Source organism: Schistocerca gregaria, chromosome 2 (assembly GCF_023897955.1).
Source record: "Schistocerca gregaria isolate iqSchGreg1 chromosome 2, iqSchGreg1.2, whole genome shotgun sequence".
NCBI lineage: Eukaryota > Metazoa > Arthropoda > Insecta > Orthoptera > Acrididae > Schistocerca > Schistocerca gregaria.
Genome location: NC_064921.1, coordinates 908,585,480 through 908,657,568, shown reverse-complemented (window position 1 = coordinate 908,657,568; position 72,089 = coordinate 908,585,480).

Below are 72,089 nucleotides of genomic sequence, written 5' to 3'. Positions count from 1 at the left end.
GCAATACTCAAGTATAGGTCGAACGAGTGTTTTGTAAGAAACCTCCTTAATTGATGGACTACATCTTCTAGGGCCCCCCCATGAACCATGGACCTTGCCGTTGGTGGGGAGGCTTGCGTGCCTCAGCAATACAGATGGCCGTACCGTAGGTGCAACCACAACGGAGGGGTATCTGTTGAGAGGCCAGACAAACGTGTGGTTCCTGAAGAGGGGAAGCAGCCTTTTCAGTAGTTTCAGGGGCAACAGTCTGGATGATTGACTGATCTGGCCTTGCAACATTAACCAAAAGGGCCTTGCTGTGCTGGTACTGCGAACGGCTGAAAGCAAGGGGAAACTACAGCCGTAATTTTTCCCGAGGACATGCAGCTTTACTGTATGATTAAATGATGATGGCATCCTCTTGGGTAAAATATTCCGGAGGTAAAATAGTCCCCCATTTGGATCTCCGGGCGGGGAATACTCAGGAGGATGTCGTTATCAGGAGAAAGAAAACTGGCGTTCTACTGATCGGATCGTGGAATGTCAGATCCCTTAATCGGGCAGGTAGGTTAGAAAATTTAAAAAGGGAAATGGATAGGTTAAAGTTAGATATAGTGGGAATTAGTGAAGTTCGGTGGCAGGAGGAACAAGACTTCTGGTCAGGTGACTACAGGGTTATAAACACAAAATCAAATAGGGGTAATGCAGGAGTATGTTTAATAATGAATAGGAAAATAGGAATGCAGGTAAGCTACTACAAACAGCATAGTGAACGCATTATTGTGGCCAAGATAGATACGAAGCCCACACCTACTACAGTAGTACAAGTTTATATGCCAACTAGCTCTGCAGATGACGAAGAAATTGAAGAAATGTACGATGAAATAAAAGAAATTATTCAGATAGTGAAGGGAGACGAAAATTTAATAGTAATGGGTGACTGGAATTCGAGTGTAGGAAAAGGGAGAGAAGGAAACATAGTAGGGGAATATGGATTGGGGCTAAGATATGGAAGAGGAAGCCGCCTAGTAGAATTTTGTACAGACCACAACTTAATCATAGGTAACACTTGGTTTAAGAATCATGAAAGCGGGTTGTATACATGGAAGAACCCTGGAGATACTAAAAGGTATCAGATAGATTATATAATGGTAAGACAGAGATTTAGGAACCAGGTTTTAAATTGTAAGACATTTCCAGGGGCAGATGTGGACTCTGACCACAATCTATTGGTTATGACCTGTAGATTAAAACTGAAGAAACTGCAAAAATGTGGGACCTGGAAAAACTGAAAGAACCAGAGGTTGTACAGAGTTTCAGGGAGAGCATAAGGGAACAGTTGACAGGAATAGGGGAAAGAGATACAGTCGAAGAAGAATGGGTAGCTCTGAGGGATGAAGTAGTGAGGGCAGCAGAGGATAAAGTAGGTAAAAAGACGAGGGCTGCTAGAAATCCTTGGGTAACAGAAGAAATATTGAATTTAATTGATGAAAGGAGAAAATATAAAAATGTAGTAAATGAAGCAGGCAAAAAGGAATACAAACGTCTCAAAAATGAGATCGACAGGATGTGCAAAATGGCTAAACAGGGATGGCTAGAGGACAAATGTAAGAATGTAGAAGCTTATCTCACTAGGGGTAAGATAGATACTGCCTACAGGAAAATTGAAGAGACCTTTGGAGAGAAGAGAACCACGTGTGTGAATATCAAGAGCTCAGATGGCAACCCAGTTCTAAGCAAAGAAGGGAAGGCAGAAAGGTGGAAGGAGTATGTAGAAGGTTTATACAAGGGTGATGTACTTGAGGACAATATTATGGAAATGGAAGAGGATGTAGATGAAGACGGAATGGGAGATACGATACTGCGTGAAGAGTTTGACAGAGCACTGAAAGACCTGAGTCGAAACAAGGCCCCCAGAGTAGACAACATTCCATTGGAACTACTGACGGTCTTGGGAGAGTCAGTCCTGACAAAACTCTACCAGCTGGTGAGCAACATGTATGAGACAGGCGAAATACCCTCAGACTTCAAGAAGAATATAATAATTCCAATCCCAAAGAAAGCAGGTGCTGACAGATGTGAAAATTACCGAACTATCAGTTTAATAAGTCACAGCTGCAAAATACTAACGCGAATTCTTTACAGACGAATGGAAAAACTGGTAGATGCGGACCTCGGGGAGGATCAGTTTGGATTCCGTCGAAACGTTGGAACAAGTGAGGCAATACTGACCTTACGTCTTATCTTAGGAGAAAGATTAAGAAAAGGCAAACCTACGTTTCTAGCATTTGTAGACTTAGAGAAAGCTTTTGACAAAGTTCACTGGAATACTCTTTTTCAAATTCTAAAGGTGGCAGGGGTAAAATACAGGGAGCGAAAGGCTATTTAAATTTGTACAGAAACCAGATGGCAGTTATAAGAGTCGAGGAGCATGAAAGGGAAGCAGTGGTTGGGAAAGGAGTGAGACAGGGTTGTAGCCTCTCCCCGATGTTATTCAATCTGTATATTGAGCAAGCAGTAAAGGAAACAAAAGAAAAATTTGGAGTAGGTATTAAAATTCATGGAGACGAAGTAAAAACTTTGAGGTTCGTCGATGACATTGTAATTCTGTCAGAGACGGCAAAGGACTTGGAAGAGCAGTTGAACAGAATGTACAGTGTCTTGAAAGGAGGATATAAGATGAACATCAACAAAAGCAAAACGAGGATAATGGAATGTAGTCAAATTAAATCGGGTGATGCTTAGGGAATTAGATTAGGAAATGAGATACTTAAAGTAGTAAAGGAGTTTTGCTGTTTAGGAAGTAAAATAACTGATGATGGTCGAAGTAGAGAGGATATAAAATGTAGACTGGCAATGGCAAGGAAAGCGTTTCTGAAGAAGAGAAATTTGTTAACATCGAATATAGATTTAAGTGTCAGGAAGTCATTTCTGAAAATATTTGTTTGGAGTGTAGCCATGTATGGAAGTGAAACATGGACGATAACTAGTTTGGACAAGAAGAGAATATAAGCTTTCGAAATGTGGTGCTACAGAAGAATACTAAAGATAAGGTGGATAGATCACGTAACTAATGAGGAGGTATTGAATAGGATTGGGGAGAAGAGAAGTTTGTGGCACAACTTGACTAGAAGAAGGGATCGGTTGGTAGGACATGTTTTGAGGCATCAAGGGATCACAAATTTAGCATTGGAGGGCAGTGTGGAGGGTAAAAATCGTAGAGGGAGACCGAGAGATGAGTACACTAAGCAGATTAAGAAGGATGTAGGTTGTAGTAGGTACTGGGAGATGAAGCAGCTTGCACAGGATAGAGTAGCATGGAGAGCTGCATCAAACCAGTCTCAGGACTGAAGACAACAACAACACATCTTCTAGGGACTCTCCCAATGACTCTCAACCCGGTACCCGCCTTACCAACAATTAATTTTATATGATCATTCCACTTCAAACCGTTCCGCACGCATACTCCCAGATATTTTACAGACGTAACTGCTACCAGTGTTTGTTCCGCTATAATATAATCATACAACAAAGAATCCTTCTTTCTATGTATTCACAATACATTACATTTGTCTATGTTAAGGGTCAGTTGCCACACCCTGCAGCAAGTGCATATCCGCTGTAGATCTTCCTGCATTTCGCTACAGTTTTCTAATGCTGCAAGTTCTCTGTATACTACAGCATCATCCGCGAAAAGCCGCATAGAACTTCCGACACTATCTACTACGTCATTTATATATATTGTGAAAAGCAATGGTCCCATAACACTCCCATATGACACGCCAGAGGTTACTTTAACGTCTGTAGACGTCTCCCCATTGAGAACAACATACTGTGTTCGGTTTGCTAAGAACTCTTCAATCCAGCCACACAGCTGGCCTGATATTCAGTAGGCTCTTTCTTTGTTTATCAGGCGACAGTTTGGAAGTGTATCGAACGCATTCCGAAAGTCAAGAAAAATATCATCTACCTGGGAGTCTGTCTCTAACATTTTCTGGGTCTCATAAACAAATAAAGCGAGTTGGGTCTCACACGATCGCTGTTTCCGGAATCCATGATGATTCCTACAGAGCAAAAAACATGTTCTAAAATTCTACAACAGATCGTCGTCAGAGATATAGGTCTATAGTTTTGTGCATCTGCTCGACGACCCTTCTTGAAGACTGGGACTTCCTGTGCTCTTTTCCAATCGTTTGGAACCTTCCTTCCTCTAGAGACTTGCGGTACACGGCTGTTAGAAGGGGGGCAAGCTCTTTCGCGTACTCTTTGCAGAATCGAATTGGTATCCCGTCAGGTCCAGTGGACTTTCCTCTGTTGAGTGATTCGAATTGCTTTTCTATTCCTTGGACACTTATTTCGAAGTGCGAGGATTTAGAGAAGGAACTACAGTGCGTTCTTCCTCTGTGAAACAGCTTTGCAAAAAGGTGTTTAGTATTTTAGCTTTACGCATGTCATCCTCTGTTTCAATGCCATCATCATCCAGGATTGTCTGCATATGCTGTTTCGAGCCACTTACTGATTTAACTTAAGACCAGAACTTCCTAGGATTTTCTGTCAAGTCGGTACATCGAACTTCACTTTCGAATTCTCTGAACACTTCACGCATAGCCCTTCTTAGCTAACTTTCACATTGTTTAGCCTCTGTTTGTCTGAGAGGTTTTGGCTGCTTTTAAATTTGCAGTAAAGCTCTCTTTGCTTTGCAGTAGTTTCCTAACTTTGTTGTTGAACCACGGTGGGTTTTTCCCGTCCCTCACAGTTTTACTCAGCACGTACCTGTCTAAAACGCATTTTCCGATTGCCTTGAACTTTTTCCATAAACACTAAACATAGTCAGTGTCGGAACAGAAATTTTCGTTTTGATCTGTTAGGTAGTCTGAAATCTGCCTTCTATTACTCTTGCTAAACAGTTAAAACTTCCTCTCTTTTCAAATACTCCTATTTACTTCCATATTCAGGGATGCTGCAACGGCCTTATTATCACTGATTCCCTGTTCTGCGCTTACAGAGTCTAAAAGTTCGGGCCCGTTTGTTATCAGTAGGTCCAAGATGTTATCTCCGCGAGTCGGTTCTCTGTTTAATTGCTCGAGGTAATTTTCGGATAGTGCACTCAGTATAATGTCACTCGATGCTCTCTCCCTACCACCCATCCAAAACATCTGAGAGTCCCAGTCTATATGTGGTGAACAGAAATCTCCATCTAAGACGTGCTGAGAACATTTATGTGAAATGTATTCCAGATTTTCTCTCAGTTGTTCTGCCACGAACGCTGCTGAGTCAGGAGGTCGGTAAAAAGAGCCAATAATTAACCTAGCTCGGTTGTTGAGTCTAACCTCCACCCATATTAATTCACAGGAAGTATCCACTTCTACTTCTCTTCAGGGTAAACTACAAACACGCCACCACCGGTTGCATGCAATCTATCCTTACTAAACACCGTCCGTGCCTTTGTAAAAATTTCGGCAGAATTTATCTCTGGCTTCATCCAGCTTTCCGTGACTATAACGATTTCAGCCTCGGTTCTTTCTATCACCCCTTGAAGTTCCGGTACTTTGTTAGTAGGCTGTTCAGGTTTTTATATTGGTAACGCCACGTAGTACTCTGTATGAAAATCACTGACTGTGCTCTGTACAGTCTGAGGCTGGTCGGCAGTGTTGCAATATTTGCCATTGTAGTGTTGGGCAGTTGGCTGTTAACAGCGCGTAGCGTTGCGCAGTTGGAGGCGAGCCGCCAGTAGTGGTGGATGTGGGGAGAGAGATGGCGGAGTTTTGAGAGCGGATGATCTGGACGTGTGTTCATCAGAGAGAGTATATTTGTAATACTGGATATCATGAACTGATATAAAATATATATTATGACTTTTGAAGACTATTAGGGTCAATACATTGTTTGTTCTCTATCAAAATCTTTCATTTGCTAACTATGTCTATCAGTAGTTAGTGCCTTCAGTAGTTAGAATCTTTTATTTAGCTGGCAGTAGTGGCGCTCGCTGCATTGCAGTGGTCCGAGTAACGAAGATTTTTGTGAAGTAAGCGATTCATGAAAGGTATAGGTTATTGTTAGTGAGGGCCATTCTTTTGTAGGGATTTTTGAAAGTCAGACTGCGTTTCGCTAAGAATATTGTGTGTCAGTTTAAGCACAGCCATTCATAATTTTTCTAAGGGGACGTTTCAACTGTTCCAATGCAGCTTCGACAGTTTACAATTACAATACCGGTTGCTGCTTGGTCCCCGCGTTTCCTGACTTTGCCCCGCACCCTTTGAGGCTGTTGCCCTTTCTGTACTTGCCCGAGGCCACCTAACCTAGAAAAACCGCCCAGTCCACGCCACTCAGCCCTGCTACCCGTGTAGCCGCCTGCTGCGTGTAGTGAACTCCTGACCCATCCAGCGGAACCCGAAACCCTACCACCCTATGGCGCAAGTCAAGTAATCTGCAGCCCACAGGGTCGCAGAACCGTCTCAGCCTCTGATTCTGACCCTCCACTCGGCTCTGTACCAAAGATCCGCTGTCAGTCCTGTCGACGATGTTGCAGATGGGAAGCTCTGCTTTCATCCCGCTAGCGAGACTGGCAGTCTTCACCAAATCAGACAGCCGCCGGAAGCCAGAAAGAATTTCCTCTGATCCATAGCGACGCAAATCATTGGTGGCGACATGAGTGACCAGCTGAAGATGGGTGCACCCTGTACCCTTCATGGCTTATGGAAGGACCCTTTTCACATCTGGAATGACTCCCCCCGATATGCACACGGAGTGCACTTTGGTTTTCTTCCCCTCTCTTGCTCTTCCACTTATCTGTAAATGTTATCATTACAACGTGACAATATGGGGCACTGAAAATCCTCCTAAAATTCTGGCACGTAAACCAGATTCACCGAAGGTTAATGTTTTCTGGGCTATGTCACAGTCGATTTTCTTCTGTTACTAGACTGTGAGTACCTTGATATGTTGCAGTTATGTTTTTTTCCACAACTGACTGTTTGTCCTGAGTTGGGACTTATTTTCCAATTGGAGCACATTAAATACGCACACATCCCCTACCCACTACCACCACCACCCAAAAGTATTGCAGCAGCTCAAAAAAATACCAATACTGCTGTGATGACTACTGACATAATTCGTAAAGTAAGATTTCACATCAGTTTGTGAGGTTACAGCGTTCTCATACTGCAATGTATTTGCCGTATATTAATAATTTAAATATACAAGGTAACAATTATTGAACTACATGAAATAAAATCGTCGTAACTTCTGAACAGTTTCCGTTAGTACGTTCAAACCGCATGGTTGGGCGCGAGGCACGGTGGGAATTAGTATGGTTTGTTTTAGTGACGAAGCTCACTTTCATTAGGACTGGTTCGTCAATAAGCACAATTGGAGCATTTCAAGACTGAGATTCACCATTTCGCAATCGATAAATCTCTTCAGGTTCAAAGGGTGCAATGTCCAGTCACGGAACAGTCGGTGCAATAATCCTTGATAGCATCCAAAGTGACCCCGATTTCCACAAGATGTGGTTCATGGAAAACGAAGCTCGACCTCATCGAAGAAAGATAGTGTTCGATGTCCTGAAGGAGCAAGGGGCCTCGATAGGCCGCCATATTCTCCGGATCAAAGACTTGGTGTACAGCAATTAGCCCAAAGCCATTGGTGAGCTGACAACAGCCACTCAGTAGGTCATCGACAACATAGATGTGCCGACACTTCAGCGGGTCACGCAGAATTTCGCTATTCGCCAGCACCACGTCATTGCCAATGACGGCAGACCTAACGAGCAAGTCATAACCTAATTCCGAATATCTGTAGTGAAGCTTACACGTAGAATAAAGTACGTCCACGCCGTAATTTGCAACTAATTTACATGTTTAATTTAGTTCAATAATTGTCATAAGGTTCTCCACTGGGGGTGTTGTACCCGTGGCTACAAGTTAATCTTTGGTTGTTGACAGTTCGCTGGAGACCAGTTACTGTTATGGAGCGAGTTAGTTTTAGATGGTTTCTCGACCACGACGAAGTGAGCCGAGTTTTGACAGCGCATACCAGCGCATTCGTCGACACTGGTCGGTAGGCGACTTAATACTTCTATAACGTAGCCGTGTGGCGATCGGTCGTTGCTCAAGTTTCAGTGTGGAAGTGGTCTTTGGCAAATTGTGGCATTTAGACTGAAATGCTGAATGTTATCAAATGTGTTAATCATTGATGGGAGTTTGAATAAATTATAATTCATGGTCGATTAACGGTCTATGTTCAAATGGTCGTCATAGTATCCCTGGAGGAACGAATTAAGGATATTAGTTGTACAGAAACTTTGCTGAAAAAGTAAGGAGAGACTGCGACCTTATATAGCGCACCTGAAGCAATAGAAACAGGGCCGTAACTAGTTGCAGTAAAAAAAGAAAATGTTTAACTGCTTAACCTGTTTGTGACCATCAGGGCTCCATCCTGACGTGCCTGATACTGTTTCAAAACTCTCATACATGCTTGGAGGTCTGACCAGTCAACACGGAAAGTCAAGGTCCCACCATGACGTCACTGAGTCCGATAAGGAATGGTAGAGCTCCACTGAAACAGATAGACAGTTAAATAATTTTTATGGAGGTGCTATTGCACATCATTAATGAATTTTAAGAACTGAACTTACTCTCTGACGGGTACGCAATATGGATTGAGAGTAAAACATAGAAACAAGCAAGTGACGAGAAGTAGCAGAAATGAGAACAGCTAGAAACTTAACATCATGATTGGTGATCAGGAAGTAGATTAAGTTACGCTGTTATGCTACCAACGCAGCAAAGTAACCTATGACGGACGGAAGAAGTACTACATAAAAAGCAGGCTAGCTCTGACACAAAAAGACGTTTCCTGGCCAAAAGGAGACTGCTTGTATCGAATATATTAATTTGAGCCAGGAATTTCTGAGAATGGACGTTTGGAACACAGTATTATATCGAAATGAGGCATGGAGTGAGGGAAAACTGCAACATTAGACAATAGAAGCAGGTGAGATCTGATGCTACATAAGAATGTTGAATACTAGATATACTGATAACGTAAGGAACGAGGTGGTTCTCCGCAGAATGGGTGACGAGAAGAACATATGGAAAACAGTAACACGAGGAAAGGACAGGAAGACAGGACACCTGTTGAGACATCAGGAAGTAACTTCGTTGTTCAAGGGAGCTGTGGAGGGAGAAAGCTGTAGAGCAAGACAGAAATTATGATACATCCCGCAAATAACTTAGGGCGTAGGTTATAAGTACTACTCTGTGATAAAAATTTTGGCACAGGAGAGGAATTCGTCACGGGCAACATGAAACCGGTTAGAAGATAGGTTACTAGAAAAAGAAAGTGCCTTGTACAACACATAAGTGCATTCGTAAATTTTATTAGAAACGATAGATTTCAATGATGAACAGACCATCACCGACTCCAATTACGCAGACGCTTATCTCTACTGATTTCGATCGTCTCTAATAAAATATACTGATACAGCTATGAACTGAATAATGCAGTTCTTAATGAACACATTTTCACTGCAAGTAAAGCGATTTATAATAGACCTGTATTGTTATTCTGTAGTGGTGCTATCTGAAACTACTCACTCTCTTCTCCCTGTTTCTTCTATAATCTCATTCTCTTCCACCTTTCCCCAAAGAATGATTTTACTGACAAGTGGAGAATTACCTGTAGACGTGTCATTTCCCTCGTAGACTCGTCCTTTTTGTACCATTCTCTTCGTTTTCTCATTGACAATTACATACTCTGTTAGCGATCTCAGTCCTCTAGAACTCCAAATTTATTTGTGTATATCTTTTTATGGAAAACATGGATTTGTAGTGTTTAATTTGTGACAGCTACAATTTACTACGTCGCTGTTAACGGTTTTGTCAAAGTTGGGAGGGTGGGCGTGGGGGAGTGGAGAGTGCTGTTGGTTTTGCTGGAGAGATATAATTTCACAATATATTAGTAAAAACACTCTCTGATTATTACATTTCTTAATAAGAGCAATTCCACCATAATTGGTCATAACACAAATTAAACTTCAAAAATATTTGATCACATTTCGCAATAAGACAACTAATCTTTAATTTTAGAACTGTTAGTAAAAAATATTGCGCTGCAATCTCTAAAGCGCAATATAAAAAATACAACACTCTATCATACATATAATATTAAGGCACATTTGTGTACCAAAGTTTATAACAAAACTGAATACTGATGTAAAACCGCCAAACAAAGAGTGTTATAACAAGTATATGCGTTTCAATAACAGCTACTTCATAACCAGTGCTACTTTATGCTCAAGAATGATGAAAAGCATTTGCAAGTAATTACGAGTTTCTTTAAAAATAAATCTCGGAGACAAAACTGTCTTAGAATATGCGTGACAAATATAAATTAATTAGTTTGGCTCACACTGAACTCTTGACGTAATCATGGCGCAAATGGCACACTAAACCTTATACGCTAAACGATGGACACCCTAGATAGACAGCTTTCAGATATACAGAACAATCTGTTACACAGTCTCTGCGATACAAGCGCAGGGAATAGTTAAAGATATTCAAATGGTGACAATATTCATAAATTAACGTCTCAATAAAAAGTAAAGTCTTATGCATCACTTAAAAGACGAACGGTTACAGTGATATGTAAGCAAGAGACAAGTGAAACTTAACACTAATTTTACTATAGAATGACTCAGGAATAATCTTGGCATTCAAAACGAGCCCGTCTCTTATACTAGAAAGCAATGTACTGACGTACAGTTTAACAAGGACAACATTAACTGAACCCAATGAATGACACAAACATAACGAGTTTTTATTTCAAGTTATCCCTCCTTAGACAATTTGCCTTCATGGTGTCCACTTGTTCAATGAGCCTGCCAGCTTACTTTGGTAAGGAGGTTTTTGTGTCCCAGTGAGCCACTGAGCTGTCTGGTAGAAGTTAGACTCCCACGCCAGACTGGTCACTTTTTAAGGGTCAAGTAGCCCCCCTCCCCTTAAGGAATTTCCTTCTTGGGAAATGTGGGTGGCAACCACGTGGGTCCGCAGCTTAGTCTGCTGTTATTTCAACTTATTTATGTCATGTTTTCACTTTTTCCTGTCCTGTGACCTTTCTTGCACAACTCTTTATATTTTCTTTTGCCAAAGGTGAAGCCTAACTGTGACTTTCACTTCCACTGTCTTATTTCTCTTTGATGGAGATGAGCAGATGATAACCACGATGCCACAGTAGTATGGATAGTAAATCGTCACCATGAAGAAACCAATGATTTACAGTTTGTTGTTTCAGCACATATACCCTATTTGACATAAATGATGAAGTTCCAAGTGATCCAGTCATCGGTTTCAGGCATTAAAAAAGAATCACCCGAAACTGATCAACAAACGCAATTTATTCCCGCAGAAGATAACATAGTTGTATATCGTACATTGTACTTGTAGGGGATGTGAGTGAAAGTGTTTTGTATTGAAAGTGACACTGATGTGTGTAATGATAATGCAGAACTAATTGGAGAATATCAAATGGTTGCAAGATATACTTGCAAAAGAAACTATTGAGCTATCACATAATTGTGATTCAAATTCCCTTCTGCTAATGCAACTCTCATTGATATATTTGGATGCTTATTTTGTAATGATTTACTAGAACATCAAGTATTTCACATCAGTTTGTATGCGGCTTAAAAGCCTGAAGCTTCCACAGATTTACAACCAACTGGTATTGACAAAATGAAGAAATTTATTGGTATCAATTTAGTAATGGATATTAAGTGATAACCGACCTGAGCGAACACTATCACTGAAATGTGCAACTGAATAAGACAGAGTAAATGTTTATAAACATGTGTGCCAAGTAGCTGATTCGATGAATGTTAGCATTTCTGTTGTAGCCCCCAATATATCCCCACTAAAATGCCCAGGCAAGATAAGAAACACCAGAAGAAAGTGGTACATACAAATATAAGTTGAAGATTTCGAAACAAGTTTTACACAAGCAACATCTGCAAACCCTTATGGAATGTATAACGTAGATGCACTTGGTGCTGAACCTGAAGATAGTGACGTGTGTACTCGATGTGATCTGTGTTTTCTAAACCTAAAACTGCTATCTCTGCAGCCGCCTGTACTGAGCAGATTCAATTACTGATAATGAAACCAGATAGCTGCTTCAAGCAGCAGATACAAAAACACATACCCACTTCTTCACATATTTTAATTTTGAAAGCTCATAAAAAATTTAGAATAAGGTATTTATGCATGACCATATTCCTACTGTGAAGATCCGTTGCAAAATGGTACGATCAATGTTGCTCTGGAATATTACCTAGTGATGGAAATGATTGCAACAGGCGAGGCTCTAATCAGGATGATGTTATCTCTGTTAATGGCAATGGTGAATGAATTGAAAAGGTAAAATAATAAATGACAAAATCATTAAGAGAAGCGTATCTCCGAATGAAAAAGGAGAAGCAGATTTAAAAATTGGGCACACGAAATTCTACTCTTTACGACCAAATGGATAAAATGCCAGCCAGTGAAGGAAGTCTGCACAAGTAGATGATAATCTAGAGCCCATACATTTCCTAAACATGTGTATGTGACTGATGATGGAGCTTTTAGCTTTATGAGCATTGGAAACACTGTACAGGAATTCATAACAAAGGTATTTTCAGAAACAGGTCATACAAAAAAGACATGTGATGGAGTAGGACATCTTGCAAGATATTACCTCAGGTATAAAGCTGCTAATGTTATTGGATTTGTACAGGCATTATCAAAATTACTGCGAAACTACAACCCTTATATTTAAATGAGAGTGCTTTATGTGAAATCCTATTTTTTAAAAAGGCCAAGAGAGGTCTGCTAAGAAGCCATTGTACCAAAGGTCAGTTAGGCCACTGCTGAGTGGCATCCTGAAATGGCATATACATTGCAAGAACAGTTATTCACGAAATCCAGCATGTTTCTACGTGTGAAAATTCAGAGAATTCAATATACTTTAGAGGGCTTTGCCGTGAGCAGCTTCATTTCTTGTGTGTATGACAATCGGTGGTGGGTGGGACAACTCATTAGAGTCTCTCATGAGCTGTGGGATGCAATCGTCTCTTTTATGACAACTCATAGTTGGGCAGATTCTTTCAAATGGCTGTCATCAACAGATCAGTGCGCAGTTTCCTTTTCTCAAGTGCTCCTCTTCTTGGATCATCCTCCTAATCTACATCCACATCTATACTCGGCAAGCCACCTGACAGTGTGTGGTAGAGTGTAACTTGAGTACCTCTATTGGTTCTCCCTTCTTCTCCAGTCTCGTACTGTTCGCGGAAAGAGTTTGTCGGTATGCCTCTGTGGGGGTTCTTATCTCTCTGACTTAAGCCTCATGGTCTCTTCGCGACCTATACATAGGAGGGAGCAATATACTGCTTGACTCCTCGGTGAACTTACGTTCTCGAAACTTCAGCAAAGACCCGTACCAAGCTACTGAGCGTCTCTCTTGCAGACTCTTCCATTGGAGTTTATCATCTCGGTAACGCTTTTGCGATTACTAAGTGATCCTGTAACGAAGCGCGCCGCTCTCCGTTGTATCTTCTCTATCTCTTCTAGCAAACCTAATTGGTACGGATCCCACACTGCTGAGCAGTATTCACACAGTGGGAGAACAAGGGTACTGAAACATACTTCCTTTGTTTTCGGACTGCATTTCCCTAGGATTCTTCCAATGAATCTCAGTCTGCCATCTGCTTTCATTCCATTTTAGATCACTCCTAATACCTACTCCCAGATAATTTATGGAAGTAACTGCCTCCAGTTGCTGACCTGCCATAGTATAGCTAAATGATAAAGGATCTTTCTTTCTATGTATTCTCAGCGCATTACACTTGTCCACATTGAGATTCAATTGCCATTCCCTACACCATGCATCAATTCGTTGCAGATCCTCCTGCATTTCAGTACAATTTTCCATTGTTACAACCTTTCGATATACTACAGCATCATCCCCAAAAAGCCTCAGTGAATTTCCGATGTTATCCACAAGGACATTTATATATATTGTGAATAGCAACGGTCCTACGAAACTCCCCTGCGGCAAACCTGAAATCACTCTTACTTCGGAAGTCTTCTCTCCATTGGGAATGACATGCGGCGTTCTGTTATCTAGGAACTTTTCAATCCAATCACACAATTGGTCTGGTAGTCCATATGCTCTTACGTTGTTCATTAAACGACTGTGGGGAACTGTATCAAACGCCTTGCGGAAGTCAAGAAACACGGCATCTACCTGGGAACCCGTGTCTATGGCCCTCTGAGTCTGGTGTTATGATAGCGCGAGCTGGGTTTCACACGATCGTCTTTTTCGAAACCAATTCTGATAACGTAAGAGCATATGACAGGCTCAAGCTTAAAGTATTTAATACATTGTTGATTAATGTGGTTCCCTGCGCAGACAAGCAGTGTCATATTACTCACGGTAAATTTTGTTATTGTAGCTATAATACTCGATGAGACAGTGATACCTAAGTATGCAACAACACTGATTACAGGAAATTGAAGCTTAAGATTTGCATGGTATTTTCTTCTCAATTACAATATGTCAAAACATGTCAGCTCATAATCTTGATGAATCCGAGTGCTTACAACATCAGCACCTTGTTCGTTTTCACCAAGATGTTTCAACTTTCGTTTCGAAACACTGCCTGACGGAGTTTTAAGCTTAATCTAATTTCTCTGCGGTGTAACAGTTTCTTCATATTTTTATGATATTCAAACAGCACACTTCTGTAGATTATCTTAATATTTACTACTGCTATTAAATGTCTTCGTTTCCTGCATTTTTCGATGTACAATATTTCAAATACGCAGTCACGGGGAGGAAATGTATCAGTTTTCACAACAACGAGTTTACAAGACGAGCGCACACGGCAAAGGTAAGTGAACTGAGGCAATTTTACGTAGATAGAAAGATAGATTGAAATATTTCCCTGCTCATTTTACAGTCGGTATGTTCTTCAAGCGCATTACAAAAACGAGTAGCTATGGAAACGAGGCACCAAAAGTAAATAACAAGAAATTGTAGGCAAAAATTTTTGTTTGACGGTAATGTGACAGCTAGACAGTCACGTACCAAATCTGTTTTAAAAAGGATTTAAAGAAGACAATGATGTCAGAATTACTAAGAATCACAGAACTCTAAGGGACAAAAAATATCTCTTTTTGGTTGATGATGACTTTCAAGTCCGATTAATAATTTGTTATAATTGTAACTGATTTCAAGTTTGACGATCTACATCAGGCAGTTCGATATCTCTGAAATGTAAATAACATTTTCCTTAGAGGGAATCTGGAACGAAAAAGCAATAAGAGATACTAATATGTGTAATAAAGGTTATAATAATACTTAGAAACTTCTTGACAGATTGAAACGGTGTTGCGGCCCGAGATTTGAACACGGCACCGTTGCGTCTGCCGCGCAAGTGCTCTCCCTACCGTCTGCGCTTCCCATGCGCGATTACTGATCGCTCTTCACAACTGGACTTCCTCAGATCTGTTCTCCTGCACAGAAACTCTCCTGCGAAACTTAAAAGACTAGCACCCCTGACAGAAAGGATATCGTGGAGACATGGCTTAACCACAGCCTGAGGGGATATTTTTGTAATGAAATTTTCCCTCTGTGGTGGAGTGTGCGCTGATATGAAACTACCTATCAGATTTCAAGTTTCTCAGATGAGTTTCTGTGAAGTGTGGAAGGCAGAAGAAGAGCTGCTACCGGAATTATAACTGTGAGGACGAGTCTTCAGTCGTGCTCGCATCATTCAGTAGGCAGAGCACAAGGTAACGGTACCGATTTCGAGTCTCAGTCCACTACGCAGTTCTAATCTGCCAGGTAGTTTCATATTGGGGCACACTCCGCTGCAGAATGAAAAGTTCATTCTGGAAACAGAAATTTTATATCCTTGGGTGATGTGCAGGGACGCACACGAGAAGATATACACTCGTCGAATACTAAGTAGCGTAGGAAGTCTGTGCTACCTTTTAACACATAGCATTCCTACCCTATTCAGCATCACTGGCGCCTCTGCAAATTCACTAAGGGTATGAACTTTCTAATTGTTATTATTACTTATATTCTACATATTACTTTGACTTTAATTTTTTTGTTCCTGATTCCATCTAAGAAAAATGTTCTTAGCAATTCAGAGATATGTAATGGTCTCATGATGACGTCTAGGCTGAAATCAGTTACAATTGAAATATAGTATATATAACTCTTTCTTGTAAGTTAAATGCTTAAGTAAAAGTCTTCACCGTCGATGGTTTATTCAGACGGCAGTCCACACAATGCCACGTCGCAGCCACTTTGATAACGTATTGTTTTCCCTTCGCGGTGTTCACGAGGAGAGACCCATTTCGCACGCCAACGATGGTCGGTTTTGCGGCCTCATGCCGACATGATGCAGCGCGCGACGCTGTTCATGCTACGATACTGTATACAAACCAGTATGCATTCAAATTAAGTTATTCTTACCAAGCAATAACCAGACTGCTGTTTTAATGTTCCCGTTCATTCACTTCCTCCAAAAAGTTTGCTAATTGTTCCTATTGTGCCCCATACAACACTTCTAAATTAGCAACTATATTTTCCACTACATGTTTATTCTCCTCATCCAACTGTGCACGGCTGGTCTCTTATTTCTGCTACATAGATTTTCCCAGAAGCTAGTATTGAAATTCCTCCCCGTGTGGGAAATATAAAATATTTACACTTCTGGCAGTTGATCTTAGCAAATCAAGATCCCATACATATTAAATGGATCAATATTCACAAAGAGAACACCAAGAAGAAACTTACTATTGTGGTACTTTAGTATCAAATATTCAGAGTACTGTGCACCATTATTCTACCTCCAGATGGAGAAAGTTCCAAAAATTTTATTCATGAAGCAGCAGATAATTTGTGGCTGACCGTTCTCCTTCATATCCTCTGACAAAAACGACTATTGCAGAACATACGAAAAATAGCTACAATAGAGATGCTGCGAAGATGCAAGGAGCACTAAGAAGAAGAGACTTTGCTGTTAATACCTTATCACAATTAATCAGTTATTACATAATGTAATCAATAATTTTAAATCAGAATGCGTTGGGTCATATATTTGATTTTTTGTGTAAAAATCAACAAATAATACACGCGTATTAGATGTATTTTCTGTAAACATCAAATAAGATTTCTCCCCTAGTAAGACATCATGTGCGTAGACAGAAAGACAAATGTTACGTGCGTTCTCTATCTGCACCTACGTGGGATTAAGCAGTCGACAGTGAGTTAGGACCTCTGTTCCGAGAAAGAGAGCTTCATTAGGAGCAGACTGATGTAGACTTCTTTATGGGCTCCTTTCTGAGGGAGAGGGGCGTAATTAATGCACTTATTCGTGTATGAAAGCTTGTTACATGCTCGTTAGGACGCCATTAAAAAGATTTTCATGACGAATAGCTGAGCGGTTACGAAATCACAATCCTGAAGTGCTGGAGCCAAGCGTTTTCTATGAAATGCTTGACAACCTTACGGTTCCTTTTAAGTCGTGTAACAACCGTATATGCCCCAAAATATGTCTGAATAATTGACAGGACCATGCCACAATAAAACAAGCGAATGGCTGCGCAGAAATTTTTTTTTAAACTGAAAGCAGTTCCGTGAGTAGACTGATTCGTGGAGCACATTCCACAAGGAATGGCGTCATGTGTACTGGAACTGTTTGTGGAGAGGATAGTGTGGTGACGTCAGATGCGAATCATTCTGCAGCCTCACACGCGTTGCGTCTTTGTAAGCGCAGTAGATCGTGTTGTTATAGACACACAACATAGTATTTTTGCAGTCAGCCGCGTTTTTAAGCTTAACTATTCCGCATATACTTCTTTTGGAACTCCTGACAACATTTTCACTCTTTACAAACAATCTCATACATAAATAGCATTGTATTTAAGACACAGGGTGTCTAAAGCGTTTTGCGTCAAATTGAAACAAAATAGTAGATGTACAACCAATTACATTCAGATACTGAATAGATGGTCGGAAATATATATTTATCATTTTATTGCTATACTCCGCCTAATCGGGAAAAATAACGTAGCTCAGTAATTGATGAAAAGGGCGACTGCCACTGTCAGTGCATGTATGGCAAGTTCTGCAGCAGGCTCTCAAAAATCCTTACTGTCTATTATACCAAGAGAAAGGTAACTTGTATCTTAGCAACATTAGGAACGTTTCTATGAGGTTTTCAGACACCAACGTCTCGATATAACAACAGAGAAAAGCGCTATACTAAGCAATAGACTCACATTAAGGAACCAACAAATGTCTCAAACTGATAAAGGAAGATGGGTGAACTTGAGGGGGGCTAACCTACTTGGAAAATTAAAACTTTATTGTTAAATGAAGTCGCATTTATTTTAAGTGAAGAAGCATATTCAGTTCTCTAAAGTAATCCACATTTTCTTTATGAGTATTCGCCTTAGTCGCTTTTTTGCATATTCAAAAAGCAATATTGTAACGGCTTAAAGCCTGTGCTTTATACGTATGTGTTTTCCAGCTTATACCATATTTCTAGATTTTTATCTCCCATGTTTATGCTTCACAATTGGTAATCAGGTGTTATTTTCCTCATTACCGGTCGTGGAGCACATAACTCACCTTCAACGACCACTGCACACACACAGAAATGAAAGTCTATGATAGAAACGACATTATTCAAAAACTGACCGTCAGCTACTCAGCAGCACATCCGGGTATCCTCCGCACATCTGTCCTTTTTTTCTGGTTCTCCGCTGCAAAATATGCTGCAGCTGTGTGGCATACAGGTAAATTTCGCTCTAAACGAAACAGGATGCATTGTGGCAAGCTAACTGCACCCAATCCCGGTTAACAAAATCTACTATATCTTGGGCGTAGCACCTCTAGATATCCGAAAGACAACTGCAACTTAAATGGAAAGAAACAATCAGGAGACACACCCAAGGGATCCCCTTGTTTGGACGTAAACATCAATCACCACGGCTGGAATCGAGAAAAGGGTTCCTGCACGCAGCACAAAAATGGCGACACCACCTGCAATGCGTAGAATACAACTGTGGCGTAATTAGCAATCAGAAGACTTTTGGGATGCCACAAAAGAAGAACTTCCTGCAGTTCGTCACCTTCCGTAGAGACATGGAAGGTCCTCAATTGAGACTAAGAACTAAAGTATCTCAGTGTAAGTTAAACCTGATGAAATGGGGATACGTCTCAGAGGATGCGCTATGCGAGTGTGGTGAACCTCAAGACCACCAGCAACTACTCAGCTGCAGGGAACTGGCAGAACCTGTCTCCAGGGACCATATGCTTGTAACCAATGACAAGTCAGTTCGTGCAGCGGAATTTGGACACCACGTGGAAAATAATGATGTATATATGGAATTCAACAATTCATGAACTATATGCTATGTTATGGAATAGTATCATCAAATAAATAAACTGGTAACCAAACATTTTCAGTGCTTTCGGTGAAATGTAGAGAAAAACAATCGTTCTAGATTTGGATACCTTTAATTGAGCTATGGAGAACGTTGTGCTCTCGAATAATGTCGAGTGTTCGTTAAATTGGGTGCGTGCTAAACTAAGATATTCCGTCTATAGAAATTACTGTTCAAACTGTGTGGTTCTATTGCCGTAATCACGATGTTTGGCATTGTGAGCACCGTGATCTTGAATTGTTCAGCGAAATTTGAGTGTTGTAAATTGAATGTAATATGTAAATTGTGGTAATGATTGACATCAGAAATTCATTTGCGTTGCCATGAAACTAGATTACTTACGTCAAATTCAGTAGAAACACAATGTTGACCATACAAAATAATTATTCCATGCTGGTCCTATCTAGCTACCCTCTGGCTGATTTTGTTTACATGTGTGACGAAGCCATGCGCTATCTGACTTCGTCATATGACAGTACTTGCCTCCTTACCATCCTCCTTTCCCCCTGCTCCTCTCTCCCATACCTTCACCACTCGCCCTCTACACCTTCCCCCATTCCCCCTCTTCTCCCTTCCGCTACCATTCTCAGACTACCATCCCTCCTCGCTACTTTCTCCAGCCAGCAACAGTGAACTGTCAAAACAGGGGATAGACAATCACGTCTTTGTATTAAAACCAAATCACCAGTCACAATGCAGCCATTCTGATCGTTCTCAAAGGTATCCGAACGCTCTGAATTCTGTGCGTCATGTTCAAAAAAATTACATAAGTTTCAACTTAACTGCGTCCGTTGTCTTCATTAAAATGCACATCTCCCCCCACCCCACCCCCGCTTCCTCTCTCCCACGCCCATACATACACAAGGGAACAGAAACAGTTGTATTAATAAAAAAATTGCGTAAAGGATACAACTAGCAGCATTCCGTGAAACATTACATAGATATGTGTTAAACATTGTGTACTGAAAGTTATATTATTCTCTAAGAATCAAGTTTGTAATATTATCAGATGTACATGCTTGTCATAACAACGAAAGTCACGTATTGATATTGCATCAAAAAGTAATAAAAGTGGCGGGGAACATCAGCATGTACAATTAAAGTAACACAATTCAAATACACAGCATTTTGGGCTAATATCCCAGTGTGCATTAAACGCTTTATACCACCACGGTGACTTCTCTCTGTGACATTCAGTGCTGTAACTAGCATGTGGGTCTAATAGTGTTACATATCCAGTGACGACATCATACGTCTCTCTAAACTTGTCACAGTAATAAAAGGAATTACTATCCATCTTGGCAAACTTGCTTCTTCGAGAATAATGTCATTTTACAGGGCGGTCACAAGTGTCCCAAAGAACTGTTTCTTTTGCGTCTTATTGTAATTTATGGTCCCAAAAGCTTAGATAAACACAAACACTTCAAGTATATTTCACCATAGTCAAAAAAAAGATAAAAATATTTCAGATGAGCTGTCAAGTTGCTGTGAAATTTTCAAAAATGTTCGTAAAAGAACTACATAAAGGGCACAAATTGGAGTACTTCTTTCCGTGGTCAAAAACAATGTTAAGGCCACAGTCAAAAACTTACTATAGGAGCCACAGAGGCTACTTATAGGAAAAGAGAGAATTTGGAATATATTCAACAAATAACTGACAATGTTGGGTGTCCTTGATACTCTGAGATGAAGAGGTGGGGCAGAAGAGGAAGCTGTATATGGTGGGCTGCGTAAACCAGTCCTCAGACCGATGACTCAAAAAATTCCATAAAACATTAAGTTGCAACACTCACCAATTACAGCTTGTATGTTACAGCAGAGTAATTCCACGTGGGGTTCTATTATTTTTCTAGTAAAATTAGATAATTACAGATTACGTAATTAGTAGATGTTAGAGGTTCTCTGACATGATGAGACTGGCACAGCAATGCAAACTGTGGGATGCCTTGTCAAACTAGTCGGAAGATTGCTGAATGGAAAGAAATGTATTCAGGGAGAATTAATTTGCCGCCAAAAGTAAATATTTTGTATGTACTTCCGTCTCTGTTTCACTGGTAACGCAGATCCTGTTTCATAGGTCTCATGAACCTAGATAATTATTCATTTCAATATGGGTCAATAATTACCGTATGCTTCAGAAAAAGATATATTTCACTTTTAGTCTACGTCTGTACATACTAACCGTCATGTCTGATGCAGGAAAACTAACATTTCCTGGTAGAGTATGCGACGGAATGAAAATTTTTCTTTCTTTAGCTATCAAAATATTACATAAATTTACTCAGTGAAATGTGAACAATGTAATTCATATATTTATTTTCCGTGTGCATTTTAGATATTATGCTTAACGTCTCAAACATTTATCGGCAATAACGTTTGGCTTAAAGGGGCGAATACCATGAGATACACCCATGAAATATTACGTGAAAGGGCTGTACCAACGGGATTTTTATAATAACCAAGCTCACTCAAACCTGTTCCCCTCAAAACGCAGTTCAAAAGCTAATTTACCTCACACTTTAATCAACAGAGACGACTGAAATATCGTTGACTTTAATACAGGCTAAATATGTGAAATATAATTTGGGATACATGTTATTGCGATCATCTGGTGTAGTTTGATTTGTGTAACTTTTGTTTTGATACTGTGATAGTAAATTTGCTTTTGTAGCAACAGTATAGCTGTGAAAAGGAATCAACCATTTTCCCATCAACGTCGTTTGCAATGAAATAGAAACTGGGACTCTTCTGCTGCCTGCGTGTTATAATACTTACACAGTAAAACACCCTTCACGTTCAATTAACATAATTTGTTTACTGGCCTATGAATAACATCGCTAATGTGATATTTAGTTTACTTAAGAATCGAGCTACGAGCCACAGTATTGTAGGAGGTTGCCATAGCTGAATTTAACGTTGTAGACTGGAACATGATGAATGCGAGTCTTGTTATCCGAATAGCTCTCACAGTGTATTTGTAACAGAATTTTTATGTTGCACAACCGGATTTTATCCATGTCAATTTTTCAGTCACAATCACAAGTAGAGTTCGCTTTTGTTTAGAAGTAATTAAACACATACATAGAATTATGCAAGAACTTAAATTATTTTCTTCGTTGGCCTTGCAAAGTAATAAACCTCGAAACCTTGAGGGCGTAAAAGTGAGTAATGTATCTACGAAAGTTGTTAACATTTAGTAAGTTCTGATAGCGCCATGTGACGGAGAAAAGAGATCTGATGTATTCCCCAAACCTTTATTATTTTTACACAAAACTTCTCTGAAAATTGTTGCTTTCAATATCTACGTATTTGTATTCGTGAGACGATGTATATCATGTTACAGAGATGTTCAATGATAAAAAATACTTAGGCTAGATCACTGTTCCTCGAATCCCTTTGACAATGAGTATCTATGTGAGAGCTATAAAACAGCACACAGTTGCTTCCTTCCCTGCTCATCTGGCAAACATAGTAGTCCTATATAACTTTTTAGGGTTGATATCATCTTTCCTCAACACGTTAACCCATCAAAAAATTAAAAATGTATGGAACTTGATAACTGTTGTAAGTACATAAACTGTAATATGGCCAGCAGAGTGGCACTGCTTCCGATTGCCAACATTTAATTCTCCAATATTTCACGCTACGTTTGACGTCAAGTAAGTATTCATGTGCACCCTGCTGAGTTGGTAGTTGTTAATTTAAGCCAAAAGTATGATTATGTAACAAACAATAGATTATGTGAATGCCCAGTTAAAAATTAAATAAGAATAATGGGTTCACCTGGGTTACCTCATGTGTTAGGAAGAAACATCTGACTTGGAGAAGAAGTGTTTGGAATTCCGCTTTTCATATGTACGCATCAGTGTTTAACTAACGATTGAGTCACGTCGTAGCATTGACATTTCAGTAAAACACATTCGTATATTTGAGTACTGTTTCAGACACGGACCCTTTGCGAAGGATGCTGCAAGTTTTAAAAACCTCTAGACAGATTTAGAGGGCCGTATCATGTTGGCTGCTCGAATCTGTAAGTGTTGGTATGAAATAAATAATCGCATGTGGACTCGTTATCTTGTGAGGTAATAATATGAATTTTGTTGCCTCTATCAACCAACACGTTTATGCAATGTGTCTTCCCTGAATCACTGAACAGTCGTCGGTGTCCTGCGACACAACAGCAGACGAATGCACAGTTCCTTGTTGGGCTCTTTAAGTGACCTTACATGGACTTTGCATGGTTTCAAGCTCTTCCCTGAATGTTCACAAATCACTGAACATAGATATTAGTAACAGGGATATATAAGAATTTTGTAGACAATGCTAATTATACTCGCAAAATAGAGAAATCGGTGACCACAGCTAGCATAAGACATAACATCATTAGGATCCAGATCTGGATTCATACGACATCTAATGAGAACTACCTGGAGATTGAAGAACACATGATGAATAACAGTTCTATCGTCAAACGTGCTTCCTTAAGTTCTTTTATTGTCTTTTCAGCTCCAAAAAATACTAATGTCATATTTTGTCAGCTGCTGACGGATAATTCAATTAATTTTATCTTCTGTCCTAAGAACTTCACTAAAATTTTCAAGAGACATACTTTTTTCATTTTAAATATCAGAACAAAAGTGTTACAGCGATAAGGTACTTAACAGTCTTGATATATTATGTTTTGAATAAAAAATAAATTTCGTTTCCAGCGTAAAGACTCCTTGTTTCTGTCGCTGCTAACTTTTTTAAAATCAAGTGTATACAGTCCTTCACTCAGAAGAGAGGATTTTGTCCTCCGAAATATATAAATCTCAGTTTTATTCCTCTGGAGGGACTATAAGGTTTGTGAAGCCAAATGGCCAATTCCCATGAACTCAAAATAGGCGAGTACAAATTTGGGCTGTACAGATGAATGGAAGAAAAAAGAGAGCTACACATGGAGAGTACTGCTGCTGGAATACCTCATTTCGGATTTTAATCGCGACACAAGTACAAGTCTCGGTTGTGAAGAATGTATTCTCTTTAGGATTACATTCATAGTGTACATTCCCCTTTTATGACTCTTGTATATAGTGCACCACATTTCTTATCAAATTAAGCAAAGTGTTTATAACCGACTAGTTTTGAAATTTGCAACTAGTTACTACATTTTTGGCACTGTTAAGAAATTGTTTTCACACATTGCTTTGGCTTACAGAACACTTGGATTCTGCGATGCATGAAAGATTCTAGTTAATATAAATGTGAATGGGATACTGAAAGTCCGATGAGAGCTACCTAACAGTTAGAAAGTGAACATTATGCTCCAATGTGTGTAGCTTAAATCTTAGCTTTGTTTAATGTGTTTCATTGTAAGTATTTAATTACAAACAGCGTTGTTACCTTCCAGAAGGTCATTGCAAGGACGGTCGAAACGTAGTGGTACAGTTGACCTAGTGTGTTATAATGATGCAGCTCAACACGCGAAAAGACGTCCAGTCGACGTAATTTCTCAAAATAATCGTACTAGAGAAGATGCGTTTACGTTATATAAACAAGGACAGTGGTAAAGCGGATAGGTCCCCTGCATGTTGAGTATCTTCCTATACGCCAAGAATTTTCTCATTCTTCGGGAGAAAGCAGTCTCAACTCTCAAGAGGTGGATTTTCAGTAAGCTCCTTCTGAAGCTGGATATACGTGGCGAAAACAAGGATACACGCACGCAACTCATTTCCTGTTACGTTTAATTCCAGCCTTTATGAATAATGCCCTGCTTTCCTGTAGAGAAGAGGCCTCAAATTTAGGTGGCCTGGCGCAATATTGCGGAAATTATATTTACTGTGGCTTGATTGTTTTCTTAAATCCCTCAAGGAAAATCCTTCCGTATACCTAACGTTGTTATTTCGTAACGTAATACCGTAGCGCACTGGAAAGGAGTGAGTGTAGCAGATCTGCCGCTGCGTAAATCATGTAATGTATGGTATCTGAGGTACACCTTCTTACCATTGTTTTTATCTGTTTTTATCGTCTATATTTTCTCTAACACTTAACTTTTAAATAGCAGTGGTGCTCTTGTAATACAAAGTCCATTAGTTATAACAGCGAGTGGTATTATCTTCTTGAGGAAACACGCTACATGTCATAATGTAATAGTGCACTACATAAAAGAAGCTTATTGTCTTATTTATTCCACTGCATTTAGCAATACGTTAGGTGAGCCACAGCTGCCAACCATAAAAACTCCTTTTTTTTCATTTATCTACATTAGGTTTCCCTAACTTCACTATTCAGACTTTTATGATACTTAACTGATGTAATAACCAAGTTTTGTAGTAAAATAGAAATACGTATCTGTAAACAAAATAATAAACAATTCATTTACCAGCGTAAACTACTGTAATTGAAACCTACCAGACACACATTCGTAAAGGCCAATAATGTATACTCAATTCATACAAAAGTTTTTAGTCACTAAATATGACAAGTTAACACATTTTTACTGGTTAACTGCGAATTTTCTGTAAAACAAACTAATGTAAAAATCAACGTTCATGATCGATAAAGCTTTTGTTTTGAATTAAGAATCTTTAAGGATCTGTGTACGTCTCTATTCTAGAGCTTGATAGAATCCACTTGTTCGACGGTGGGGAAATATATATTCATCTTTTTGTGGAATACAGGCAATTTTTACAAATGTGGTACATCTTTCAAACAGCAGAATTACGTGCAGTTCAAATCTATACCACTGTCATACAAATGTTTGTAGATTATTTTCAAATTATTAAAATTATCCATGATTGAAACACATTTTAATTTAGGTATCGTGATGTACCTTTTCCACCTAACATTATGGAAACATGAGACACGTGTAAAATTACATTGAATGCTACACAGACTTGATGTTTCTCTTTCCGAGTGATTATCAGTCATGCCATTTTTATAGACTCTATTATGTATTACTCATATGAAATTCACGTTGGGGAGCGGACTCAGAGTAATGTTACCGTCGATGGAACATTGTTTGGCAAGATAGTCAACTTCCTCAATACATATATGAAGATGTTATCTGCTTTTTCGGACATGTCCGAAAGAACAGATACCGTCTTCATACATATCAGGCTTACCGGCCAATGGTCTTCTTTAGTGCAGATGCACTCACATATCCCGAACTCTTACGGCGATTCGGTAGATTGACTGACGCGAGTAATGAGTAAAGCGAGCAGGGTCACTACAAATGTAGTGTGTGGACAGTAAGTTGGTAACGTGGATCTCACCAGGAGCATGCCAGAGATAAGTCACTACAGTCACACTATCCTCTGTGTACTAGATGACTCAGACGGATAGAGCGTCCGATATGTAAGCCGGAGACCCCGTGTTCGAGTCCCGGTCGGGGCACACCTTTTCAACTGCCCTCTTCGCCTGTAAGCAGCTAAGGTCGGGATTTCATTGTAATTTGATTCTCAATAAATTTTAATTAATACTTTAATTTTCAGACACAAATACAATGAAGAAAATGCATGTAGAGTCACCCACAAATCATTAGAACGTTCATTAACGAGGAACAACGTGAGATAATAGCAATGTAAAATTAAAGTATTGTTATAATTTCAGCAGTCCTTTGATACACATCGGAACGTCATGAGGAGGTCTATGAAACTGAGCCTATAGATCCCAAACTTCTATAGAATCACTAACAAGAAAGTTGAACATCTACACTCCTGGAAATGGACAAAAGAACACATTGACACCGGTGTGTCAGACCCACCATACTTGCTCCGGACACTGCGAGAGGGCTATACAAGCTATGATCACACGCACGTGTGCACCGCCGCCCTCAGTGTCAGCCAGTTTATCGTGGCATACGGAGCTCCATCGCAGTCTTTAACACTGGTAGCATGCCGCGACAGCGTGGACGTGAACTGTATGTGCAGTTGGCGGACTTTGAGCGAGGGCGTATAGTGGGCATGAGGGAGGCCGGGTGGACGTACCTCCGAATTGCTCAACACGTGGGGCGTGAGGTGTCCACAGTACATCGATGTTGTCGCCAGTGGTCGGCGGAAGGTGCACGTGCCCGTCGACCTGGGACCGGACCGCAGCGACGCACGGATGCACGCCAAGACCGTAGGATCCTACGCAGTGCCGTAGGGGACAGCACAGCCACTTCCCAGCAAATTAGGGACACTGTTGCTCCTGGGGTATCGGCGAAGACCATTCGCAACCGTCTCCATGAAGCTGGGCTACGGTCCCGCACACCGTTAGGCCGTCTTCCGCTCACGCCCCAACATCGTGCAGCCCGCCTCCAGTGGTGTCGCGACAGGCGTGAATGGAGGGACGAATGGAGACGTGTCGTCTTCAGCGATCTCCTACACTGGCCGTACACCTCTGGTGATCGTCGAGGGGACACTGAATAGTGCACGGTACATCCAAACCGTCATCGAACCCATCGTTCTACCATTCCTAGACCGGCAAGGGAACTTGCTGTTCCAACAGGACAATGCACGTCCGCATGTATCCCGTGACACCCAACGTGCTCTAGAAGGTGTAAGTCAACTACCCTGGCCAGCTAGATTTCCAAATCTGTCCCCCATTGAGCAATTTTGGGACTGGATGAAGCGTCGTCTCACGCGGTCTGCATGTCCAGCACGAACGCTGGTCCAACTGAGGCGCCAGGTGGAAATGGCATGGCAAGCCGTTCCACAGGACTACATCCAGCATCTCTACGATCGTCTCCATGGGAGAATAGCAACCTGCATTGCTGCGAAAGGTGGATATACACTGTACTAGTGCCGACATTGTGCATGCTCTGTTACCTGTGTCTATGTGCCTGTGGTTCTGTCAGTGTGATCATGTGATGTATCTGACCCCAGAAAATTGTCAATAAAGTTTCCCCTTCATGGGACAATGAATTAACGGTGTTCTTATTTCAATTTCCAGGAGTGTACATATGCATGAAATATAGTTATGTGCGAGGCCTTTCACACTTTATGAGCTGTTGAGCAGCCTCTTCAGTGCTGTGATTCCGCAGTAGCTAAAGAATTTGAGGAACTGAGAAACATGTATATTTCCAGCTTACAAGTCTACAGGGAGAAGGAAATTAAGCTTAACGAGGCAGGTAGAAATTATTTTAAAAAGTGTAACCCGATTTCGCTAGAGAATCTTTGCTTGTTGTTTTATTTATATGAGGCTTAGCGGTAGTATCTCCAACAAATTAACTTAATGTCTCAACTCCCAGTTCCTTTACATTCACTGCCTGAATTTAAAACAAAAGAGAGAAAAAATCAGCAACGGCACCCAATGACATACAGTATAAGGAGTCATTCACATTCTACCAACAGTCTTGTCATAGTTTTCAGAGAAACGGGTAAAGCTTTACTTCATAGAACACTTGCCCTTCGGTTAGGAAACTGACGTAGAAAGACAGACGAATGAACGGTAATGAAAGGGCATGAAGATGCAAAAGACAAATGAAACCACTGCATTAAAGACGCACAATGTGTATCCGCAAGACATGTTCCTTGTAAGTTAAAGAGTGTCATTATTACATCTCCATGGGAGAAGATTTTGTGTTAGTACCGCGTTCGGTACAACCATATGGGGTTACCAATGGGAGGCGTCGAAGAGATGGAAACTGCAGAAACAACGAAAAATATTCTACGGGACAAAGGGCGGAATGTCAGAAATCTAAATGTGGTAGGGAAGCTTGTAAATGTGAAAAAGTGATATGCGATGCCACAAACTAGATAATGCGGGTTTCGGTGAAGTGAAATGTTGAAATGTGATGAAGATAAGGATTCCTGGTCATAAAATGTCGAGAAAAATTAACAGCAACGGGAAATGGTTTAACAATGTTTGACTTCCAGAAATACACTAATGGCCATTAAAACTGCTACACCACGAATATGACGTGCTACAGACGCGAAATTTAGATGACAGGAAAGAAAATGCTGTGATGTGCAAATGATTAGCGTTCCAGAGCATTCACACAAGTTGGCGCCGGTGGCGACACCTACAACGTGCTGACATGAGGAAAGTTTCCAACCCATTTCTCATACACAAGCAGCAGTTGACCGGAGTTGCCTGGTGGATGTTGTTGTGATGCCTCGTGTAACGAGGAGAAATGGGTACCATCACGTTTCCGATTTTGATAAAAGTCGGATTGCAGCCTACCGTGACTGCAGTTTACCGTTTCGCGACATTGCTGGTCGCGTTGGTCGAGATCCAGTGACCGATAGCAGAATATGGAATCGGTGGGTTCAGGAGGGTAATACGGAGCGTCGTGCTGATCCCAAAGGCCTCATATCACTAGCAGTCGAGATGACAGGCATCTTATTGGCATGGCTGTAACGAATAGTGCAGCCACGTCTCGATCCCTGATTCAACAGATGGGGACGTTTGCAAGACAACAACCATCTGCACGAACATCTCGGAGACCTTGGCTGCGGTTGCCCTTGACGCTGCATCACAGACAGGAGCGCCTGCGATCGTGTACTCAACGACGAACCTGCGTGCACGAATGGCAAAAAGTAATTTTTTCGGAGGAATCCAGGTTCTGTTTACAGCATCATAGTTGTCGCATCCGGGTTTGGTGACATCGCGGTGAACGCACACTGGAAGCGTGTATTCGTCATCGCCATACTGGCATATCACCCGGCTTGATGGTAAGGGGTGTCATTGGTTACACGTCTCGGTCACCTCTTGCTCGTACTACGGCACTTTTAACAGTGGACGTTAGATTTCAGATGTGTTACCACCCGTGGCTCTACCCTTCATTCGATCCCTGCAAATACCTGCATTTCAGCAGGATAATGCACGACCGCATGTTGCAGTTTCTGTACGGGCCTTTGTGGATATAGAAAGTGTTCGACTGCTGCGCTGGCCAGCACATTCCCCAGATCTCTCACCAAGTGAAAACGTCTGGTCAATGGTGGCCGAGCAACTAGCTCGTCAGAATACGCCAGTCGCTACTCCTGATGAACTGTGGTTTCGTGTTGAAGTTGCATGGGCTGCTGTACCTGTAAACGCCATCCAAGCTCTATTTGACTCAATGCCCAGGCGTATCAAGGCCGTTATTACGGCTAGAGGTGGTTGTTCTAGATACAGATTTCTCAGCATCTTCGCACCCAAAAAGCGTGAAAATATAATCACATGTCAGTTCTAGTATAATATGTTTGTCCAATGAATACCCGTTTCTCATCTGCATTTCTTCTTGGTGTTATACTCTCAATGGGCAGCGGTGTATAATGGCATCAGAGAGGCATTTCAGACGTTTACTTCATTACTATAACAAGATTTAAAAAAGCAAGCAAACTCCGCCGTAAAGCCGTAATTGCTCTCACCAGTGAAATTCATGGACAGCTAAGCTAGGAGACTAACCTAATCACATATTTTGTTACTTCGCTCTTGTCTTTTATTGTTTGGATCTCAAGAATTCGTTTGGAATAACAGAACTAATCTGCTGCAGCATTACTGTCACCTTACTAGCACGAATTGTAATTGAGATTCGTAACAGAAAACTCATGATTAAATTGGAAGACTTTAACACACGAATGAAACTATCCTCGGAACAGGGGAACTAAATCGCTCTAGAAGCTCAAGAACTGTAGTGTTTGACGATGACAAATCGTGATTCGCCCAATATCGGCTCAAATGATAGCTAAACACGCCTACAAGTGGTACCCAACTAATATTTTTCTTACAAATTCATTTCGTATCCTTAAATGGCCTTACACTAACTGAGAAACCTTGCGTAAAGTCATTTTGGATCAAGCTGTACGTAAAGTTAAAAGAGAGGCAACACAGATAAACTAATCACAAAGCTCATTTAAAAATGTCTTCTCTTAGAAGCATCCGCAGTTGCACAGACTTAAAGAAAAAAAATAGTATTGTTTGGCATATATTTACTGCAAGCGTTCTATCATCTTAAGGGGAAGTGTACTTGAACTAAAAAAAATTTTTTTTCAGCAAAAGCGACCTTGTAAATGTATACTGTAAAGCAGGTAACAGAACATGTTTAGAATCTTCTTCAGGATATAGGACTATTTTTGCTCAGTTCATAATTCATTTACTGTTCCTTGTTTTTTCTTGCTGTGATCCACACAATCAGAACGCAAAAAAAAAAAAAAAAATACAAATGGCTCTGAGCACTATGGGACTTAACATACACTACTGGAAATTGAAATAAGAACACCGTGAATTCATTGTCCCAAGAAGGGGAAACTTTATTGACACATTACTGGGGTCAGATACATCACATGATCACACTGACAGAACCACAGGCACATAGACACAGGCAACAGAGCATGCACAATGTCGGCACTAGTAAAGTGTATATCCACCTTTCGCAGCAATGCAGGCTGCTATTCTCCAATGGAGACGATCGTAGAGATGCTGGATGTAGTCCTTTGGAACGGCTTGCCATGCCATTTCCACCTGGCGCCTCAGTTGGACCAGCGTTCGTGCTGGACATACAGACCGCGTGAGACGACGCTTCATCCAGTCCCAAACATGCTCAATGGGGGAGAGATCTTGCTGCCCAGGGTAGTTGACTTACACCTTCTAGAGCACGTTGGGTGGCACGGGATAAATGCGGACGTGCATTGTCCTGTTGGAACAGCAAGTTCCCTTGCCGGTCTAGGAATGGTAGAACGATGGGTTCGATGACGGTTTGGATGTACCGTGCACTATTCAGTGTGCCCTCGATGATCACCAGAGGTGTACAGCCAGTGTAGGAGATCGCTCCCCACACCATGATGCCGGGTGTTGGCCCTGTGTGCCTCGGTCGTATGCTGTCCTGATTGTGACGCTCACCTGCACGGCGCCAAACACGAATACGACCATCACTGGCACCAAGGCAGAAGCGACTCTCATCGCTGAAGACGACACGTCTCCATTCGTCCCTCCATTCACGCCTGTCGGGACACAACTGGAAGCGGGCTGCACGATGTTGGGGCGTGAGCGAAAGACAGCCTAACGGTATGCGGGACCGTAGCCCAGGTTCATGGAGACGGTTGCGAATGGTCCTCGCCGATAACCCAGGAGCAACAGTGTCCTTAATTTGCTGGGAAGTGGCGGTGCGGTCCCCTACGGCACTGCATAGGATCCTACTGTCTTGGCGTGCATCCGTGCGTCGCTGCGGTCCGGTCCCAGGTCGACGGGCACGTGCACCTTCCGCCGACCACAGGCGACAACATCGATGTACTGAGGAGACCTCACGCCCCAAGTGTTGAGCAATTCGGCGGTACGTCCACCCGGCCTCCCGCATGCCCACTATACGCCCTCGCTCAAAGTCCGTCAACTGCACATGCTACCAGTGTTAAAGACTGCGATGGAGCTCCGTATGGCACGGCAAACAGGCTGACGGCGGCGATGCACAAATGCTGCGCAGCTAGCGCCATTCGACGGCCAACACCGCGGTTCCTGGTGTGTCCGCTGTGCCGTGCGTGTGATCATTGCTTGTACAGCCCTCTCGCAGTGTCCGGAGCAAGTATGGTGGGTCTGACACGCCGGTGTCAATGTGTTCTTTTTTCCATTTCCAGGAGTGTATGTGGTCATCAGTCCCCTGGAACTTAGAACTACTTATACCTAACTAACCTAAGGACACCACACACACCCATGTCCGAGGCAGGATTCGAACTTGCGACCGTAGCGGTCACGTGGTTCCATACTGAAGCGCCTCGAACTGCAGGCCACATAGACCTGGTTCACAATGGAAGAAAGAAAAATAATTTTAAATTTAAATTTATGTTCTTGTAAATGATTGGTAGTTTGTATGCTCTGGTGCAAAGTTATTCAATAAGTATTCGCCTCCCTAGATGAGTGGGCTATTCATTTAACTTACACGCAAGGGTGCCAGGTTCTATTCCCGGAACTTCCAAAATATATCCCTTGGTGTAACGACTGGTACGGGATGTACTCAGCCTCTTGAGGCCTACTAAGGAGCTACTAGACCCATTAGTAGCTGTTCTAAAGGAAGAATCTTTACAACGAACGGGAGAGCGGTGTGCAACCCACATGCCCCTTTATATTGTATCAAAAGGCGCCATTGGCAGACAACATCGAGATGACAGGTCAAGGCCGATTAGTCCTTCCAGGGCCAGAATGCAGAGTTTTACCTTCCGGAGTATCATAAACCAAGAAGTTTCAAATGCCACATGGTTCTAAATAAAATCGAAAACTTACCTCATCAGCCTTTCATTCCAGAAATTATCTGAACAGTCTATTTAAGGATTGAGAAATTTTCTTAGATGCATGATAACCCCTACAGTAATAAATTATTTTAAAAAATGAAAAAAATATTCTTGCACTTTTTCATGTCTATATGGACCTATTTAATGTACATTTAAATAAAACTGTAATTAAACGTACTTTTTTTAAAAGAAAAAAGAAATTTCCTAGGAATTGTTCATTGGTTTGGGGAGATAGATGAGAAATAAAAAGTCAACAATGAGCAGTTTACATTATTATTTATTGAGAATAATCTATCTGAATGTGGAATCTTTACAAAATACAAGTAATTATACACAATACCAGCAATTTCAACTGGTGATATTGTCATATTTAGGTCAATAAGTAAGGTGAACATGTACAGAAAATTTTTACATGAATGTCTCATGGGTATCCACAATGAAATATGCATTCTTTTTTTTAAGCAACGGTTAACACTTCATTGTGAAAATATTATTTTTGGTATCCCTTGACAGGGGGTGCTTTCCATCTACTTCCATCTTTGCGTTGATCTTTCATTGGGAGGTGGTGTCACTTTCAAGACCAGTGTGTTTACTGAAGCTTCCTCCACTGCAGCTCCCAAGAACACCTTCTGTATGATCAAAAAACTCTCTTTTGTTATCATTTTCTCACATCCTTTCTCTCTACCTTGGCAAACAGTAGCTGGAGTGTTTTAATATTGCCTTTATCGTCTGACACATGAATACCAGTATCAGAAACATGTTATTCTAAATAGCCCAAAATCTGGAATTGTTACGTCATATAAATCTAAACTTTAGAATATTGCCACAGGTGACACTGACAAAAATGTTATAAAATACAACAGTAACTACAGGAAAATCTCCCTAAGAAAAGTTTTAAGCTCATTCTGCGTGTTATGATGAAAAAGTGAAATGAGACGTTTCTTGAATAAACTGAAAACAGCCATTATATGACCATCTTCACTGAATCTCACTAGATACAAATATTGCAACTTAGTTGTGATGTCCAAAATTTTGTCGCATTAGCTCAAGTATATTAGTAGTCCCAAATCACTTATCATAAACTCTACCGTTATGGATGGTTCTTTCTCAGTACATTTTCTTCAGAACCAGAAAGTGTGCATATTATAATTTAATATGAAGACTGAAATGTATCAAGCATTTAACTCCGATGTAGTACACGTTTCCAGTTACTGAGGACAGCAAGAAGCATTAATACTGAAGGAGGCAGGTGTCCAGTAAACACGCCAACGCGTCTCAAAGGTGATCGAAATCATTTACTGTTATAAAATTTATAAAATGACGGTGTCCTATATTAAGGTCGTCAGGACTACAGGGACGATGCGGTTGTTGTGGTCTTCAGTGCAAAGACAGATTTGATGCAGCTCTCTATGCTACTCTATCCTGTGCAAATTTCTTCATCTCCCAGTACCTAACGCAACCTACATCCTTCTGAATCTGCTTAGTGTATTCATTCTTGGCCCCCTATATGATTTTTAACCTCCACGCTGCCCTCCAACACTAAACTGGTGATCCCTTTATGCCTCAGAATATGTTTTACCAACCGATCCAATCTATTAGTCAATTTGTGAAACAAATTTCTCGTCTCCTCACATCTATTGAATACCCTCTCATTAGTTTTGTGGTCTACCCATATAATCTTCAACATACAGAAATCACAACATTTGGAAAGATTCTCTTCTCTTCTTGTCTAAACTATTTATCGTCTATGTTTCACTTCCATACGTGCCTACACTCCACAAATACTTACAAAAAAGACTTCATGACATGTAAAACTATACCCGATGTTAACAAATTTCTATACATCAGAAAAGATTTACTTTTCATTGCCAGTCTACATTTTAGATCCTCTCTACTTCGTCCTTTAAGTGTCTCAATTCCAAATCTATTTGGAATATATTCCATTTTCCACGTTTTGCTTTTGTGGATGTTCATCTTATATCCTCCTTTCAAGCCACTGTTCATTCCGTTCAGCAACTCGTCCAGATCCTTTGCCGTCTCTGACAGAATTAAAATGTCATCGGAGAACCTCAAAGTTTTTATTTCTTCTCCATGGATTTTAATTTCTATTATGAATTTTTCTTTGTTTCCTTTACTACTTGCTCAATATACAGATTGAATAACAACAGTGATAGGCTACCACCCTGTCTCACTCTCTACCCAACCACTGGTTCCCTTTCATGCCCCTCGATTCTTATAACTGACATCGGGATTTGTACTAATTGTAAATAGCTTTTCGCTCCCTGTATTTTACCCCTGCCGCCTTCAGAATTTAAAAGAGAGTATTGCAGTGAACATCATCAAAAGCTTTCTCTAAGTCTACAAATGCTAGGAACGTAGGTTTGCCTTTCCTTAATCTATCTTATAAGACAAGTCGTAGGGTGAGTATTGACTCACATGTTCCAACATTTCTATGGAATTCAAACTGATCTTCGCCGAGGTCGGCTTCTACCAGTTCTTCCATTCGTCTGTAAAGAATTCGTGTAAGTATTATGCAGCCATGACTTATTAAACTGGTCGTTCGGTCATTTTGCACAACTGTCAACACCTTCTTCCTTTGGGATTAGAATTATTGTATTCTTCTTGAAGTCTACGGATATTTGCCTGCCACATACATCTTACCAAATGGTGGAGTTTTGTAAGGGCTGGCTCTCCCAAGGTTATCAGTAGATCTAATGGAATGTTGTCTGCTCCTGGGGCCTTCTTTCGACTTATATCTTTCAGTGCTCTGTCAAACTCTTCATGCAGGACCATATCTCCCATTTCATCTTTATCTGCATGCTCTTCCAATTGCATAACATTGTCTTCAATTACATCACTCTTGTATAGACCCTCTGTATACTCCTTCCATCTTTCTGTTTTCCATTCTTTGCTTAGAACTAGGTTTCCGTCTCAGCTCTTCATATTGATACAAGTAGTCCTCTTTTCTCTAAAGGTCTCTTTAATTTTCCTGTAGGCAGTATCTATCTTACCCCTACTGATATATGCCTATACATCCTTACATTTGTCCTCTACCCATCCCTGATTAGCCATTTTGCACTTCCTGTCGATCTCATTTTTGAGATAATTGTGTTCCTTTTTGCCTGCTTCCGTTACTGCATATTTATATTTTTTTCCTTTCATCAGTTAAATTCAATATTTCTTCTGTTACCCAAGGATTTCTGCTATCCCTCCTCTTTTTACCTACTTGATCCTCTGCTGCCTTTCTGCCTTTACTATTTCATCTCTCAAAGCTACCCATTCTTCATATACTGTATTTCTTTCCCCCACTGTAGTCAGTCCATCCATAATGCTCTGCCTGAAACTCTCTACAACCTCTGGTTCTTTCAGTTTACCTAGGTCAAATCTCCTTAAATTCCCACATTTTTCCAGCTTCTTCAGTTTTAATCTACAGTTCATAACCAATAGATTGTGGTCAGAGTCCACATCTGCCACTGGAAATGTCTTACAATTTAAAACCAGGTTCCTAATATCTCTCTTACCAATATATAATTTATCTGAAACCTTCCAGTATCTCGCGGCCTATTCCACGTATACAATATTTTTTCATGTATCTTGAAACTAGTGTTAGCTATGACTAAGTTATGCTCTGTGCAAAATTGTACCAGGCAGCTTCCTCTTTCACTCCTTACCCCATTCTATATTCACCTACTACGTTTCCTCCTCTTACTTTTCCTACTATCGAATTCCAGTCTCATATGACTATTAAATTTTCTCATCTCTTCGCTATCTGATTTATTTATTTTATCTTATCATACATTTGATCAATCTCTTCGTCATAAGCGGAGCTAGTTGGCATATAACTTGTACTACGGTGGCAGGTGGTGGTTTCGTCTCTATCTTAGCCATAATAATAGGTTCACTATGCTGTTTGTTGTAGTTTAGGTGTACTCTTATTTTTCTCATTATTAAATGTACTCCTGCATTACCCCTATTTTATTTGTATTTATAACCCTGTATTCACTTCACCGGTAGTCTTGTTCCTCCTGCTAGCAACCTTCACTAGTTCCCACTATATCTAACTTTAACCTATCCATTTCCCTTTTTAAATTTTCTAACCTACCTGTCAGATTAAGCTACCTGACATTCCACTCTCCGATCCAGAGAAAGTCAGTTTTCTTTCTCCTGATAACAACGTCCTCCTGAGTAGTCCTCGCCCAGAGATCAGAATGGGGGACAATTTTACCCCCAGAATATTTTACCCAAGAGGATGCTATCATCATGAAACCATGTAGTAAAGCTGGATGCCTTCAGGAAAACTTACGGCTGTAGCTTCTCCTTGCTTTCAGCCGCTCGGAGTACCAGGCCGTTTTGGATTTTTCTGTAAAACCGAATGACGAGTACTAACGTACAGTATATGAGGCTCCCAACAGATATAAGTAAAGAATTTCACTACCATGACACCTTAATATTTAGCAGTAGACGTTCAACAACGTCTGTTTAGTGTAAGTGAAAATGGGGGAACATTTATACTCTTCAGTGTGTGTAATCGTTCCCACCCCATCTTCCAGTTTAAAATTTCGATTCGTTCCCCTCATTATAGTGTGTTTTTATTCATATTTAGCTGAAGACCACATTTGTTATAATAGTTTTCAGAGATTTCCATAAATATCTTCAGACAAATACTGGCATGGTGGAATTCCTTTCCCATCTTTGAAACAATAGAACCACGTGCTCCACCTCTAAGAACCATGTTGTTGGACGTTATACACTAGACGGCCGCTGTGGCCGTACGGTTCTATGCACTTCAGTCCAGAACCGCGTGACTGCTACGGTCGCAGGTTCGAATCCTGCCTCGGGCATAGATGTGTGTGATGTCCTTAGGTTAGTTAGGTTTAAGCAGTTAGTGGTCAGAGTCATTTGAACGAAGCCATTATACTTAATCTTTATTTTCGTCCACTTTTATTGCCCTGGTGATATTTTCAATGTCTTCTTCATCTTCCGCCAATATTAGTTGATCATCAGTAAGCCATAGAGATATTATGGTACAATCACTGATTGGGACCACCATGTCTTTACATTTTTTCTTGACTTTTATAGAGCTTTCTTTGTATACATTTTATTTAGTGTCTGTGATTGGCTGCGTTCTAAATGTAACTTCTTTGTAACTATAAATCCAGGCAATAGAAAATTCTGTATTTCTGTTATTGATGTACACTTTTCATATATGTTCTGTAGTACTTTCATTGTGGTAGAATTAATATTAAATTATTTTAAAGACATCCACTAACTGCATACAAGCGTATTGTCTTAGGATATCTCTACTTTTAAAAATACTACGTTAAAGGTGTGATCGTGAATATTTTTCTTTCCAGTTATTTGTTGCAAAGGAAATTACGTCTGTAGCTGATCTTCCTGTTGTAAACTAAGCTTGTTCTTCAGCCACCACTTTCTTAAAGTCCTTGATAATTCTATAATAAAGTATGTGAGATATTTTAGTCACAGCTATTCTTTATAATTAATAGAATCATAACTTTTTTCCTTGTGAACTGTTAATATAAAATACACTTGCCAATCATCTGAGATGGCCATTGAAACGTCTTTCAAAAACGTGTCTGATATCTTTACCTAATTTTTCAACGACGTGCATCAGCAGTTCAGCTGGGTTCTTCTAGGGTGTGTATCTCACCAGTTCCTTAAGGCATTGATTGGACTTCTTCTATTTATATGTTCAAGGAAATGATTTATATGTTCAAGGAAATGCCTTGCTTATTTTCTGTTAACAATCTTTTCTTATTGATTGTGATCAATAATTCTTTCCCACATTATCAACACTTATTCCATATATTTTTCTCAAGACTGAATACAAATATACTCGATGTGTTGTGTTCTTGAGAACGTCTCCTTAGTATTTTCAACACCTTCGCAGTTTCTAAAGTTCTTATACCATCAATGACATAATAAGTTTCATCACAAGACTATTCCTAAGTCGTATTTCTTCCTACCATCACAATTTTTCAAGTTTTTCTTATTTCAGTCTTAACTATACATTTTACTGAAGATATATTCTATTTAGCCTTTTAAATATTTCCCTTCCTTTAAGTGTTCCTTTTTCTCTACAGTCTGGTGAAAATAGTGGAATGACTTCCTCCACTTGCATTTAACTATTTCACCTAGAGCTTCTTTGGGAGCCTTGCCGAAAATATTAATGATATAACTGTATTGTATTTGCTTACTATCAAATTCTGTTTCAGCTAATTTTCACCTAAACGTGTTCTGTACTAAAAATTTTTAGGCCATTGAATTATGCTCTGGGATCGTTAGTTCAGCTTTCAATTCTTCCTCATTGTTAACAATTTCTATTTATTTGTATTGCGTAGATAAATAAATAAACGATCGGTATGAGGCACTCCTCTGCATGCTCTGACATCTTGTGCTTTTGAGGCTGCTTTTGCCAAGTTATTGAGTAATTTTTTGCTGATTTTCATGGAAGTTTATCTTCATTCCATGTATGCTAAAAAGTTATTTGTGTCGATGACTGGATTTTCTTCACACATATTCATTAATTTCAAGCTATTATCGTCACAATATTTCCTACATATTGTCCTACTACCTTATTTCGTATTTGTCTCCCATTTCTACTACTTTACTCGCAGGCAACAATTTCTCTTTCGTTTTTTAATTACTTCTGCTATGTCTGTGAAAGAGTTGTCATATTGTTATACTGTAAGCCTGTTTAAAAAATAATCAGTTTGTAGAATAATATATCTTTGAAATTGTCTGGTTCATTTTCACTCATAGGATAGACTCCTAATAGAATTACTAGTATTGTGTCTACGGGAATTCGTGTTTACTTTGATCAAATATTCATCACTAGATTCCTAACGTGCAATATGCTTCTGCACAGTTTCCTTATAATTTTTTATGCTCTATACTTTGCTGTTTTAGCAACATCCTCTATAAATTTAGAAATTTCCTTTCTGATTTAGCAGACTGATTTGCTTCGTGAGCTATGAATAGCCGTGAACAGATAGATGTTGGTGTAATATAGTACACAGGCTGTATATCTAATTTGTCTCTTCTTAAGGTATATCTTCAGTTGTTCAACATACCAGAATAATTGAAAAGTTTACAGTGATTAGTACAGAAACAATATACTATATCAGTTTTTTTTATTGTCCCTGTGGTCTAGGGGTAGCATCCTTGATTCATAATGAAATCGTCTTCGGTCCTGGGTTCGATCCCCGCCAATGCCTAAATTTTGATAAATAGTCAACATTGACGTCCGAAGACTTCCGGCATAAGAAGTCAGCCTCATTCTGCCAACGGCCTCGTCAAAGAAGGCGGAGGAGCGGATAGAGGTTCAGGGCACTCTCTTGTCCTAGTGTTGGGAAATTGCCCCTAAAGGCGGAAGAATCAGCAATGATCAACGACATGAGGATGCAGAAGGAAATGGAAACCACCGCATTAAAGACACGTAACGTGTATACACAAGACATGTGGCCTGTAGTTGAAGAAGTGTCATGATGATCTCTCCATTGGCTAAAGATTCTGGAATAATCCCCCATTCGGATCTCCGGGAGGGGGAGGTTACCATGAGAAAAAGATTGAATAATCAACGAAAGGATAACGTTCTACGAGTCGGGGCGTGAAATTTCAGAAGCTTGAACGTGGTAGGGAAACTAGAAAATCTGAAAAGGGAAATGCAAAGGCTCAGTCTAAATATAGTAGGGGTCAGTGAAGTGAAGGGGAAGGAAGACAAGGATTTCTGGTGAGATGAGTATCGGGTAATATCAACAGCAGCAGAAAATGGTATAACAGGTGTAGCATTCGTTATGAATAGGAAGGTAGGGCAGAGGGTGTGTTACTGTGAACAATTCAGTGACCGGGTTGTTCTAATCAGAATCGATAGCAGACCAACACAGACAATGATAGTTCAGGTATACATGCCGACGTCGCAAGCGGAAGATGAACAGATAGAGAACGTGTATGAGGATATTAAAATGGTAATGGAGTGTGTAAAGGGGGACGAAAATCTAATAGTCATGGGCGACTGGAATGCAGTTGTAGGGGAAGCAGTAGAAGAAAAGGTTACAGGAGAATATAGGCTTGGGACAAGGAATGAAACAGGAGAAAGACTAATTGAGTTCTGTAACAAGTTTCAGCTAGTAATAGCGAATACCCTGTTCTAGAATCACAAGAGGAGGAGGTATACTAGGAGAAGGCCGGGAAATACGGGAAGATTTCAGTTAGATTACATTATGGTCAGACAGAGATTCCGATATCAGATACTGGATTGTAAGGCGTACCCAGGTGCAGATATAGACTCAGATCACAATATAGTAGTGATGAAGATTAGGCTGAGGTTCAAGACATTAGTCAGGAAGAATCAATACGCAAAGAAGTGGGATACGGAAGTTCTAAGGAATGAAGAGATACGTTTGAAGTTCTCTAACGCTATAGATACAGTAATAAGGAATAGCGCAGCAGGCAGTACAGTTGAAGAGGAATGGACATCTCTAAAAAGGGCCATCACAGAAGTGGGGAAGGAAAACATAGGTACAAAGAAGGTAGCTGCGAAGAAACCATGTTTAACAGAAGAAATACTTCAGTTGATTGATGAAAGGAGGATGTACAAAGATGTTCCGGGAAAATCAGGAATACAGAAATACAAGTCGCTGAGGAATGAAATAAATAGGAAGTGCAGGGAAGCTAAGACGAAATGGCTGCATGAAAAATGTGAAGACATCGAGGAAGATATTGTCGGAAAGACAGACTCAGTATACAGGAAAGTCGAAACAACCTTTGGGTGACATTAAAAGCAATGGTGGTAACATTAAGAGTGCAACGGGAATTCTACTGATAAATGCAGAGGAGAGAGCAGATAGGTAGAAAGAATACATTGAAAGCCTCTATGAGGGTGAAGATCTGTCTGATGTGATAGAAGAAGAAAGAGGAGTCGATTTAGAAGAGATAGGGTATCCAGTATTAGAATCGGTATTTAAAAGAGCTTTGGAGGGCTTACTGTCAAATAAGGCAGAAGGGATAGATAGCATTCCATCAGAATTTCTAAACTCATTAGGGGAAGTGGCAACAAAACGACTATTCACGTTGGTGTGTAGAATATATGAGTCTGGCGACATATCATCTGACTTTCGGAAAAGCATCATCCACACATTTCCGAAGACGGCAAGAGCTGACAAGTGTGTGAATTATCGCACAATCAGCTTAACAGCTCATGCATCGAAGCTGCTTACAAGAATAATATACAGAAGAATGGAAAAGAAAATTGAGGATGCGCTAGGTGACGATCAGTTTGGCTTTAGGGAAGGTAAAGGAACGAGAGAGGCAATTCTGACATTACGGCTAATAATGGAAGCACGGCTAAAGAAAAATGAAGACACGTTCATAGGAAGTGTCGACTTGGAAAAAGCGTTCGACAATATAAAATGGTGCAAGCTGTTCGAGATACTGAAAAAAGTAGTGGTAAGCTATAGGGAGAGACGGGTCATATACAATATGTACAACAACCAAGAGGGAATAATAAGAGTGGGCGATCAAGAACGAAGTGCTCGTATTAAGAAGGGTATTAGATAAGGCTGTAGCCTTTCGCCCCTACTCTTCAATCTGTACATCGAGGAAGCAATGATGGAAACAAAAGAAAGGTTCAGGAGTGGAATTAAAGTACAAGGTGATAGGATATCAATGATACGATTCGCTGATGACATTGCTACCCTGTGTGAAAGTGAAGAAGAATTAAATGATCTGCTGAACAGAATGAACAGTGTAATGAGTTCAACGCATGGTCTGAGAGTAAATGGAGAAAGACGAAGGTAATGAGAAGTAGTAGAAATGAGAATAGCGAGAAACTTAACATCAGGATTGATGGTCACGAAGTCAATGAAGTTAAGGAATTCTGCTACCTACGCAGTAAAATAACCAATGACGGACGGAGGAAGGAAGACATCAAAAGCAGGCTCGCTATGGCAAAAAAGGCATTTCTGGCCAAGACAAGTCTACTAATATCATATACCGGCCTTAATTTGAGGAAGAAATTTCTGAAGATGTACGTCTGGAGTACAGCATTGTATCGTAGTGAAACATGGACTGTGGGAAAACCGGAACAGAAGAGAATTTAAGCATTTGAGATGTGCTGCTATAGACGAATGTTGAATATTAGGTGGACTTATAAGGTAAGGAATGAGGAGGTTCTACGCAGAATCGGAGAGGAAAGGAATCTGAGGAAAACACTGATAAGGAGAAAGGACAGGATGATAGGACATCTGCTAAGACGTGAGGGAATGACTTCCATGGTACTAGAGGGAACTGTAGAGGGTAAAAACTGTAGAGGAAAACAGAGATTGGAATACGTCAAGCAAATAATTGAGGACATAGGTTGCAAGTGCTACTCTGAGATAAAGAGTTTAGCACAGGTAAGTAATTCGTGGCGAGCCGCATCAAACCAGTCAGTAGACTGATGACAAAAAAAGCAATTATTTAAGTCGCTGCGTCACATTGAGCCTCATCTTGTATGGGGTTTCTCCAATCGAAGAAAAGATTGAACTCTTGAATACGTTCTGCAATAGGTTTGGTTACTTCATCCATTCTGGCAGTACCCTTAGAGTACTGTCAAACAAACGTTACTGTATTTCAGTTACTATAAGACCATATCTTTGAGGATATACCTGCTTACATGGGAATATATCCTGCAACTGTTGGAAAAGAATATGCTACATTTGGAAATACCGGCTAAACGAGATAGGACATCGTCCGCTTTGTGAGCCTGTTTTCATTTTGCCTGGGTCACCTCTTAATTATCTTTGTCTTTTGGATGGGTGCGCTTGAAGCGACCTTAATTTCCGTGTTGTGCCAGTTTTCCTTAATTATTTGCCTCTTTTGTTGCCTGCCAAGTGCTAGCATCATCTCCAGTTGCGAAACTGTAAAGGCGACGCATGTATCAATCTAAAATAACGTTTCAAGACAGTTGCACTTGGGAAGCATGTATGATCATTTCCTCTAAAACGCTTGGACGAAAAATTTTCGTTTACTTTTTTACCATTTATCTGATCACGTAAGTTTATCTCCTACATTTTTTGATATTTCCATAAGGCCTCTTGTTTTTAGTTATTTTTTTTTTTAGATAATTGCCTTCAGAACATCATACTTCATGTAAATGTCAGTCTAGCCAGGTAAATGCACACCATTCTAGATTTATATTTGTTATTTTCTTTGGTGCCTGAAAACGAATTGTCATAGTGTTATAATGCTTGCCTGTTTTTTATGTAATCGATGAGTTGGTGTCAAGTCAGTGAATTTACCTTGTGGAGAAGACACAGTCAAAATCCTGTACATGTAGTTTAATTTAGGTTTCCTTCAGAATCCCTTACCAAATTAAGAAGAATACCAAAAACGTTATTTAATCAAGATTATTCGGTTCAATTTTTTGTCCAACGTGGAAGAAAAAAAAAAGGTTTTTTTTTGGTGTACCTTATGTCAACTATATGCCAAACTCTCTCAGTACATTCTTCCTAATTTCTTTGGGTATTGGTTGATTCTTTAGAATATCATCTTCCTATACATATTAATTAATTATGTTATGGCATCACCAACTGAACTGCGTCTAACAAGCACGAATTGCATAAATTTATAAATCAATAAAATTAACAAGTAATTGTACAAATTATTAACTAAATTTGCAATCCATTGATGAACTACCTCTGCCACTTCAAAGGAATCTTGTCTATCATCAGGATAAGCACATCAGCTACAGTGTGTTTGATGGTCTGGTCTTCATTGCCGCAGTCTCAATACGAAGATGAATCCTTTCCCCATCGGTGGAGGCTTTCTAGAAACATGCCATGGGCAGTACGAATACTATTAATTGTTTTACAGAATAATCGAGGTAATTCCATGTTGGTTGGTCTTGTCTCAGTTCTAATGGGGGTCTTATATTCTACGTTGCTGAAGTCTTCCTCCTCATGTGGAAATCCACTGCTTGCACAGCTATTTGGCCAGTATGATTGACGATTGCCTAGATTTTAATCGGTTCATACTAAATGTGAATTGCATACCTGGGGAATTTTAACCCTCATTTATGTGATGTGTATCTTTTGCATATTTAAATACCATGGGTCTGCTAGGCACGCTACGTCTTATACGAGATGTTAAAAGAAGAATAGGATTTTGTGGAAATTGTCATGTACTAATATATTGTTTTCATGTTTTTTTTGTATAATATAAGACAGCTGAGATTGTTTTTAATATGTTTACTTTGTTAAAAGAGTATATTTTAAATCCTGAACAATGTTCTCTGAATAAACTACCTTTTGAAAACTGAAGTATAAGACACCATATTAGTTGTTACAAACTATTCGCAAATGGGTGATTATGCTATCAACAAAGAACAAATCATTACATAAAAACCGTCACATTAATTTTTTGGGTTGTTGTGCACCACACACCTATGGTCCTGGCATATATGTTCTGTGCACTTACAGCACACTGCCTTTTCCTTTCCTCCCCTTTGAAGCGAGACATAATGAATACCTGCCATTCTGATAACTCACCGTACTGTTGCTGTTGCCATGGATACTAATGAACATTCCAATATCCGAATATACAGATTCTTATAGAAAGGGACTGGAAGATCTAACGATTTTAAACTGTTGGATCGAACAGAGCGAAAATTCCTTAATGAAAAGTCTTCTCTTGTGCACACTCCCTTCGTGATTTTTGGGATGTTATCAAGGCATTTCAAACCCAAACGTCCATTGTGTTTGCCATGGGTCAGTGTTTGTCTTTTCCATATACACTCCTGGATATGGAAAAAAGAACACATTGACACCGGTGTGTCAGACCCACCATACTTGCTCCGGACACTGCGAGAGGGCTGTACAAGCAATGATCACACGCACGGCACAGCGGACACACCAGGAACCGCGGTGTTGGCCGTCGAATGGCGCTAGCTGCGCAGCATTTGTGCACCGCCGCCGTCAGTGTCAGCCAGTTTGCCGTGGCATACGGAGCACCATCGCAGTCTTTAACACTGGTAGCATGCCGCGACAGCGTGGACGTGAACCGTATGTGCAGTTGACGGACTTTGAGCTAGGGCGTATAGTGGGCCTGCGGGAGGCCGGGTGGACGTACAGCCGAATTGCTCAACACGTGGGGCGTGAGGTCTCCACAGTACATCGATGTTGTTTCCAGTGGTCAGCGGAAGGTGCACGTGCCCGTCGACCTGGGACCGGACCGCAGCGACGCACGGATGCACGCCAAGACCGTAGGATCCTAAGCAATGCCATAGGGGACCGCACTGCCACTTCCCAGCAAATTAGGGACACTGTTGCTCCTGGGTTATCTGCGAGGACCATTCGCAACCGTCTCCATGAACCTGGGCTACGGTCCCGCATACCGTTAGGCCGTCTTTCGCTCACGCCCCAACATCGTGCAGCCCGCTTCCAGTTGTGTCCCGACAGGCGTGAATGGAGGGACGAATGGAGACGTGTCGTCTTCAGCGATGAGAGTCGCTTCTGCCTTGGTGCCAGTGATGGTCGTATTCGTGTTTGGCGCCGTGCAGGTGAGCGTCACAATCAGGACAGCATACGACCGAGGCACACAGGGCCAACACTCGGCATCATGGTGTGGGGAGCGATCTCCTACACTGGCTGTACACCTCTGGTGATCATCGAGGGCACACTGAATAGTGCACGGTACATCCAAACCGTCATCGAACCCATCGTTCTACCATTCCTAGACCGGCAAGGGAACTTGCTGTTCCAACAGGACAACGCACGTCCGCATTAACCCCTGCCACCCAACGTGCTCTAGAAGGTGTAAGTCAACTACCCTGGGTAGCAAGATCTCCGGATCTGTCCCCCATTGAGCATGTTTGGGACTGGATGAAGCGTCGTCTCACGCGGTCTGCCCGTCCAGCAGGAACGCTGGTCCAACTGAGGCGCCAGGTGGAAATGGCATGGTAAGCCGTTCCACAGGACTACATCCAGCATCTCTATGATCGTCTCCATGGGAGAATAGCAGCCTGCATTGCTGCGAAAGTTGGATATACACTGTACTAGTGCCGACATTGTGCATGCACTGTTGCCTGTGTCTATGTGCCTGTGGTTCTGTCAGTGTGATCATGTGATGTATCTGTCCCCAGGAATGTGTCAATAAAGTTTCCCCTTCCTGGGACAATGAATTCACGGTGTTCGTATTTCAATTTCCTGGAGTGTATAATTGCACACTGAAGGATCCATAACATCTACACAACCCTTCATTTCATTAAAAAATTTCATGTTATCAGGCTCCCGTTTTGGATGTTGCACATCTGTAGAATTATCATGATGCATGGTATGGTGGTTACACACAAGTTTCTCTTTTCTAATTGAAACTAGAACAGGATTTACTTGTCTATTAATACTTGGCTTATTCTACTTTAGTATTTCTCTTCTATTCATGATCATTGTTCCCACAACAGGCTTTTACTGAAGTGATATTCTGCCAATGGTAGGTTACTGAAATAATTACCTGCAGTAAAATTTCTGGCCATACCAACAATATTGCCTGAAGGTATCTTCTCTGCGGTTAGGTCCAAATGTTCTTGGGTAGATCATGTGATTCTTTTCCTGCATACCCAGGTCCATCAATCGTATTATCAGTTTCAGATTCTCAAATGCAGAATATTCTGATTCCAGATTTTACATGTCCTTTTGACATGTACTGAACGAATTCACAACAGCCCCTGAACGGAAGTAGTTGTTCAACCACTGTAACATTAATTTTAGGTATCGTTAACCCCCTACAGAGTCCTGTAAATATTTTCAATATGCAGATTATAGCAACAAGCTTCTCATTTTAAGACATAGCCTCTCTTGTTCTTTTGTTATCAACTCTAGTGAATATTACTATTGCCTGAAACCGACTCACAAGTATTGTAGACCTTTAAAATAGACTGGAACATCTCGGTCTTTATTATATACAATGTGAAGCAGAATTCTCCACTAGGAGACATTTCATTATGCTACTTTAATTTTCTTAGTGTACAAACTCCACTTGCCTCTAGGTTTGTGTCTCTCGCAATTTCATGCCCAATGGCTAGAATAATAAATAAATGACAAACATCTTTTGACGGGTAAGTGATTATGTCCCCACCCACTTGATCCAGGTACAAATATCTCATATAGCATGCAGTTCATTTATTTTGGTCTAACAGGTGTTCCACTCCACAGCATATCACTTGCAGAGATATACATATTAGCATTTCCATTTCAGTTTTCACTGGAGCCAGTACTTGTAACTGAAAGGGAACCATTATCTCCAGCTACGTGGTGAGTAATAACTGATCCCAAATTAGGGCTTGAAAAGGGTGTATATTCCTGCTCCTTTTTTTAAATGAAGAAGAATAAAATAAAGAAATAACCTAAGTGATACAAAGATAAATGCTGCTCATGCTGTTGTTCAGTGTTGCAAACAACCCCTACATCATTTCTATACTGCTCCACAAGCTCGTATCTACTGTAATATTTCACTCTCTTATACAACACAGAAATACGCCAATTCACACCTGAACTGACTTGAAAGTTGCAACAATCTATTTTCTGCTATCAGAAAATGTCTATATGTGCCAATAATATCCACTCTGAATTTTAACAAGGTGTAATCGATTACAACTAACTCAAAAAAAATCACACTAGAACATAAACCACAAGACATCGGAACATGGATATGTAAATAACGAAATAAAAAGTTACATTTAAAACTAGTTACAACGATTTCTAATAGCGCCTTTAATGTATGATGAATATTGCAAGATCGGATAGCCAATAGTGGAAGCTAACTTTTGAGTCTTTTATACAGCAATTGAAAGTTAACGCACCCTCTGGATCTGTTGGACCCGGGATATGCATACTACGGTTCGTCAATTTTTCTTATTCCGTGAGCAGAACTTCACAGATCTGACGACACCATGTGTCTCAGATACGATCATGAGGGGTGAGAAGTAAATTTTATGCACTCTGTTGCGAGCTTTCGAAAACTTAATGTTGTCCCACAACTACTCAGGGTTGATATATTAAGGATTTTGGCTGGTTTCGTTGTCTAAGGGCTGGGATATGTAGTTGCAACATTAAAAGCAAAATACTGCTGAGTCTACAGTATACAACATGAATATACACATGAATCGAATGGTCGAACGTTCCTATCACTCGGCAATTGCGAATTCTGAATGTAACATAGAAATTTATTAATGAAAGATTTCAATTAAATAAAATCTGCAGGTACTATTTTTACCGACTTTAAATGATGTGTACCATAGCAGAAGTACCTATAAGAAGGCCGCTTATTACTGCAATACAGTTATTAGTGTCGATGGTCAAGCAAATAAATAAAATATATGTAGAGTCCTATATCACGTAATTAGTTATGAACAACAACATAGCTCATGAGATATTCACTTCTAAACACATACTACATCTTCACTGCAGAAGCCACAGAAATCTCACAAGTGCACAAGTCGGTACTACGAAATATTAGTCTCCCCCGACCAAGTGGAAACTGCTCAAAAATCTCCAAGTCTTCTGTCCGACCGTCCGTCCCGCCTTCGCGTCCAGCATTCTTCCATGTTCTGTGCGACCCGATGCCCCTCCCCCATTTCTACACAGTCTCTCCATTCTTCGGTAACCGCCTACGTAGTAACAAGAGTTGTGATTGGCTAAAGCGCTCCCGCTGTGTCTCCAATCCAATGCAAACTCACATTTTGAAACACATACTAATTACTGGATTTACAGATAAATAACTAGTAATTAAATAAATACTCCTATGGCTGCACCATAAACACGCTCTAACACACATTGTTAAATACATAAACAAGTCAAATAAATATATTAAAAGGAACAGAAGCAAAAGCACGCCAGTAGCTTAATGTCGCTGTGCTTTCTAAAACACAGTAAATATTTGACCCGTTTCTTCATGACTAGTATATATCGGATATAAACAAAGACATAGACGAATAAATATATTTATAGGCATGCTGCAGCCATTTTTTCGTGTAATTGTCGTATAGTTATGGCCTGACACGATCAATGGTAATCGGCCACTTTGACCTTCAATAACTCGTGTGCTATTCAAGTTACATGCCTGTACATACCAATTTCGGTTTACATTAATAGCTTTCCAGAGACACATCGATCTACAAAATCGGATGAACCGTTTAGATTTGGGAATTTCGTTGCTGGGTGTTACTTGTATAATTTACAGGCAGATACTAAACTTTAAACTAATAAAGATATTGTAATTCTGATTACATCATCAGAATCATCATGAAAATAGTAGTAATGTACATGTTTCTTTTGAAGGCGTCATTAATCCTCTCGCTATTATTAATTTCGACATGAACTGAGAAGTGCCTGCCATTATGATTTCACAAAGTCCACCATCTTTGGCACTCCCGGAATAAAATTCTCCTTCATTGACGCAAAGCTCAGTTCTTGTCACAGCACCAACATGGAATTCCCAGCCAATCATGGATCCTAGAGCTAATGAATCACTGTATTACAACAATGCAAATTCCTAAACTGTAGAGGAAAGCTCGGGTTATTGCGTTACTAAAACCTGGGAAAGACCCAGCTGAAGCTAAACACTTTCTGCCTGTCTCACTGCTTTCTCATTTATTTGAAGTGCTGGAGCGAATGATCCTCAAACGCATAGCTGATTATGTGGACAAAGCCCTCATTAACGAACAACCTGGATTTCGACCAGGAAAATCATGCAGTGGCCAAATCCTTAATCTCACACAGTACATCGAAGAGGGCTATCAGAGAGGAGAAGTAACTGGGGTCGCATTCCTGGATCTCAGTGCTGCATATGACACAGTTAACCATAAGTTGCTTACCCAGAAGGTGTATAATGTCACTAAGGACTACACCCTTTCTATGTTCGTGAAATGCATGCTGCAGAACAGACGCTACTATGTAACCTTACAATCTAAAAACAGCCGATGGACGACACAGAAAAATGGACTTGCACAGGGTAGTGTCTTGGCTCCAATATTATTTAACATCTATAGCAATGATCTTCCCATCAGCCACCAGACACGAATGTTCATATATGCTGATGATGCAGTAGTCGCCACACAGGATAAAACCTTTGAATAAGTGGAGGAGAATCTCACAGGAGCCTTAACATAACTTGCTACCTATTACGACGGCAATAATCTCAAACCAAACCCTAGTAAATCTCAAGTATCCGCCTTCCATCTTAGGAACAAACAAGCCAAACGGAAACTCCGAGTCATGTAGCAAGGGGAAGAGCTGAAACAGCCCAAAATACCTGGGAGTTACATTGGACAGAGCACTTACTTTTAAACAGCACTGTCACAACACAAAAAAAAACGGTCTGTGCCAGGAACAACATACTGCGGAAGCTAACAGGTTCATCTTGGATTGCTCAACCACATGTTTTGCGTACCACGGGTCTGGTGCTGAGTATCTCAGGAGCGGAATTTACGGCGCCAGTTTGGAGGAACTCTGCTCACACTAAGCAAGTTGACGTCGCCGTAAACGAAACTGTACGTATTGCCACAGGATGTCTGAAACCAACGCCCACAGACATCATTTATCCCATCATAGGCATAGCACCACCCACTGTCCGCAGACAAGTAACCGCCGAGATCGAAAGATCAAAACAAATGAATGATCCACGACACCCGTTGCATATGCACCGAAAACAACGTGTCCGGCTGAAATCCCGCAGGAGTTTCATTGAAACTATTGTAGAGCTCGCCACCAAGCACGTCGCAAGGCGGCTATCTCTTTGGGAAGAAATGGTGCCACACTCCACAATGGAACTACTTGTGGGGGGATCTGCAGGATTTCAACTACATTTTACAACTAGGAGGTCATTAAACCGGCTGCGTACTGGAATGACTGGGTGCAAATCAAACCTATTTAAATGGGGTTACAGTGATAGCGATAGGTGTGAATGCGGAGCAATACAGGACTTAGACCACCTACTGATTTGCCTAAATATGTCTACAACATGCACTAAAGATGGTATTTTGAATGTCAATGACAAAGCAAAAAACGTTGCTAATTACTGGGAAGGGAAGATATAATTGGTGCATCCGGATAAGGAAGAAGAAGAACAAGAACAAGAACCTCACTACACCAAAAAATGCGTGCACATACAAATTCAATTTTAATACCCTTCATATTGACCAATAAATTCTTTGCCACACTCTTATACAAAACTAAAATCAATATATATTTCACTTAAATACAAGAGTTCACTGATTTTCACACACCTTCAGTACCTAAACTTTTCCCTCTTGCACATGTACAGTACCACAATAAACTAACATATTACTAATGAATCGCCATGTAAAACATATAACATTATCCTTCCAAAATTACTATCACTAATTACAAATTAGAACAGTTTTTCATTTCTCCCCTTTCTCTGCATAATCTTGACTGCATCAATCACTTCCTTAATTCTGTTATGCATATCGACATCCTCACTCTAACCTTCAGTAACTATGGTGCAAGAAATTTGATTTTAACCCGCTAAAAGTATTTTAGATTTTACTTGCATTTTTTTATTCTGAAATTCAAATTCTAGCCATTTCTCTACACAATTAAGCGAAGTTTTGTATTTGCACAGGAAGTCAGAACCTAAAACTACCACCTTTACTAGACCACTCATTACAAAACATTCTATCCCGAATTTAATTTCTCCACATTTAAATACTAAAAGTACTTATGGTCGTATTGGCTCACTCATACAACGAACTTCCGTTTTAATCCAAAAGCCAGTGACTAGTAAGATTCCCCGTTTCCTATTTGTGATAATGGTTATTAAACATTCCGACACCGCTGACATATTACTACCAGAATCTAGAAGTGCATCTACCATTTCTTTACCAACTTTAATTTCAGTAAATGGCTGTACATTTACCATTTCCATTCGTCCTAAATATTTCTCCCCTAATGAGTAATTTTCTACGTCTCGTCTCTTCTCTTCCGATTCCACCGTACACACGTCCTGTTTGCATCCCTAAGACTCATGTTCATTCCAAAATAATTCATTAAATATTCCCTTCACCCTAAATTCATTCCTTTCCTTTTCTAAGACCCTAGCAATTTTAAACTTCTCTTGTTTCCAGATATGAAGCAGTAACGACCGTAACATTCTACCGTACCAACGCTAGTCACTCTAAAATCAAACTCCTCCTTTATATACCATTTCCTACGAACCTCATTACACAAACTATCCCCAATCCACTCTATTTACTTCAGCCCTCTCTCAATTTTCTGTTAGTTCTTCCACACATTTCGCTGATTCACTAACCACATCATGCACAGCTTTACTTTTCTCCCCTCCAAAATTTCGACACTAGCAGCATAGAAAAGTTACAAATCAAGTCTCTGTTAAACACTTGATCTTCCTGAAATAAAACATTAATGCGTAAGCCATCATCACAATAAATATTCATCTCAGCAACCGTATCTGTTGATACGCCATTTAAATCACTACACAAATTCAAATCAGAACCTTACTTTCCTCCATCAAAAAATTAACTTTATGTGAATCGTACAGACATTTATCCTCTTCCGATACATTTCACAAATTTCTGATATTTTATCGTATAATTTTGGGACTTTCAGACTTGCTACATTCCTCTGTGATCGGACAAAAATCAGCACACACTGCCATTTCTACACACTTTTCATCCAGATTAACCGCCGCTTCTACGTAACATACATTCTTATATTCATACTCTGACAAACGTCTTAGATTCACACATTCATCAATAAGTAGCATTTCGCCTTCATTTGAAACTAGAAACGCGTAATTCCTTCCTGCAAAGTATCAATACCAGTAGATTTTACATCATTACATAAGTTACCGTTCCTCTGTTCCTTTAAACAGAGATCATGTATCTCCACCGATACATTTTTTACTTCAACTGCTGGCGAGGCCAAAGCTAAGCCTCCCTTAGTAACACTGAGACTTTCCGCCAAAACACAATCACCCTCACTTGTAATTGGAGAGACCAAAGCAACGCCGCCTTCACTAACATCGGCTCTTCTCACTTACTCACAAATACCTGCTACTACAACACCTTCCTTACTGCAGTTGCAACTATATGCTAATACCTCTTCAGAACTCTCCACACAATTTGCCTTCAGAAGATTCATCTCCTCTTTAATTGGTGTTTGAACCACTTAATCTTTCCATTCATCAGCATTAATAAAAAATGGTTCAAATCGCTCTGAGCACTGTGGGATTGAACATAGGAGGTCATCAGTCCCCTAGAATGTAGAACAACTTAAACCTAGGTAACCGAAGGACATCACACACACATCCATGCCCGAGATAGGATTCGAACCTGCGACCGTTTGTTCCAGACTGAAGGGCCGAGAACTGATCGTCCACTCTGGCCGCCTCAGCACTAATACACTCCTTCATTACTCATTCATAACTTAAATCAAATTTATTCCCAATACTTTTACTTAAATGTCTCACAAATCTATGCCTCCATCGTTCGTGGCTGCTTTTATTGAAGGAGCCGCGTATACAGCCTTCATACACACTCCACATGTCATTTTTCTTGCCTTTCTCCAAACCTAGCAATATTTCTACCATTACCTTTATCATTTTTCCTATTCATCTCCTGTTCAGATCACCATCCCTGGACCTGAGTTGTGACGAAGATCAGTTTCCCAACAGATAGTTACTCGATTGCAGTTTGCGCGAATTTCGCCCATCATGTCTGCCTTCTTTGCTTTGGCCTGTCTACGAAAGTTATAAGCCCCGTTCGTTCTCCGACCATTCTGGTCATTCCGGCTTCTATCTCCCTGCGAATTCCTTAGATTTCTCTTATGATTATTATTTTGGTGATGATTATTTTTATTTCCATGTTGATAACTAGCACCTGGTTTGCTCTGAGGTTAGAACTTCAACCCCTCTCTAAGTTTTCTACAAATTCTAGAAATTCGTCCATAGGGTCACTGCAAATTTCAGGTAATCGCCCTTTTAACATGGTGATTTCCGTTAAAACCCCCCAATGGATGTTTCACATGCATAAGCTGGCCTCGTTCACACTTGCAAAAATCTCTCATCGTCCCATTGCCGAACCTGTAATTCGGCCTGTTTAAACATTCATTTAAGTCCGTTTCTGTCTTGCCTCGTTCCAAAATGTAGTCAAAAAATACTTTTTGAACTCTTCGTACGATTCGCACGAACTACACTTAACATTTTCCCAAGACTGTGGGTCTCCCTCCAAATACCGTTTAACGTATTTTATTTTCGCTTTGTCCGACATGCCGTCAACAAATGCGTCCCTTTAGGCAGCCAAGAAATTTAGTAGGTGAAATCTTCCATCATCTGTGTAGCATTTCACAGATCCGGTATTTTCCCAAGGAATATTGAAATCACTTTTTATCTGTTACATTTGTATTTTAAATTCATTTTCACTAGCAATACAGGACTCTATTTTATCATTAATTTTGCCAGCTTCTTTCTCCCTCTCGCCTATACGATTGGCAGTGTCACTAATTGCTAAATTCAGATCGCTTTTAAGAGCATCTTGCGCTTTTATACAGTGGTTTACCTTGCCCCCAAATTCCGTCTGTACCTTATCCATTTTTCCCCATGATCTTTTTCCACTGCCACGATTTAAGATTTTACTATTACAACTTCATCTGTAATTATTCCCATATCCACTCAGACATATTTTAATTTATCATAAATTGCTTTTTCAATGTTACTCATAATTTTTTTCAACTTCCTTTCTCGCGGCGGAACCTATTTCTGTTCACAGTGTACCCATATCTGCTAGAATTGTACTGACACTATTTGCCATTGTATTCATATAATTTCCCAATCGCTGGATCATTTGCATTAGCTGAGACAGCATATCTCCCCCACATTCATTCCCCTTGAGCTAAGATTGGCTAGAGCGCTCCTGCCATGTCTCCAAGCCAACACACATTCACAAACATATTGAAACACATTCGAACTACTGGATCTACATTTAAATAAGATGAAATTAAATAAATATTCATATCGATGTACCACAAACACTCTCTAACCCACATTATTAAATACATAAACAAATCAAATAAACATATAACAAATGAATAGAAGCAAAATCAGGCCCATAGCCTAATGTTTCCGTGCTTTATAAAACACAGTAAATATTAGACCAGTTTCTTCATAAATATTATATATCGGCTATAAAGAAAGATATAGACGAATAAATATACTTATAAGCATGCAGCTACAGTTTTTTCCTGTAACTGTGGAGTAGTTATAGCGTGACACAATCAATAGTAATAGGCCACTTTGACCTCCTATAACTCGTGTACTAATCACGTTACGTGCCTGTAATTCATGCCAATCTAGGTTTATACTAATAACCTTGTAAGGACACATAGACCGACAAAATTTAATGAACCGTTTAGATTTAGGAAATTCATTCCTGAGTGTTACTTGTGTAATTTACAGGCAGATACTAAACTTTAAACTAAGAAAGGTATTGTTATTCTGATTACACCATCAGAGTCATCATGCAAATAATAGTAATGTAAATGTTTCTTTTTAAGTTATCATTATTACTCTGGCTATTATTAATTTCTACATGAACTGTGAGATGTCTGTCATTATGGTTTCACAAAGTCCGCCATCTTCGGCACTTCTGGCACACAAATCAGCTTCACCAACACAAAGCACAGTCCTCGTCACAGCGTCAACATGGAATTCCCAGCCACACGGTCAGCCTGGACCACACGCTCGGGCTACCACTATTGCTCCGGCTAACGTTCGTCACCACATGCTTGCCGACGAGCCCCGGCTTGCCGAACGGCCCTCACAGCCATACCAACTCCGAACTTAGAATATTTTTAATGCGCCCCAACTTGCTCATTACCTCATACTGTCTTGTCCTCATTGCTACATTTATCTGTAGATGTATTTTCCTAGAACGGGAACTACGAAGCCACACTGCAGCACAGTATTTGGCAGTAGAATAGACGACCTTAAGGAAGAACTTTTTAGTGTTCTAGCTCTTGCCCCCCATGAGGTACCACTCGGCTTGTGTATGATTTTACTGGCTGATTTCAGCTCTGAAACAGCATTTTCTAAGTGTTTATTGTAGGATATGGTTCTATCAAGAGTTACTCCCCGATATTTTGGAAACTGTTGGTAGGGTGGAGGACGTGACTATTTAAGGTGACATGAAGCTTAGCACTGGCCACTATGTTGTTAATGTTCAAGTAGGGAAGTTCAATCTTCGTTGAATTTGATGTTAAAATCCCCTTTTTGAAGTACTCAAGCGTTGTGCTTGGGTGTCTCTCAGTTTCAAAAATTCCCCTTTGAATGAGCAAAACCATATTGTCTGCGTAACTGAAGTTTCTCAACTTTCAGGTAGATCATATGTATGTAAGTTCAACGGTACTGATATAAAAATGAACCCTGTGGAAGACTGTTATCAACTTTATTCTGAATTCTTGATCGATTGCCGAATAAAACTTTCAACTATCTTTGAGATAATACGCTGTTTAAGCGCTCAATTATGGTTCATTAACACTCGCAAGTTTGTACAGGACTCCTTATTTCAATATTGTATCTTAGACAGCCATAAGCCCAACAAAAGCAGCTGTTACTATAGGCCACTATTGGAAACTGACGGTTTTGTGTGTGTAGTTACCCTAAGTACTTGGTCTGTACCACCTACGTTGGATCTGAATGCTGCTTTTGCCACAGGATTAGCTTTATGCATACTTGGATCGTTTCTCTTAAGGATGAGTCTTCCTAAAAGCTAGCAACAGCCAGCTCAGGAGCTTTTTCGGTGATTTACTATGCTTTAGTACAGCTACGATATATGTTGTTTCGAAGACTTTTTGGAGTGATACCCGATATCAAAATACTGGTCAGCATATTGAAAGCAATTTACTAGTCCTTTTCTCCACAGTTATGGAAGATGTCTGAGTGTATCAGGTCGAGTCCTGAGCTTTACATTTCTTCTTTCTTTTGAATGCTGTGATGATCTCATTTATGTTGAGTTACCTGGAATTCTCCGATTTGTTGGGTGGCTTATGGTACACGTTGTTAAACTATTCCTTAAACATTCGTGTATGTGGCTTACACGACGTACGGTACCCTATTTGCAGTCTCGTCTGGTTTTACTTCGGAATCTTTGCGGCTAGCAGGCCGACTTCCTCCTACATTTCTTGAGAGATTCCGTGTCACTCTGTTTGACCTCTTAAATCACAGTCATTATTTACGAGTTTCATCAAGATGTTTTATCAGTTCCTTAGCAATTTCGCAGCCATTAGTGCTTAAATAGTACTAATATACTTCTCACAGTCACTGCTGCAGACTGGAACATATTCTTTCCGCTATCCTCTAGTCGTGCACTTTTCTGCTATTGACAGAATTGCTCCATCGCCCTCTACCATAGATTTTCACTCAGTGAGGTAATCTCTTTGATAACTTTATCAAGTTTCTTAGGGAATTAGCCCAGTCACCTCTAATTTTCATCTTAGTCTAGGGATTGATCTAATTACAGATATTTGAACTGCTACATTTTGAATTACTACCCGGTGTTGGCTATTTGGGAAGCCCCTAAGGGCCATCCTTGCAGAATAGAAAAGTGGTTCCTGAGATTCCTGGGTTACAAAACATTTATCAAGGTTGGTATCCGTCTTCCAAGTGCAGATCCTGTCATTACAGCCACAGATTGTTATCACCTTTACTGAAGGTATACAGCTTTTACTCAGAGTGTTGAAACTAAGTATCTGGTGTCTAGAAATAATATCCACTCTGCCGTGTTAGTGCAGAAGATTTTATGGACTGTTATTATGGTACGAAAGATAAATTATGTAGATTCAATAAAGAAGTAGGAGAGAAGCGAAAAGAGCTGACACAGTCTCTCTAGTATCAGCCAGCGAGCCACGAAAAGTGTGTGTATAACTGACACATTGTTCATATACGCATTAAATATAACTTTTGGGCAGTTAGCACTCTTGTTTCAGCAGATGACTATGCGTTTTTAATAATTGCATAATTTGGTCCTCTACAAAAGACTAACTGTAGAAGTATCCTTAATAGGCAATAGTTTCTACCAACTGGTTAGTGACACCTTTGACAGAACAATCACCAGCGGTAGTATAGAGAATGATATCTCAGACTCACACGTCTCGTGCGCTTTAAACATTCAGAGAATTACGAGTCAGTCTGGTCACATAACCTGTTTAAGAAGGACTAAAATCGAAGTTCCACTGGGAGCTGAAGGTACACGTTCAGTAATAATAGGGCAGTAAAGTATTAAGAAAAACATGTAAATATTACGATGTTTATTTATAGGACTATAACGTCTCTTCTTTAATAAGGACGCTGTTCCATGTAATAAAGTCGTATTGCGTTTTTGTTCTTGAAGACAAAATTTTTTATTACAGTGGATGAATGTCAGCTGAAATTTATCCTGAGAGGAACGGGGAGAGGGACAAGATCCTGATACTTCGATATAAATGAGTGGGTGAGTTTTGAGAAATGTCTGGCCACTAGAACTTAGTTTTATAAGTGAAGCAAAAAAGTCAATACCTTATTGCAGGTAGATCACTTTGCTACTTAAAAGGTGAGTACCATTACATGATAACCTTTGAAGTGCACATTCTTTTATCACTTAAATGAACTTAAAGTAACACTTTCTTCAAATTTATTAACTGAAATTTTGTCCTTAACGATTAAATGTGACATACGTCAAACAAAATGGTCAGTAACCTAAGAAATACTTAAGAAAAGTTTGATAATCAATATGAAAAGACGGAAATAGAAATATCTTTCATACGATATTGTTGCTAATGAACGCTGCGCAAGTATTCTAACATCGCGTTGAAGATGTGCAGCAATGGAAAGGTAACCTTCCTGAAAATCGTGGTGGACTCTCGATATTTTGGATGGGTACCTTGTTGTGTATCAACAAGAGCATCGACATGATAAAGACTGAGGGCGCTACTTCACTATTGTAGCGCAAAGTAGACATCTGCCTTGGGTTTAGGTCAGCGCAAAAACACTAGTGAACCTCATAAGGTAGCATAATTTTCTTCCAGTCGGCATTAATAGTCGGAACGTCCTCCACCCGGGTTCGAATCCTACTACTCCTCAAATTTTGATTAATAATCTGCATTAGCGGCCGATGACTCCCAGCATAAGAAACCCTCATTCTGCCAACGGCCTTGTCAAGGATATCGTTCTACGAGTCCGGGCTTGTAATGTCATCAGCTGGATCGTGGTAGGGAAAAAATTCTGAAAAGGGCAATGAAAACGCTCAGTCTATATGTAGTAGGGATCAGTGAAGTGAAATGGAAGGAAGACAAGGATTTCTGGTCAAATGAGTATAGGGTAATGACCACAGCAAAAGAAAAATGTATAACGGGACTAGGATTCGTCATGAACGGTAAGGCAGGGCAGAGAGTGTGTTAGTTTGAACACTTGAGTGATATGGTTGTTCTCACCGACAGCAAACTGACCTGACACCGATAACGATAGCTCAGAAGTTGAAGACGAAGAGACAGAGAAAGTGTATCAGGGTATTGAAAGGCTAACGCAGTACATAAAGGCAGATGAAAATCTAATAGTTGTAGGGAACTGGAATGCAGTTGCGCGGAAAGGAGCAGAGGAAAAGGTTGCAGGACAATACAGTCTTGGGACAAGGAATGAGGGAGGCGAAAGAGTATTTGAGTTCTGCAATAAATTTCAGCTAGTAATAGCGAGTACTCTGTAAGAATCCTAAGAAGAGGATGTATGCTTTTAAAAGGCCGGGTAATACGGCAAGATTTCAGTTAGATTACATCTTGGTGAGACAGAATCCGAAATCGGGTACTGGATTGTAAGGCGTACCCAGGAGCACATATAGACTCATATCAAAATGTAGTATTGATGACGAGTAGGCTGAAGTTTAAGACATTAGTCAGAAATAAACAATACGCAATGAAGTGGGATACACAACGACTAAGAAATGACGATATACGGTTAAAGTTCTCTAAGGCTGTAGATGCAATAGTAAGGAATACCTCAGTAAGCAGCAGAGTTGAAGAGGAATGGACATCTCTAAATAGGACTTTCACACAAGTTGGAAAGACCAACATAGGTACAAACAAGGTAACTGCAAAGAAAGCATGGGTAGCCGCAGAAACACTTCAGTTGATCGATGAAAGGAGGAATATAAAAATGTTCAGGAAAACTCAGGAATGAAATAAATAGGAAGAGCAGGGAAGCTAAGACGAAATGGCTGCATGAAAAATCTGAAATATTCGAAAAAGAAATGTTTGTGGAAAGACAATCTCAGCATACAAGGAATTCAAAACAATCTTCGGTGAAACTGAAAAAAAACGTGGTAACATTAAGAGTGCAAGGGGAATTCCACTGTTAAATACAGAGTGGAGAGCGGATAGGTTGAAAGAATACATTGAAAATCATTATTAGGGGGAAGATTTGTCTGATGTGGTAGAAGAAGAAACAGGAGTCGATTTGGAATAAATAGGAGATTCAGTATTAGAATCACATTTTAACAGAGCTTTAGGGGACCTAAGATCAAATGAGGCAGAGAGGATAGGTAGCATTCCTCCAGAATTTCTAAAATCATTGGGAGATCTGGAAATAAAACGGCTATTCCCTTTGGTGTGTAGACTGGCGACGTACCGTCTGACTTGTGGAAGAATAACATTATCACAATTCCGAAGAGTGAAAGAGCTGACAAGCTCGAGAATTATCGCACAATTAGCTTAACAGCTCATCCATTCAAGTTGCTGACAAGAGTAATATACAGAAAAATGGAAACGAAAATTGAGGATATGCTAGATGCCGATCATTTTGACTACAGAAAAGGTAAAGGCACGTAAGAGGCAATTCTGGAGGCAAGAGTAAAGAAAAATTAAGACAGGTTCGTAGGATTTGTCGACCTGGAAAAAGCGTTTGACAATGTAATATGGTACAAGGTGTTCCAAATTCTGAGAAAAATAGGGGTAAGGAATAGGGGCAGACGGGTAATATACAATATGTACAAGAGCCAAGAGGGAATCATAAGAGTGGACGACCAACGAGGAAGTGCTATGATTAAAATGGGTGTAAGACAGGAGTGTAGTCTTTCACGCCTAGTGTTGAATTTGTACATCGAAAAAGCAGTGACAGAAATAAAATTCAATCTGAAATGATACCAATGATACGATTCGCTGCTGACATTGTTATCCTGAGTGAAATTGAAGAAGAGTTACACGATCTGCTGAATGAAATGAACAATCAAATGGGTGCAGAACGTATATTGAAAGTAAATCGACGACATACAAAGGTAATGAAGAGTAGCACAAATGAGAATAATGAGAAACTTACATCAGAATTGATGGTCATGTGGTAGATAACCGGAACAGGAAAGGATCGGAGCATTTGAGATGTGGTGTTACAGAACAACGTTGAAAATTAAGTGGACTGATAAGGTAACGAATGAGGAATTCTGCTGCGTAGGCTGTAAAATAATCAATGATGAAGGGAGTAAGGGGGACATGAAATGCACCGTAGCGCTGGCAAAAAAGTGCTTTCTTGGACAAGAGAAGTCTACCAGTATGAAACATAGGCCTTAATTTGAGGACGAAATTTCTTATTATGTACGTCTGGCATACAGAATTGCATAGTAGCAAAACATGGGCTGTGGGGAAACCGGAATAGGAGAGAATGGAAATATTTGAGATGTGGTGCTACAGGACAACGTTGAAAATTGGGTTGACTGATATGGTAAGGAAAGAGGAGGTTCTACCCAGAATAGGAAAGGAATATGTGGAAAACACTGGTAAGGAGAAGGGACAGTATGATAGGACATCTGTTAAGACATGATGGAATGACTTCCATGATGATAGAGGGACTTGTGGAGGGCAAAATCTGTAGAGGAAGCAGAGATTGTTACACACTCAGCAAATAATTGAGGAGTTAGGTTGCAAGTGCTACTCTGATATGAAGAGGTTGGTGCAGGAGAGCAATTCATGGCGGCCGCATGAAACCAGTCGGATGCCCCCCAAACAACCCCCCCCCCCCCTGCCGTAAAAAATATCGGTAAACATTGAAAAAAATAAACATAATTTATGTAGACATTTTTATACTATTGTTTCGGGTGCTATCAGACACCTAATGCTAATTTAGCTGAACGTAAGTATAGCGGAATCACGTGAAATAATTTCTAGAGTTGGGTGAAACTTTTGACATATACCTACAGAAAGGCTTATTTTGTAATACGTGATGTTCTTTTGGTCAATTCTTCAGTCTAGTGTCTAACTTTTATAATCACGTAACCACGGCAATAAACAGTTTTCGCCATTTCGTAAAGGCAGAATTTGTAAATATTTCGAGCTCTACTTATTGAAGCACTGTACTAAGGATAAGAGTACTTGTGATTCTAATGAACATGGCTTGGCGTACCAGCGTTATTATTTGTGATGACTGATTATGAAGAAACACTTACAATCGCAAAATGGCCGGTTTCTACACATACAGTAGGCCATCTTCAGATTAATTGCAATTTGCAGGAGCTGGCGACATGCTGGGCAGCCACAGCCTCGTGTTATCAAGGCGATACCTTTTTGGACTATATTGTCGTTCTTGGGTCACAGAATTTTATGGCAAGTTAAAATTCTTTGTATTTTTATGACTAGGTATATAACGTGTGGAAGTCGTTCGTGCACTGTCTTATGAAACAGATGAATGCGTTTTATCGCAGAGCATGGTACACAGGAAGTAATTTCGTTAAAGTTTTAACAATATTACCTGTCTGGAAAATGAAAATCTGTGTTAGTTTCTAATACCTCCTGTTTAAAAATTTATTTAAACTGTAACCGTCTTTTCATAATACTTCAGCTTAAGTTGATTTCACTTACTGGTTATTGGTGTGTAGTAAGGTAATAACGTGGCAGACAGACGGCTACTTACAGTACTGAAACGCTTTTTAATTTCAGTGCAGTATATGTTTATGACCACATGTACTTTATAACACTTATTTGATTTGGAGTAACATTCGTTCCTAGAGAAAGTTTTGCAATTTCAGAAGAGGCGTGCAGCCTATAAAAGCGAATGCCACCATTTACAAATGGAATGAGAAGACATAATATACTTTTATGACAGATCTGGCTACAGGTGAAAGATTCCAGAGAGAGACCAACACCCCCTTTTGTTACCCCTCCCTCTGTGGACGCCTATGATCCGCTACAAGGCAAAAATTAGTAATGTACGTCAACTAACGCCACAGTTACGTCCAATTTATCTATTTCATAATTCGTGCACACACAACGTATGCGTGTAGACCAACAGTTGAGGAGAGTACAAAGAAAAAAGTATGTGACGGTCGACGTCTGTTTTCTCTAATCGACAACCAAAAAATGAGATTCCTCGGTGGTCACAGAAACGTCAACAAGTCAAATGCACCAGGAAATTCACATATGTGTTGTAGATATGGCCCCATAATTCTCTTAAAACGACGAACGAAGGTTAAAAACCGTGTCGTAGCTGTCGTTTTAGACAACTTGAATACTAAATGGAATCGACGGGAAAGTTATTTTGCCATGAACTTGGTACAGAATCTAGTCCATCATTCAGTTCAAGTGATTAAAGTTGACGAAATAAAAACCTCGTGGATCACTGCATTAAAATGGCACCCCACTACTTCCCTATTTCCCAATAAGATGAGACTTTAAACATCAACATCAGTCAACATGACGTTGACTGTAAAAAGAAGATTCGTGGACGGTATAATCATTGTAAATATATGTTTATGCTATGCTCAGAGGGAGAGCGTATCATCATTGTGGTACTGGTTTCATGACCATGTCCTTTGAATATAAGACGACGTGCCTGTTGCACTCTAATTTTTGTGGCCTGAAAGTAGACATATTTTTAATATAGTGTACAGCTGCCTTTTGGAAGAACTATAGACTTCTAATTGTGAAAGTATTAGTTGCATTAGACCTACTGCGACACTTTAAGACTAAACAGTAAGTTGGCATAATGCATCAGTTGGATCGGTAGTAGAAAATCATTAATCCGATCTTTTCATATGCGTTTCCACATTTGTTAGTTGTTACAAGTAATGCCATTAAGTATCTAGTAAGATTCATGTGGACGTCGAAGCAATATTGATAGAAAAATTTGAACACCAATAATTTATCATCGATAGTCGGGTGGAAGCATGTCATAAAAGTGTCAGGTACATAAACGACAATCTTGATACTCCGAAGCTTTACGCACACAAATGATATAGCATCAAAACCTTTTGCTTTAAGTGAATGTATACATAGCGCAAAACCGAACAAGTTTCCTAAATATGTCCATTAAATCGAGCTCTTAACGATGCCTTGGTCTTTAAGCTTCATGAATCTCTGGAGAGAAGTTTCAGTTTAACACGCGGTTTAAAAAATTATTTGCAGCAGTTTGAACAAAATAGTGATAGATTCATTCATTTCTTTTCGAATACGTGTGAGATTGTAATTCTGGACACCAGTCCTATTTCGATAAATAAAGGTAGCTTATAAATATATCGACAGTATTCCTTGTCCTTGCAGAGTGTTTTAAACAGATCCATCCGATGTCTCAAGCCTGTGTTTTCTAGATAAATTAGGATAGAAACTTGGGGGTGAATATATGCTTACGCACAAAAACACATTTTTTTAAAGGAGCCATCGCACGCGCTTGGAGAAAGTCTGGAATTCCTGTATTAATTTCCGTTGGTATGTGGCGTCACTTCGCCGAAAGCTGTTAAAGGCGAAGAACGTAGATTGCGGCTATCACAAAGCACAGCCTCACCAAAAAAAAGTTACGTACTGAGAGATCAGGTGATCCTGGAAGTCAATGATGCAGTACAAGATCCGTGCACCCTTTATGATTGATCCAATTTTTAGGCAATTAGGAGATGCGGAGACATCCTAACAAAAATCACGACACACTGTTGTAACTGAATTGCTCATGTTGAACAAGAGAACTTAAAAACTTTTGTTGCTATATTATTATCATGTTGGTTAGAGGCACCTTGTGTGAAGAGCGAGCGAATAAATTATCTAGCTTCTCTAGGGAGCGCGCCAACAACAACTGTATGAATCAGCAGCTTACAACTGCCACTGGAGTATACCTGTAGTTTTGATGCATAAGTTCGAATCCACCCCAAGACACGAGCTTCATAGTCTTGTGAAATGCTGTGAAGCATTTGAAACACCTAAGATCTGGGAAGACTGAAGTAGGTTGAGCTGCCAGTTCTCTGTGTAAGTCTGGTGAAGAGAAGTTCAAAATACAGTTCGTTGTGCCTCACAACTAGTGGCGTGTTGAGAGAATGATTAAGGTTTTGTCGACACTGAGTACCACTCTCCATTGTCAAGAACGAACGCCGTAGTTCGGAAAGCAGTCAGTAAGAACCATCACTATTGAGGATTATAGTGACAAAAGTTTATTATTTACAGGGCAAACTATGAGCTGAGGTGGGCTTGTTATCCCGCTAACATAATTTCATATATTATGCTTTGCTGTTCATTTTGTTCAGCGTGACTTTTATATTTACCTTTTTAATACTATAGATACAGCGTCTTGATTGAAAGATGTTATTACATGACACTTATTACACATATGTTGTTGAATACATTAGAAATTTTATAACTTTAGGCAGTAATCTCGTGGAATGGTGGTTAACGGCGTTGAACGTAGGTTTTGCGTTTGTTCATCGTGTAACACATTACACCCGTGCACTGTTTATGAAAGAATGAAGTGGACTATGTTGTGTGTTTCTGGAAAATGAGGTAAGATAGCTCCTCGCCTCAGTATAAGAACCAGAGGCCAACTTTCCCAATACGACTCATTGTGTGAGAGCATAGTTTGCTGTGTACTGTACAAAAGTACAAAAGTAATAATTAACGATGTCACTGACAAACGCTGTTGTTTAGTTTGTGTAAAATATGTTGCTGATCTGGGAGTGGTTGCTCCGACTGAATAAGGTTGAATCAGAAGAGGCAGCTGAGTTCTCAGAGAAGTGTTTCTTCCTCGAATATAAGGCGAGGTACTTACAAGGATCGATCAAAAGATTCCGCTTTCGAACGTTGCTGCAGCGTAAATACAACACAACGCGACTCGGACGCGAGTACATAAACACAGACGTATTGATTAGGAGAAAAGGGTAATCATGTGCATAAATCGTCGTTTACGAACCATTTGCTACTTAAATCCACAAACAGAAAGGAGTCAATGAAGTTACTATCCTCCATAAACAAAAGAAAGGTAATAGGCTTGATATTCTTGAAAAACTGGAAATTCTTTAGCATTTATCTGTATATGACGGCCTCATTCTGAATGAGCTGCTACAGGTGCACAATAATATAAATTTTTAAAATTTATCTGTTAATGATGGTCTCATTCCCAAAGAGCTGCCACAGTTGCACAATAATACGAGGGCTGTCCAGAAAGTACGTTACGATTGATCGCGAAATGAAAATCACAGTGAAAAGTAGAAATGTTACATTTGTAACAGTTAGCTACACCTTTCAGCTACTTCTCTACGTAGTCGCCGTTCTGACTAAGGCATTTATCGTAGCGTTGTACCAACTTTCCAATACCCTCATCACAGAAGGCAGCCGCCAGTGCTTTCCGCCAATTCTCTACGCTGGCCTAAAGCTCGTTGTCTGTGCCAAAATGTTGTCGTTTGAGCAGGGATGAAACTCAGTGGGAGACAATTACGGGCTGTATTGTGGCTAACCAAACATTTCCCATTGAAACGATGCAAGAACATCCTCATTGCCCGTGCAGAATGAGGCTGAGAATTGTCTTGAAGAAGAAACCGCTCGACAATTATATAATGTTGGTTGCATAGCTTCCGGGGAAAATTCTCACCAGACCCTCGTACTTGGCGGAGACACTGTTTTCTATAACATCTTTACGCGTTCACTAAGAGCTCACGAATGAAAAGAGCGACATATTGCTACCTAGAGTCATAGAGTCATACTAGAGACACTGCCCAACACATGTTTGCAAAGCTTTATCGGATTTCCATAGTCGCTTCCATTTCACGACCGATCGTAACTTACTTTCTGGACAGCCCTAGTATATACTGTAACGTCATCAACGCGTTATTCTCAACTATTTGACATACTGTTGTTCCTTGGTAACACACAGTTGTCCATCATCGTTTCCCTCCTCTTTTCATTCTTTTCACTTCACAGCTGATATACCTGCTGAGATAATCGTTTTCATTTTACGTGCTATTTGGGTATAATGAAGTGAAGCTCTCACGGAGTTGCGTTTTAAGCAAGCGAAACTTGGTAGATATTCGAATGCGTCAATGCGAAACCGATTTACGTTGAAATAAAATTATTTCAGAGTTTGGCCAGCAGGTGTAAATTTTGCCCTCTGAATGCAAGGGAGACTTATTGAAATGTTACCATGTGTAATGAATTAGGAAGGGGCGTCTGTAGAAAAGGTCAAAAAAATGAGAAATTCATCATAAAATTTTAGTAACCCTTCTCTGAACGGATTACAGCGATCGGTATAAAACGATAAAAAGCAAAAAGAAACAGCCTCGACAGTGTTTTAAGATTTTTTATTTGTTGACAATCGGTTACGGCTCTTTCCTCAGACCGTGTTCAGGGTTTTCACCGCCATTGTGGCTGTTGGTGGTGGCAGACTGAGATCCGTAGAGGTGCGGCTGCTACTGCTCACCGTACTCCTACGGATCTCGCTACGTCTGCCGTCACGATCAGCGATAATGGCGGTGGTGAAAAGCTGAAGATGGTCTGAGGAAAGAGCTGAAACCGGTTGCTTACAAATAAAAAGTCTGAAAACGCGATCGAAACTGTTTTGATTTGATTTTTAAAAAGGCATAACGTTGATTTTATTACTTGTCACCGCTTACACTATATGTTCAATATGCCAGCGGAGACGTAGGAGAGACGCTGTACACTTTCCACCTTGTGTAAAAAATTGGAACTGGCGGGAAACAGCTCCTTCCTTTTACAGCACTTTCCTGCATATTTCGGGTATAACCCATGTTTATATTTCTGTTACAAAACTTCATCTCTTTTCATAAACATTTCGAGTTGTAATATAATGGTGTCCCAAATTTTTGCCGCTCTACCCATTTCGCGGCGATATCAGTTGATAAACCTTTCAGTCCAAGTGGACTGCTATCCTCGTGGTTTTAATGTTAGCTTTAAAGTTAACTTTCTATACATTAGGACATTAGCTCAAATATTTCTATTATCTCTACAGCTAAAATAACTCCCTGTAAGTAATACTTTCACTGTTTATCCTACTCCTAGCGCTACTTAAAGTTTCTGATATGATTGTAACTCTCCTCTGGTGATATAAATTTTTTGTAGTTAGCTAAGTTATTATGATGAAGATAAGCTTAGTCGGTAGCGAAACCGAATCAAAAATGGTTGAAATGGCACTGAGCACTGTGGGACTCAACTTCTGAGGTCATCAGTCCCCTAGAACTTAAAACTACTTAAACCTAACTAACCTAAGGACATCACACGCATCCATGCCCGATGCTGGATTCGAATCTGCTACCGTAGCGGTCGCGCGGTTCCAGACTGTAGCACCTAGAACCGCTCGGCCACCCCGGCCGGCGACATCGGATCAACGCAATTCAATTTGTGCAATCGGTTGGCTGACTTTAACATTCATTAAGACAAATTACGGTTGTCATGTTCTATATCGTACTGTTTTGTTTGTTCACAGACTACATACAGTCCAAATGTTCTGTCTACCTTGGTTTACATCTCTTATAGCGATCACTTTCACCAACTGGATACTTCACTTGCAAACGTGGGTGACGCCAAAGGAAGCACATCGATGTTACTGTACGGCAAAATCAGACATCAAATACTAGTGCCAGGTTGCCTATATACCGGCTCTCAAGGGAAACAATATTTTTAATTTCAGTGTTTCATATAGTTATTGACAGTTTTTCGGGGCGGTGGGACACTGTGCTAATATCATGGAGCACTCAGCCCCTGTAAGAGAGACTAAGGAGCTATTTAACTGAGAAGTACAGGCTCCTGTTACGAAATCTGCCAACGTGCGGGAGAGCTGTGTGTTGACCACATGCCCCTCCATATACGTTCCCAGTGATACCCATCGGCTCAGGATGAGACGGCGGTCGGTCGACACCGTCGGGCCTTCGGGGACCTGTTCGGACGGAGAAAGAGATATAAAGAGAAGATTTAAACAACTAAAATGCTTTCATTGTCCCCTCATTAAGTTTTAACATACTAAGACAAGTATTAAAATTACTAATGGTGTATATTCCTAAGGCGTAGTAACTCATGATGTGAAAATTACCCGCAAAATATTTATCCAGTGTTTGAGAATGAGAGAACGTGTTGTTGCTGTTGTTCTTGTGGACTGGTTTGATGCAGTTCTCCATGCTACCCCGTCTTGTACGAGTCTCTTCATCTACGAATAACTACTGCAACCTACAACGTTTTGAATGTGCTTACTGTATTCATCTATTGGCCTCCTTCTACGATTTTTACCACCAAACGTAACCCCCCCCTTTCCCCAATACTAAATCTGTGATCCCTTGATGTCTCATAATGTCGACAGATCAAGTCAACTTGTGCCACAAATTCTTATATCCCCAACTCTATTCAGTACGTCATTATTAGTTGTATGGTCGACCTATCTATTCTTAAACATTTTTCTGTAGCACCACATTTCAAATGCTTCTATTCTCGTTTTGTTTAAGTTGTTTATCTTCCATGTTTCACTCTTATACTGGCTACGCTCCAGACAAATACCTTCAGAAAAGATTTACTAAAACTTAAAGCTATATTCGACGATAATAAATTTCTCTTCTTGGGAAACACTTGTCTTGCCATTGCCAGTCTACATTTTATATCGTCTCTGTTTCTACCGTCATTAGTTATTTTTCTCTCCAAACAGCAATACTCATCTACTATTTTAATTGTCTCGTTTCCTAATCCAATTTCCTTAGCATCACCTGATTTAATTCGACTACTTTCCATTCCTCTTGTCTTGCTTGTGTTGACGTTCATCTTATAACCTCCTTTCAAGACACTGTCCAGTACGTTCAACTGCTCTTCCTAGTCCTTTGCTGTGACAGCACCTACCGACTCGGGAAAACTTTACACATTATTACATACCCTTTCAGAATGATGCTGTAGCTGACACAGACTGTAAGATAGTAAGTGGGGAAAAGTTGATCACTTACTATAATTTCGCCAGTCACATAGCAATACTTCATGTTCAGACATGACGTTTTAACGCTGGAAATACCAACGCATATTCTACAACGTCTACTACAAAGCTGGTGCCCACTACAAAAAATTTAAGAAACAAATTTCGTTAATATTAAAAACATACATTTCTAATACGTATGGATGTATATGTCGGGTCCAGAACATGAAAACATTTATTAACACAGTCT